General features: G+C 40.8%; 3 protein-coding genes across 6 annotated transcripts in view; 2 read left to right on the forward strand and 1 right to left on the reverse strand.

The window, feature by feature from the left end:
• Positions 1–18,944: 18,944 nt before the first annotated feature.
• On the forward strand, positions 18,945–22,830 carry LOC110369366 (transcription factor 21). The gene is made up of 2 exons (XM_021323407.2): positions 18,945–19,942; positions 22,198–22,830. The coding sequence occupies exons 1-2, from the start codon at positions 19,357–19,359 to the stop codon at positions 22,233–22,235; spliced, it is 624 nt and encodes a 207-aa protein (XP_021179082.2). The 5' UTR covers positions 18,945–19,356; the 3' UTR covers positions 22,236–22,830.
• Positions 22,831–41,067: 18,237 nt separating this feature from the next.
• On the forward strand, positions 41,068–44,933 carry twist2 (twist-related protein 2). The gene is made up of 2 exons (XM_012876162.3): positions 41,068–41,827; positions 44,455–44,933. Exon 1 carries the CDS (start codon positions 41,290–41,292, stop codon positions 41,794–41,796), a length of 507 nt encoding a protein of 168 aa, XP_012731616.1. The 5' UTR covers positions 41,068–41,289; the 3' UTR covers positions 41,797–41,827; positions 44,455–44,933.
• Positions 44,934–58,589: 13,656 nt separating this feature from the next.
• The window catches only part of hdac4 (histone deacetylase 4), a 181,775-nt gene continuing 168,275 nt past the window's right edge, over positions 58,590–72,089 (reverse strand). For all 4 annotated transcript variants that reach the window (XM_012876174.3, XM_036139604.1, XM_036139605.1 and 1 more), the window contains 3 exons: positions 64,711–64,795; positions 62,847–62,988; positions 58,590–61,355 (listed from right to left, as the gene is read on the reverse strand). In XM_012876174.3, the coding sequence (XP_012731628.2) occupies positions 61,316–61,355; positions 62,847–62,988; positions 64,711–64,795 (267 nt within the window). In that variant the 3' untranslated portion in view covers positions 58,590–61,315. The remainder of the gene's footprint in view (positions 61,356–62,846; positions 62,989–64,710; positions 64,796–72,089) is intronic.

Below are 72,089 nucleotides of genomic sequence, written 5' to 3' on the forward strand. Positions count from 1 at the left end.
AAAACTTCTTTTCCTCTGAGAAAAGCCTCCAGAGCAGCGTTTTGCTCTTCTTTTAGTGAAGAAATACTTCCGATAAAACTTGCTCGATAGCCACGCTAACGCTAGTTTCATCGGCTGAAGCCGCCATGTTCTTTAGACTGAACTGTCGCGCTTCTCGTTGCGTCACACCTCAACCCGCCTCAAAGCCAACGCTGATTGGACGTTCGTTTGGTGAACTGCTCCAAATTTTCTTTAACGGAAAGTAGCCAGACTGATCTGCGAGTGAAACCTTGAAAGCTCGCGAGATCAGGATGGTCTCACGAGGCTAATAGACAATAGACGGAGAGGGATGAATTGTTATAATATTGATTTGTTGGGAGGTGGTGACTCTCCATGTGTCTTTAATAGAGAGCATGCTCATAGTAACAGATCAGGGTAGCAAGTGAGTCAGTTTTTCTTTACCAACCCACTGATCCTGCTTTGCACAACAGGCTCCAGGTACACACAGGCCAATTTAGCGCCACCAAACAAACCGCTATTCATTTCCAGCCTGAGCCGAATGAATCATCGATACTCCTTCCTCCAGCTCCTGGGAATCTAATTTCCTTTTTCTGCTCCAGTCAAAAAGGTTTGTGTTTATGTTTAGCAATCTGTTTCCTATAACTTTTTTTTTTCCTTTTTTTCTGCTGTGATATTCATTCTCTCCTTGTCCTCAAACACACTTTTCCTTCAGTCTTTGTAGTCTAAATGAAGTGGTCCAAGATTGAGCAAGGATGAGGGGATTTTTGTCCTTGGCAGCAGTTGCATGATTTATAAAACGGAAACACCTACGAGATGAGCAAGTCATGCTGACCCAAATATTTGTTGGGGAAGTGGTTTCCATTTGTTTCTCGCTGGTGTACATGAAGATTTTGTCTTTAAAAAAATGTTAAAAAGTTAAAATTTCATACAGTTTTTTTTATACCTTAGCAACATGTTACTTACGTTTTAGTTTGACATTCACAACCAACACGTACATAAGAACTGCATTGCTTTATTATAATGCTATTTTTCCTGAACATTAGCTAAAAAGACGTCTGATAAAGTCGCCAGATGAAGAAAGGAGACAAAACTAGACTGACACAGTCATTTGCACCTACTATTTGTTGGTCTGTAGAAAAATAATAAATGATAAGATAACTATTGGTGTTTCTTTTCAGATAATGCAGTGTGCTGAGTTAGAAAATACATTCAAATTGTTAAATAATTAACATTTTAACCTCATTATCTGAAGTAACCACTGCCATACTGAGCATCTACTGTAACAACACACTTGCCTGATACCCAGAAAACACAGTATAATAGATTTATGTAACTTTAACCATTCGATCTGCTGAAACTCCCACCAACACTTTAAGGCTCTGAAGTTGTTAAGTTTGAAACCAGCAATAAATAACAACCTAGGGTTAGGGTTACCATGTCTGCTCTTCACTAAATCATTAAGACATTTAACACATTTTTAAAAATATTGAGATCAGAGGTTTGGTATAGTATAAGTTATTTAAGTATTTCCTTCTAAATTATGTATATGATGCTTTAGCAGTATGCTTAGCTTGAACTTTTATCACACTTTTAATTCTCTGGAAGGCTCTAATATGTTGTTTTTCCTTAAGAGCTTACTTGTATTTACTATAAACCTTCATTTCTATCGTTTCCCTGCTGATACAATCTTTCCCTCAACAGAAACTTTTTATTCCGAGAGGTTAACTTCACGAATCATAAGTTGGACTCTTGAATATTTTCTACCATTTCTTTTGATGGGAGACGACATTCCTCAGATCAATTCTGAGAGATCTGACAGATTTTCTTTTTTAATATACAGAACTTCCAATCTGTTCTGTGAAGCTCTGCAGCTCTTAGCGTTACCTAAGTGTTATTTTTGGCCTCTTTGCTCCTTGTCTGATCAATTCACGCCCTGCCTAGTCTGTAAGTTTGGGTGGTCTTGCCCTTTCTTGACAGATTTTTGCTTGTGGTGCCAGATTCTTTCCATTCTTAATAACAGATTTAATGCTCTGAGGAATATATTGTTGTTTTTTTTTTGGTGTGTTTTTATTTTAAACTGAAACAAATCTTTTGTCCTTGTTTGGAGAGTTGCATGGCTCTCTTTGTTCTGTTCACTCGTCAGCACAGATTCTACTGTTTTGGCCCATTAGCATTCAAAAAAGGCAAGCTAATCATAACGAAAGGGGGTTTATGTGTCTTGAGCTACCAGAAGGCAACGTGGCCGATATTCAAAATATTCACAGATAATTGTGACAATTAGGGTAATACTACTACCACTACTGATACCACTACTACTACTACTGATACTACTACTACTACTACTACTACTACTACTACTACTGATACTACTACTACTACTACTACTACTACTACTACTAATACTACTACTACTACTACTACTACTACTACTACTACTAATGATACTACTACTGCTGCTACTAATACTACTACCACTACTACTATGCTAACTTTCAAATATCCCTCAACTATTTTCAACTAGTTCAGTTTTTCATAACATTTTTCTAATCCTTCAGCTGTTTTTCATGTTAAAACTGGTTCTTATATTTCATTTCAGCTAGTTTTTTCTCTTCTTCAAAGATCTTATGCATCCTTTCCTCAATCATTCTGCAGGAAAGCATTCTCACTGCTGTTTCACAGGAACAGCCTTTTCTAGTTATTATTATTATTATTGTTATTATTATTATTATTATTATTATTATTATTATTATTATTATTATTATTATTATTCAGATAATTGGGATCCATCTCAATCGTAATACAGTCATCTCAACCAGGTAACTACAGAAACCCATGCAGGTCCTGAAGGATCAGCTGTGAGGTTAAAACAAGGCCAACATCATCTCTATGTGTGTCCTGGCAAATCAAACACCCCACAGATAAAACAGCCTGACCAAAGCAGGAGATAGAAGCCACCTCCATCGAGACAAGAGAGCTCCTCGCAATCCACTGAAGGGTTTCACTGTACGTCCTTCACCTTGAGACTGAGCTGCAGGTGGAGGGAGAGGCAGAGGTCTAGTGAGTGTCATCTGGATTCACTTCAATTCATCAATACTTTATCAATCCCAGAGGGAAATTACAGGTAACTCATATTATACAGGTTTCTCCAAAGAGTTGCCGTAGATGCTGATAGCTGTGGGCAGGAAGGATCCTCTGTAGACATCTGTGTTATCGCGGTTCTGGAGAATCCACTGACTGAAGATGCTCTGTTGTTGTGTGACAGTCTGATGATGAAGATGCTCAGGGTTGATCATATTCATTTCCAGGATGAAACAGCAAAGACTTCCAACAATAAACTGATAAATGAGCATCATGAGGACAAGAAGGAACCTTCATGAGAAGATTTCCTCCTGCATGACACACACATAACTACCAAATTTAGGAGGTTCCTGACTTTTAAAGGTTCTACCAAAAGGTGGAGAACAGGTGGAGAGTAGGACAGTACAGAGGGACAATCCTAGCAGTACAGGAATAATAGACGCAGGGTTCCAAGCTGCAGGCAGCACAACGATGCCCATTAAACCGCCTGGTGCAGGGCTGCAAACCTCAGAGTTAAAGAGTGAGACGCCACTGACAGGTGGAGAATGATAGGACTAAGACCCGGCTGGACCAACCGGACATTTAGACAAGAGGGAAGTAGTAACAGAAATATCAATCTCAAACAAAAAAAAAAAAAAAAAAATTGGAGGAAGAAGAACCATAAGAAGCTTGATAATTATTAGGGGCTGAAAGATGAAATAGAACAGATGTGGAAAATCCAGGCCTTAATGATGCCAATGTTGATGGAAACAGTCAGGGCTGTGGTCCCCAAACTAGAAATGTGGATTCAACAGACTCCAGGGATACCTCTGAGATCTCAGTCAAGACGAGCAAAAGCCTTCAGACATTTGTTTTTTGCAGATCTACAATTAATTAAAAAATACCAAGCAGCACCAAATTATTACTTTTTGAGGCTCTGTACATATTACAATCAAGAGAAGTAATAATTGAAGAACAACCCTCTTCCTCTATATTCTATATAAGGAAAAAAAAGTCAGTTTCAATGTTATATTTTAAGATCTGACACATAACCAAAGGTTCCCGCTCCCCAGCCCTGTTTTGGAATAAACGCGGGGTCTGTGATGTGGCGCCATATGAGAGGCACCAGTGCATGATGGGAGGGAAACGCTCTCCTCACGTCTGCAAATGGATCGAAATATTTGCTGGGCTGTTGCTTTTCCTTTCAGATGTTGTTTTCTTTGACATTGTGATTCAAAGTTGGTCAGGCCTCATTTATAATGTGTACTGGTGGTATAATTTCAGCAGGCAGTGGGGCACATATCACCCCCCCCCCACCCACCCCCCAGCCCCCTTTCCTTAACTCAAACTGTCAACTAGCAAACCATGCTCTCATGAAAACCAGACATTTAATTGTTCTCAGATGCCGGAGCTTTTGGTGTGAGTTTTCTCTCTTCTAGGCTTGGATTAATTCAGCGCCTGTTGATTAGAAATGCTTGCGTGCCTCGCCGGCTTCGCTCGGTCTGAATCAACACGAGAGCGGTCTGATCAAAACGTCAGAGAATCGGAACAGAAATAACAAAGAAAAGCGAAGTGTTTGCACCGCTGAGGGATAAACAGAAAAACTTGGATCGGGTTCAATTGAATAGCACTCGATAAGCGTTAAATCTCACCACAGTCATCTGAAAAGCCTTTCAAATATTTGCTTTGTGTTCTGAAAGTGATTTTAATGATTAAGGGATGAATTAAAAAAAGGTTTTTGCACGTCTGAGAGCTGGCTGGATGGTGTGACGATAAACAATCTGAAGGCGCTGCAGGAATCCGTATCCTGCTTTAATGAACTTAACACAACTGTGGCTTCTGTCCTTCGTCAAACTCACAATATTCGTCAGTATCCTCCTCTTCACACGTCTTGTTACACTGTTAAACCCACATCAGGTTATTTTTTTGCCTTTAAAAACACAAATTGAAAGGAGTTGATCTGGGAAACAGCCTTCAGGGTTTGTCAAAGCACAGGCGACACGTCATTCAGGCTTTACTGATAAGAAATCAATCTCTCAGTCAGATTCCATCCCTTTGGTTCAGTCATCAGCGGTATGGGTGGGTGTTTTAGTCGTGACTGTGTCCACTCTGACGGCTGTGAATTTGAGATCTGTGTTCTGGTACATGTAAATGCGTCGTTAGGGTTCTGAAATTTGACTTTAACATTATCAACTTTCTCTGCATATTATGCTTTTTGAGCCCATTTCATGAATCCCATCTACTCTTTAATCACATTTAGGCATCAATGGATTTCTCATTTCCACTTCTTTGTTTCTTTACTTTTTGTTGTAAAGTGAAAGTATTCTTCATATGGCTTCTCAACAAATTTATGCTCACAAAAGGCAGAGAATGAAAAAAATTCTGCTGTGTGAACGTTTGATGACATTATTTGTACGGGTCTTAAAACCTTTTGTGCAGTAGGTCCTGCCCATCTGAGCTACTAGATAAAGTCCTGAGACCCTTGGTACAAGAATTTTAAACTTCAAACAAAAAAATGAATCTGCAAACCAAACATGTTGGTCTCATATGGGCTGAAATATTTGGCTGTATCGATTTTATTTTAGTCTTCTTGATGTTGTCAGTTTAGTGCTTATTTTCATTCTACTTCTGTTGAGTTGTTGGGTTTTGATACAACGCCCACACTAACCCACACTGAAACATGGTAGTGACAGCATCATGCCTGGTGGGTGCTTTTCCTCATGGATGCTGGTCAGAGTTAATGGGAAGATGGATTCCAAAACATCTATTTTGCAAAGAACCCTGGGAATAAAAAAGATCAATTAAATTCAAGACACATTTCCAGTGAAAAGTGATTCTGAAAACTGTTAAATTGGGAACTTAATACAGTGACATGCCACACCTGAGAGATTTTTCCTTAAAAAAACTAAAATCATGTATCTTTTCCTTCCACTTCATATTTATGAACAACTTTGTGATGGACCACCACTTTTTTACCCCCCTGTTTATATTTTCTAGTTCCTCCTATTGTAGTTCATACCTTTATGGATCAGTCAGTGGGTTTGGTTCTTAGCTAATTCAATGTACATGTTGTTATATTCCCTGTTGATTTCCCTCCATGTGTTTCCCTTCAGGTTCTGTTCACCCCTCTCCTCGGCTCAGCTGTTCCTCATTTCTCACCTGGTTACTCCCACCTGTGTTGTCATGTGTTACTCTTCTCCTCCTCCTCCTGTATGTAAGCTGCCTGGTTGTCATTTTTCATGCCTGCTGTCTTCCGTTGCCTTGTGCTCCATGCTACTCCGATGATTTCCTGCTTCTTGTTTCTCCGTTTCTCTCTCCACGCTCGATGTTCCGTTCCTGAGTTTCTTACCATATCTTCTTGTGTATTTTAAGTTTTCTTTCATTTGTTAAACTTTTTGCCACCACCACACTTCACCCTTTGGTGCTCCTTTTAATGCCAATCGTGACAGTTTTACCATGAAAGTGTGAGCTGGTGTGCCTGAAGTGCTTTGGTCATGAGTTTTATGTAGATGGGATGAAATTCAGCTCTATAAATGCCAACAACCTGTGTACTGGTATCAAAGGCCATCTGTTCCTGACCTCATAGGTATCAGGGATAAACCTTTAGATTGTTTTTGTTGTCTATGATAGGTATATTTCACAGATACTTATGTTTGGTTTGTCTTATTGTTTGCTGACATTTATTTTTGTCCAGCTTTAAAACAGATTGATTGACCTTTTTTAATTAACTACAGAATGAATCTCAGCATCTTCTGCTGCATCATAACTGTAATTATTCTCAGTCTCAGTGTCATTAACCAATTCACTCACCCAAACTTGATGTCTTTTTTTTGCATTCTTTGGTCTTACTTTGATAGAGATTTTATTTTCAGACATGAACCATATTTGTTGTAGTAGATATTTATTTTCCCCGACAGTTTATTCATTGCATTACACATGAACCCATGGGATTTTAAAGGCCTTGACTTGTTAATCTGAATGTTTTCTTTTCTCTTTTTGATGCCTTTCTAGGAACAGTTCGGTTGTTTTCTTTTCTATTTTTGTTTTCAATTCTGTGATTGTTAATAGAAAATCATTTATAAATAAATCTATTTTTGGTGGAGTCAAAAAATAAATTGAGGTCTTAGTTGAAGTGGCCTGACCCTCCGCTCCACATTAGTACCGTGCGGATTGCTCATTGACTGTCCCATGTGGAATGATGGCTTTTACTCCAGATCAAAGTAAAATAGGCTTCTGCTCCACTGCATTCTTTCTTTGTAATATTTAACTTAATTATCTCATTCTGATGACGATACAACTGGAACATTTAATCCGAGGGTGCATCAGCAAATGAGAAGATACATTTTTGCAGCTGGTTAGCGTATTCTTTTATATAACGTTACATAAGGAATAAAACTGAGGGGTTGCAATTGAGTTGACAGCAAACTGATATCAGACATCTGCCTGTCAGCAAACCTCACAAATGTCATGTAACTAAGCACAAAATCTAAACCGATAAAATCCCCCTGATGTTACAAAAGGGACATGTTACAAAGGGACAGGCATTAGTTGAAATCTGGTTTCTGAAAATTTGATTGTGCCTCATCTTTTGAATGAATTATTATTCAACATAGTTTCTGCAGGATTTTTCTAGAGTGTCACTGGTCACAGTTTGGCACCATGTTTGCAGGTATGAAAAAGTGTGTAAAGTAAACATACATAATTTAATCATCATTTCATGAAAAAATAAATGTAGTAGTTGGGATTTTTTTAAACCTAACTTGAGTTTGTGATGTTTGCCTTTGTTTAAATAAATATTACTGGAGAATCAGGTAATCAGGTATTACTGGAGAATCATTTCTGCACATACAAATGGTTTTTATAACATACTCACCTGTACACTGTGATCGCACACTGTCTCTTTCTCCTGCATTGTTTACATTTCAATTGTTTTACTGTTAAGTCGCTGCTGCACTCTATCCTGTAATTTACTTTATCCTGTAATCTACTGCAATTTACTGTAATTTTCAAGCTGTATGCAAACACACTCTGTGCATACAAAATGACAAATAAAGTTGCCTAAGTCTAAATGGTAAACTCAAAAAGTCCAACGACCCCAAAGCCCTTCACATCACAATCACTCATTCACTCATGCACACCCTGACGGTGGTGAGCTATGCTAGTAGCCACAGCTGCCCTGGGGCAGACTGTCTGAGGCGAGGCTGCCATACATCGTTCCCACCGGGCTCTCTGACCACCACCCAATGCATGTGAAGTGTCTTGCCCAAGGACATAACCACTGAGACGGTCAGAGCGGGGGATCGAACTGGCAACCCACCAATTGTAGGACAAACTCTCTAACTCCTGCATCACTGTCACCGTAGAATGTGTGTTGCAGGAAGAAGGAAATGGCAAAAATACTTTCATTATCCTTAGCAGGGCATTAAGAGGAAAGTCCACAGGACGGATGCCACTGTGTAAAAAGTCTTTAAACATCTTTGGGTTTTTTTTTCTTAGGTTTCCTGGCCATCTAATAAAGCGATCAATGATCAATATTTCTTTAGTCTTTCTGATAGTCAAACCTTTTCTCTGATTTGTCAGTGATTTTCATCCCATTACCTGTAGGCCCTTTTTTGATTGCAGGCTATTGAAAAGACATAGTTTTCCATTCTTTGTGGGTAAAACTTTAGGCTTTAGTACCAACAAGCTGAGTCCAAATGAGCTTTGGCTGAAAACGTATCGTACAGTGTCCCCATATTTTAATGTGACGATCACAAGTCCTTGCTGGATTTTGTGTCTAGTTGTTGGACATCTATTGTCTTCCGATTTTTTTTTTGTATTTCTTTCCCTATTTTTAAGTGCACACAGGACAATTTGCAGGTAATAATTGGACAGAAGGCATAAACTGGACAAAGAATGAGTGGAAGAGCAACCAAATTTAAACATACAATGTTAAAGATACCATTAAAAAACCTCAGAAAGCCTGGAGTCCTCTGGATTGAGAACTCTTTAAAAATACAGGACTGTGTGGCTGTTAGAGAAAATTGAGAGAATTGGGATGGTTAAAAACATTTGTACCGTAGATGAGTTCAGCCATTGCACCTTTGCCTGAAGCGCTTCACTATGGACCCTTAAACTAACTTTTTTTTATTTCAATTAGTCATACTGGGAATACATTTAGCATCTCTGCTGACTTACACAGCAAGGTCGAAGCAAGGAAAGCTAAGGACAGCTGGTGTTTATGCTAGGAGCGCATTCACAGGCATATCTCTGCAGTGACCTAAGACAGCCTTGTGCCTGTTAAGACCATCTCCTGACCATCAGGCCTGTGTGCGAGCGTCTCCACGGACTTGACAGTGCTGAGCTCTAAAGGATGTGGAGTGGCAGGAGGAGCCTATTAACATCTGCTCGGAGCAGGAGTGTCCCCCATAAATTATACGTACAGTTTGTAAACAAAATCATCAGGTTCGCAGCAAATATGCAAAGGTTAAGCTGTAAAAAGGGAAATTATCTTTTAGAGGGGAGCTGCTGATTACAGTAACTGGTCAATCATATGTAGCACATGTTGGTTTGAGACAGTACGGCTGCTCTAATGTATGTTAAATTTACTGGTCTTTGGGGTCCTATCCTGGCTGTGAAACAAGCAGTAAAGTATCCCCTCCGCCCAAAACATCATATGAGATTTGCGGGAACAACACTGATGCTCGTTGTAGTGATCTGACTTAATTTACAAAGGGGTGTATGGAAGTTGGGATTTGGTGAAAAGCCCCATTACTGAGAATGAGTCGCTGCCCTGAATGAGTCATTCGTGCGCAGTTTCTTCCCGATATGACTCGCTCTTACTGCGCAGGTTGTCTGAGAGCAAGATGGAAAAATGAAACTTATCATAGCAATCGTTTCTAAAGTAACTTAACTTCCACAACCGTAGCAAATCACCTATCAGCTAATTTTTGGCAAACAATTTGCACTCATTCTTTGTTTTGAAGACATAAAATGGCTTTTTACAACTGGTCTTTAAAAGATATGCTCCATTATGCCAGATTTTTGCACTTAAGCTGCATGACACATTTCAGTCAGTTCAGTTTAAGTGGTTATGCTAATTAAATTTATGTGATATCCACTTACCAGTCTAAAGGTGAAACTACATAAATTAATTCAAACAGTGCAAACTCTGCACAAACGTCATCAAGTCTGTAATAAAACAGAAGCTGGTTTTATTCAAATTAATTTATTCAAATTCAGTTTCATTTCAAAGTTACCTTGGTAAAGTTTATGTTTGTAGAGTTTTATTACAGACTTGCTCAATAAAAGTAGTTATTAGAAAATATAAACAGAATTCATTTGTTGATTAGTAAATAATCCAAATATATTTTTCAGATACAGTAAATCTAACAAAGTATGAACTGTATGCATCAGGTTTACCATTTCACAGCAATATTTATCCAACTATCTCATATAGTATGATATAATATATGATGTTAATAGACTGAAAGTGGTTAGACTTTAATATATCCAATTAAGCATTCAAAATCTTTCTGTTTTAAAAGTCTTTTTCCTCCTTGGTAATAGTTAAGTTGTATTTCCTTTCAATCAGTTGTGTATGTCTCTTTGCATTTTTTCCCATTTGATTCCTTTAGTATATTTTGTAAAAATGTAAAAATCCTAATAATGACATGAAGCCACTTTGACAGCTTTGCAAGGAAACATGGATGAGATGAGCTACGCTAAAAAGGGATTAACTGCATGATAAACAAATGACTACATTTTGTAAGCTTTCAATTTGTAAACCATTTTTTTATTTGTTTGGAAAAGTAACACCTGTATTCTATTTCTATATAAAAGGAGGATCGTTATGGGCACAACACCAGCAACACTCCTCTTTTAAGTATGCCTCACTTTGTGTGGTGACTAATGTTAAATAAATGTGAATATGTTTCGCTAACATTATATAATTGGACCATCAATAGTCCAAACAATTATTTCTGGACTGACATGATAAGCCTTAGCCAACTTATTTTCTTTAATCAAGATCTGCCATATATCAGTATTTATTGAGTTTTATAACGCTACTTTTCCAACTTCCTGCAAGAGCTAGCTTTGCTGCAGTAACAAATAAATAGTACAAATAAAAGAATATTTATTTAATTCAGGAGTTGTGGTTATTAACTTTTTTGCCTTTACAACAGGGCTACAACCAATATGACACATCTTCAAAAAAAATGTCTATGCTTAATTTTTAGAAGTAACAGTTTTAATTAGACCGTTTGTTATGTCACTGTCAGGGGGTGTTAACTGGTCTACTAAAGGTTTTGCTATGACTGTTCAAATCTTCTGTTCGAAATTTTGATCTCAATGTTTTTAAATACAAGAACAAACATGTGGAATTATAATGACAAATGTTAACCGTGTAGCATCGCCATTCATTATCATTCACTGTTTATTTTGTTGTGAACAAATACAGTAAGCAAAATATTTTATAAACAATCTTTTTCAGACAAAAACTTTTAAAAAGTGCTTCATAAAGACAGAGCACAAAAAATGTAATGGAATTAAAATCAAAAGAAAAAATAAGCTATATGGATAGTTAAAACTAAAAAAATAAATGAAAGCTCAGTGAAAAAAAAGGTCTACATCTGCTTTTTACATTAGTGCAGACTGTCAAGACAACGTAAAAACAAAGTTTCACCTCGGCTGTCATTACACAGCCAAGGTATAACAGTCTTCAGACTGAGCTCCTTGGAATTCAAATTTGGTCCTTGGGACTTTGAGTAGATTTTGGTTCGAGTTGAAGTGTGTGGCTTAAACAATTCATTAATTTAGAAAAGGTCCTTGACTTTGAAAGTTAAGTTTTAGAGTGGATTCTAAAAGTTACAGGTAACCGGTCCAACTTTACTGAAACAAGAGAGATGTCTGCTATTCTCTTTGTTCCTATTAATATCCTTGCTTCAGAGTTTTGGCACAACTGAATGCAATTAAGAGCTTTTTTTGTTGTTAAAATAATCTAGATTAGAGGAAATGAAAGCATAAATACCTGTAACCTTCTTACTTTAGAGATATGCAATAAAAACAGTTGTTTTGATTGACCATGCTCTCTGAGGTAATGATTCAGTCTTCACAGTTCTTCATTTCAGTTTAAAGGATATATTTCTTGCTCAGTTTGGGATTTCTGTCTGGAACCAAAGCAACTCAGACAATTTAAAGAGCTCAGCATCCATGTTGGAGCAGTACAGCTAAATGGCATCTGTATATAACTAAGAGACAGGATGAAAAAGATTAATGACCCGTCCTGGAGGGTGAGCATACTATTTACTGTATAGTGAAAAGACGTGGACCCAAAACAGAGCCTTGAGGTATCCCATATATTAGATCAGCAGAATCTAAAACGCTGCGGTTTATATTACACTGAGGTTTCTATCAGGATTTTGGGCGTTTTGTGGTGTTTTTTCCTTCTTGAGCTGCAGGTGGCCACTGGAGGGCGCAGCTGAGCAGAGTCTGTCTGCACACCTGAGGAGCCGATTGCCAGTCATCTGATGAAGTGTTAACCCTAAAAGCCTTTTGTTAATCTTTCCCTGTATCTCTAGTTCCATGTGTACCTGTGTCCTTGTACTCCTGAAGCTCTTGTCCTATGACACAGACCAAATAAGACTCCCGGGTCAGAACCTCCACAGCTTCCTGGACCAAGACCATTTCACAATTCACCTTTTGCATCAATAAACCTGTTAAACTTTTAGCCCAATCCCCTTTGAGTGTGTTAAAGTCTTTTGCCAGAACCATGGCAGTGTCCGTATAAAAGGTAGAGTCTGGATCACTCTGAAACCCTGAGATCCTCACCAAACTATCAAATCGGCCAACTAAGCTGGTGTGAGCGACAGTTTTAAAGGCTGCTAAGAAGTCTAAGACTTAAATTCCCCAATGTCTGTGGCCATCAATATGTAACTGAAGACTTTCAAAGAGATTTAGTATTTATCACAAAAGTCTTGTTGTTCCAGGAACAAAACCAATTGGTTGTTTGCAAAGTTTCCTAAGATTCCTTTGTTAAATGAAAGGTAATTTAGAAATGTGTCTGTGTTTGCTTGGCTGAAAGAAGTCCAAATCGGGTTTCTTAAGAGCTCATTAGTCTGTTTCAAAAGAAATAATGAATCTTTTTAGGTTTTCTTTTGGAATTTCTTTTGGCCAGTCTCTTTGTCTCTGAACGTTTAAACGTGTTTTTCAGGATTTAAATCAGTTTCACTGTCCCTGAGTTGAAGAAATGTGCTAAATTCATTTGGATCTTCAGTCACAAAAAGTGAACAGACTGGTTGCTGCCAGATAGTTTGGGGGTAATTTTGTCAAACTCTTATTGGTGTTGCAACTAAATACTGCAGATGGCACATTTCCCTGTTTTCACCCATTTCCAGTCTGCAGTCTCTTATATAGATGCGTCTCAATTTATGCGCTGTGGAGTAAAAAAGTAACGTGTGATCTGATCGTCCTCACAAGTCATGTTATCCAAGTACCACCTGGTTTTCGTGCACTGTAAACACACCCAGTCTTGTTATCACTCAGAGCCCTAAGATTCAACTTCAGGCTCCTAAAAGTCCAAAGAGAGGGGTGGTGCTCCTGGAGGGGTGTTTGCTCAAGCCTCGCTTTATAGCCGTGATGCGTTTTCCAGACACAATCTGAGGCTGAAACACAGAGAAGTGTCACAACAACAGAAAACTCCTTCTCTACTTCAGGATTTAGTTTAAATGTTGCACATTTGACTAAATAACCCGTATTTTTGTTTCTATCTGCAGATGCACCGCACTTGGCTTGAATGCAGTTTTCCACACATGAAGCATTTAATGTTGGCTTAACTCACAAATGTCACCCCAAAATCCAAAAACCCCTTTCCCCGCAAAAGAGATTTGTCTGCAATTGGCGAAGGTATTTCCTGCATTATGCTCGTTGGTCTCACTGGTATGCCCTTTGATGCCGAGGCACATACTGTTCATTGCATTAAAGCTGATTGCAGCTTACCTTTAAAGGTAAAAAAAAAAAAAAGCCCGGAGCAATCTGGACGGTGATCCGTGGTCAAGGCTGACTTCTGCTCTGAGCTATCACTTCAATGTGCCGTGACATTCTAATGGCTCGGTCCCAGCACGGATCAAAGAGCTGTTTGTGTTCAGGCCTGGAGATTACACTTGGCCGCTGTGCCATTCCCCTCGTAGCAGCCAGAACGGATCCCAGAGGTTTTCGGATCCCAGATGTTTATCGGCCCTGTACCCAAACAAACAAGATGTGCGTCACTGAACACAGCACTACAAACGTAATCTTTCCTTGTGTTAGGCATGCTTTGAATTGTGTCCGTCGCTGAGTTCAGTGCGTGAGCAATTGTGCACCTAGTCCTAAATTTGTTTCCAGAGATTGACCAAGGACAACAATCAAAGGAACAGCTTAGTTTACAGAAATGATTCTCAAACTGTGGTACAAGCATCACTGGTGATAGTCGGTGTTCCCTTCGTGGCACCTCAGAGGATATTTTTATAATATAATAATCAATACGGAGCAAATTAGTTATATTACAGAGTTAACAAGCCAAACACCAACAAGGATTAGTAGTTTAAGCACATTGTTATTTGCTTTAAATGGATCAATCTCAACAGGGAAGTATAGTGGTGAATATTTCAAGAATCCCCAGTAGAAACCGAAGTAGGTGAGAGTGAACCAAAAAGTGCCGGTACCACTGCTCAGTGCCTTTTCCCTCTGAAACTTCACATTTAAAACCAACTTCACTGTGTTTCAGTTAGAAAACCGGTAAGATTTGTGAATTATTGTGGTCAATGCCCAGGCTAATCGCTTTTAGCAGTACAAGCTAAAAACATTGTAGTGCTCTTCTTCATTAAAGGCATTTAACGCTAATGGAAGGACCAGGTTCACAAATACAAGTTTGTGTATTTATTCATTTACTTCAGTTGTGAACTAATATAATCTACATAATGTGACATTTAGAACTTCATCATCATGTAAGAAAGGGGTGAACATTTTAAAGTCTCCTTTTCCCCACATTTAGTCGTAGAAACACATGATTTCATGAGAAATCTGAAGTATTACAAACAAAATAAACATTTAAAATTAAATTACAAATCTAGAAAATTATCATACTCTTTTCACACGTCTCATTTAAAAAACCTGGTATTTAACGAGGTAGAACTAAACAGTTTAGGAACCATTCGCCCGCTGTAACACATGGAAGTAAACGTAAAGGCAGAGAGGATAAGGAGGAAAAAACAGACAAAAGAAACAGAATACAACAGATGAGATGTGCAGCAGCAGCGCTGCTGTAGAGCATCTTGGCTCTGATTCCACAGTCCTTGTCGGAGTTTAGCAGCACAAATCATCTTCAGGAAGTGACACGGCCTCTCTCCAACCTGTCACTGATGAACCAATCATAATATTACAACGCACATGAAAGAACAGGTGTGTGGATCACGTCGGCGATGTGGGTCTGAGCTGCAGTTTCATTACCTTCCTTGTTTTTCACACTGTAATTCCCAGGTGGGGAACAGCTTCAAACCACAGGCCTAATTGGGAGCATGTGTTTCTGCACAGCGTCCAAGGCGCGCTGGACTCCTCCAGGCTGGCCTTAACTCCTGGAAAGGATCTCACAACACTTCCAGAGTAGGATGTATTTCAATAAATCAATGCAAGACATCTTAAATTACAATGAGGACAGAACAAGTTTCTTTGCTGATTTGAATATGTTGATGGTTCTGGGGACATTTATTCATCCCTCGATTGTTTGAACCTTTAAGAGTCCCTTCGCTCTTTTATAACTGTTCAGCCCACTTCAGTGTCTGCACAGACAATAAAGCGGATCTGGATGTGACAGGCGTCTCTTGAGCCGGCAGCAAACCAAACTGTGGCCGTCAGCTGGGAGAGTGCTGCTGCTGGCAGGCGGTAAAGGGTCCTTACAAGGCCTCTCTAGGAGCCAACTCTCTTAGCTATTACAAAGCCAAACCCACCATGCCATCTGATTAGGTTCAACAAATAAAATCTATAGGATAATAGCCCTAATAAATGTTGTTTTTCCACTTCTTTTATGATTATTCACATTTTTAGGCGTAACAAGTCTGATGTATACGTAACGACGTGTTACTGAAGCTGCTCGTTTATTGTAGGCATTACAGTTTTTCAGGCTAGCCTCAGAACTCATAAAACAGTCAGAAAGTTTCAGGTTATACCTCCATAGGCTATTTTACAACATCATCAGAAAAATACTGACGCTCACTCTCACTTGGGAAGTCATAATTGCACCTTTGTGTACTGTAATGCATTAAATAGTGGTTCATTTTAATATTTCTAGATAGATGCAAATTGTCTTTTTTTAAATTAAGATAAATAATAACTCCTTTATTGTCCTGCAATGGGGAAATTCAGATGGGCCAGTTCCAAACACACAGACACTTACACACAATTAATAGCTATGAAAAAAGAGCATTCAATTCAGTTAAATTTTTTTTATATAGCGCCAATTCATGAAACATGTCATCTTAAGGGAGTTGGTTCCACAGGAGAGGAGCCTGATAGCTAAAGGATCTGCCTCCCATTCTACTTTTAGAGACTCTAGGAACCACCAGCAGACCTGCAGCCTGAGAGCGAAGTGCTCTGTTAGGAACATACGGGGTAATCAGAGCTCTGATATATGATGGAGTTTGATTATTAAGGGCTTTATACGTTAGAAGGAGAATTTTAAATTCTATTCTTGATTTAACAGGAAGCCAATGAAGGGAAGCTAAAAGATATGATCCCTCTTGTTGATTTTCATAATTTCAGAAGAAGAAGAAGGAAAAAAGGACAAGCTAGTTTAATCTAACGTTAGCACTTTAGAAGAGTAGAAGACAAGGGTAAAATACCAGAGCAAATATTGAACAAAGGAAAATATTTGACAGAAATTCAAGACTTATAATTAACTAAAGTTTAGGTTATTGACAATCAATAAAATAACCTATATAACTGTGACTTCTATATGTCTATAATTGTGCATTGTTTATAAGACAACAATAACCGTAACAGGGGAAAAAAATTCTGTTCCCCTAAATGCAGTCCCGTACATTTTTATATGTAGGAGAAGGTTGAGAAGCAAGGGGAAACTGAGTAGTAAATCCATAACTGTTCCAGTTCTTTCTCCAATAATTGGAACAGCTTTGACTCGAGAAAAAAAAAAAAAAACTCCAACAAAGAGCTTAATGAATTTGCTTGTCTATTCTTTATTCTTCTCTATTGCATCTAAACATGCAGGATCATTTTTGAAGGTATTTAATATCACAGGAAACAATACTACCACCAAACTCTAACCCTAACCCAGCCCTGACCTGATGGAACAGTTTGAATAAAGATCAAAAGTGGTGTGTGTGTGTGTGTGTGGGGGGGGTGGAGGAGATGTAGCAAGCTATGCTAAATATACAGTAGCTGGCTGTGCTGCCAGATCTCACAAGAGAAACAAGCAACCAGCTCTAAAAAAAAGCCCAACTTACCACACTGTAAAACAGAGGCTTCTTGTAAACAGTTTTCGCCATAGTGCTCTGCTTCATTTAAATATGCAAGACGCTTTATTAGATTTTATGCTGGGAGTATGTCATGTTCAATGGACACTGAAACGGGAAGGTAAAAAAGGGAAAAAAAAAGGAGAGAAACCGATCAGACAAAATGTTAAAAGCGAGAAAAGAGAAAGAGGAAAGGAAAGGGAGAGAGCGATATAATATCCTCTGAGTCTGCTTCTACACCTGCAAAGAGAGATATAAAAAAAACAGCAAAACCAGTTGATAAAGTATTACGGCTACAGCACACTGCTTTATAACGCATCAGAAATGCATTGAGTGAAAATGCATCATGACAGTTAAAGGGTTAAAATAAGGTATAAAGTAATTATTGCTGATCAGTATAAGAATGAGGACAGGGCTTTACTATTAACAGGGATATATGGGATTTATGTGTGGCCAGTTAGTCATTCATTAGTTTTTCTGTAATCTGTAAGTTTTTCTACTTATTTTAAAATATTCATTTATTATTATTATTATTATTATTTATTTGTTTGCTTTGCATTTCGTTTGATCAGAGAGTTATTAAAAGAAAGATATTAAAAGTAACTGACTTACCACAAATTTAAAACGGAGAGAGAGTGAGATTTCGTGTTTACTGCTCCACTCTCCCTTTCCGACAAGGAACTGCCGCAGAACGGGCAGATGGAACATCTTGAGGTTTTGCTTATTTGTTTTGCAACGTCTGCTTTCTTATCTTGCTGTCTTGCTCATTTGTTTCCTCCAAAGTGTTCGACATAAAGCACTTCGATCAATCAACGAAAAACTGAAACCCATGATTCACCTGTTTGATTGTGTTTCATTTTTGACCAGATCGTTTGCAGCCTCTCTCTGCATCAAAGCGCCTCTCGCCGTCGGTGTTTACTGCGACAAGCAGAATCCCTTTAAATTAGCATCCTGAAGGACTCTCTGAAATCAAAACCATGTGCTTGCAAACATTTATCTTTGCTGAATTAGACTCTATCCCTGCGCTGTCCTCCTCTCAACCCCAAGAAAGGCCTCGTTTATTTGATGAAGCTGCAGCATAATTACAGCGTGCATCTCCTCGGTCGTTAGCCATTCAGTTAGTCGTGTCATTTGCAAATTAGGCGAGTATTAATGTGGCCTCCTTACCCAAATTACGTTGGTCGCGCTGGCTTAATTTTGTGGGAATTTCCAGCATTTTGAAGGTCTTTCTGAAAGCTAGCATGCAGAATCCACTGCAAGGAAACGCTAAAAGCATTAAATATGCTAATTCTACTTTCAAATGTTCTTGTTTGTTAAGCTAAGAAGAAGAAAGGCCTTCCATGTGTTTCTGTCAGTGGTTGTTGTCAGCTGAGCTTCAATGGATGAAACAATCCCATTGAGGAGCCACTGGGCGCTCGTGGCCCGCTGTGCTTCTGCACTCAGATCTTCCACTGCTGGAAATCCTGAATGTTTTTGTGTCGATATTAGCGGCACTACTTGAGGGGAAGTTTCTAATTAGACACGTGTTCTCTGGGCTTTTAGTCGCTCACAGATCTGTTCATCTCTTTTGTTTTTTTGTTGTCGGAGCGATGAACAATCGAAGGAGAGGGGCGAGGAGTCCTTAAGAGCTCCCTTTCAGCCTTTAGAATCTGGCCGCGGCGAGCCGCAGAGAACCGTGAAGGCACTATTTAATGGAGATGTTCCCGTGAGGCTGACGCCCAGAAGAGATCCACTCAGGTAGACTTCAGGCTCCCTGTTGTCTCGTTGCCCTTTACTTTAACTCATCGGATCGTGTTAAAGCATAAAGAGGTAGAACATGGAGGATATGGGACTGCTTTTAGACTTTGATCAGGAGGGCTCCACTGACTTTGCATTCTGGGGACAGATGGACCAGAACTTCCACTTCCAGACCCAGCTGGATTCCTTCCTGATGGACTGCCAGGCGGCCGGCGGCCAGCTCTCCCCCTGGTCTACTTTCGGCTGTCAGTCTGTCTTGTCGGACGCACAGCTGACCTTCACCGACTTGGACGTCCACTCCCCGGGACTCGGTGCCTGTGCCGAGGGAGAAGGATGCCCCGCTGAAGAACCTCTGGAGGCGGCCAAGCGCAGGACGCAGCGGCTGGTGCTCCACCAGCCGTACAAGGTGCAGCGGCACGCCGCCAACATCAGGGAGAGGAAGAGGATGCTGAGCATCAACTCTGCCTTCGAAGAGCTGCGCTGCCACGTCCCAACGTTCCCCTATGAGAAGCGGCTGTCCAAGATAGACACTCTGAGGCTGGCCATAGCCTACATCGCTCTGCTGAGGGAGATCCTCATGTCGGGCTCCGACCCTAAATCATATGTCGATGAGTGCATGAAGAATGGCTACAAGAATCAAAGCGACGCAATCTGGAACACAAGTGGTGAGTTAACTTAAATAAGATGATTACTTAACCTTCAGACACTAAAGCTTGAGTGCAAAATGGTAAATATAACAATTTAAATTATCTTTTTATATAGTCTAATGTTCCTAATCAGGTTTCATGTTGGCTTCAGGTAAATTTTACCTGGTTCCTCTGAAGTGAGCTCTTACTTTTATTTATTTATCATACAGTTCTTACTTTCTTATGTCTTATTTACATTTGCAAAGCTTGAAAAAGACTTTGAATGATTATTAAGCAGTTGTTTTGGATCAAGAAGAACTAATTCACAAAGGGTTTTTGATATAAACACTGGTTGGGGACTTCAATCTGAACAATTACTCCATGGCTGCAATATAAGTAAGTGCATATAAATTTGATGCTAGTATTGCGTTAAACCTTTGCTCTGAAAAGGCAGCGAAAAATTTGCTTTACAGCCAAACGAGGGAATCAGAAAATCATAATAAGTCTTTTGCAACAGTGCAGCTGTAAACTATTCCCAGCACTTCACTTCCACATTTTGTGATCTTACAGCCTTATTCCAAAAATAACAACATAACATTTTTCATCAAAACTCCACACACAATATTAGATATTTGAGAAATTAGCTTTCTTTTAACCTTTTCTATTGAACTTAAAAAAGCAAAAACAGAATCACATGTATCAGCGCTCCATGACCCTCAGGATTGAGTGCAGGTCTGTCATGTTTCCACAGCTCATTATTTAGATATTTCTACTTCTTTACTGAAGTTGACCTGGGCTAAATTCAGTTGATTGGTCATGATTATGGAAGAAACATATTAAGAAACATATTAAGAAACATATTAAGAAACATGTATTGATCACACATGACACTGCATATCAGAGCAGAAACCAAGCAATAAAGTCAAATGAATTGTTTGTAGACTTCTGAGCACATAAGAGGACACAAAAACAGCATTAAACATGATCTTCATTATCTGGAAATACAAGAAGTTTGGAGTCAGCAGAGTCTGGTTGAATAAATGGAGCAATCTCTAAAGAGATGTCTTGGTCATAGAGACGACCAAGAAGCCAATGGTCCTAGTGTTCCCTTGTGGAGAAAGGAGAAAAATCCTGATGGTCAGCCATTGGAAACGCGCTCCGTCAGGTTTTTTGTGACTGAGTGACCATTAAGACATGACAACAATCTTAAATTCTGCAGAAATGTGTCTTAGTCGAACTAAACAATATCGTCTCTGCTGATGAGATCAGGCCAGACGGCCGGAGCCGTGCATTTCCTTTCTGGAGGAAAACTGCTTATTACTTAGCTAACACAACCCCTCCTATAAAGAATGGCCATGGCAGCGTCATGCTGTGGGGAGGCTTTTCTGCCGCGGGAGCTCAGAAACACTGAGAGGTTGAGATGACAGCAGCTAGATCTGGAGAGGTTATTCAAGAAAATCTGCCCCAGAATGCTGTTCAACATATCAATACCCGGAGCAAAAAGGTGAGATAACAGCAGAGCAGGAGCAGTCGGCGAATGTCCCTGGAGCCCATAGCTTAGTCCTGTTGAACCGCTCTGAAAACCCTAAACATGGCTGTCGACAGACGCTGCTCACCCAACCTGACAAAGATCTGCAGACAAGGATGGTGGAAAACAGGAGCACCAACCTTCTGGACATATACCCAAGAAGCTTAGTAGGTGTAGTTGTTCTTTAAGGTACTAAAACAAAGTGCTGGGAAAAGACTGCCATTAATCATGTAGGGTAATTTATTATCAAATTTGTGATTTTGAATAAATTTGCAGACCTTTCAAACAAACCGTTTTCACTTTGCTCACATGAGGTGTGGAGGTCTAATGCAGGACGATGACTAAATAAGTTAATTGAATCCGTTTTGGAGTAAGTCTGTAACAACAAAACGTGTAAGAAGTGAAGCTCCGTTCGTGTTTTCTGAACGGCCTTCTATCGGATGACAGGGTTTTAAAGGCAAATGCAACGTTGAGCAGCTTTCTTGTGCGTTCTGCTCGGACTGTTGTCCACAGGTGTGGTTCCCAGAGGCATTTGGCCTCAAATGAGCCTCGTCTTGATTGTGTTCTCACCAGATTCTTTGTCTTAACGAACTCGTTCTTTGGGAAACGGACTCTGAAAAGCTCTCAGCGGAGCTTTTCACCTGTAAGCGCGCCTCTTTTCGCGAAGCCCAGACCGGAGCCTTGTTAAACAGTCATTAACATGTATTAAAAACTCATGCCTTTGCCCCGCTTTTGTCCCTTTGTGCCCCCGCGGCTCCTTTCCCAGATCTGACAGCCCGCCTCTCCTGGATAAAGTGGGATTAGCCGGGAAGCACGGGGGGCCATCTCAAGTCCGTAAGGCCGCAGCTCCGCGTCAGAGACGGACAGGCCTGCAGGCGCGGCGCTGCCTGCTCACAGACATCTGCAGACTTCTCACCAGGTCACACACCTTTATCAGCCTTCCTCGCCACTTTGTTCAGAGTAGCTTTTAATATTCTAATTTACCGTTAACTGGTAATTGAGAGCCATTGTTTTAGAAACGGGGCAGACGAGGAGGGCTGGCACGGCACAGCTCTCCCAAGACGGATGGCATTTGTCACAGAGAGGCGCGCTGGCATCAAACTCAAAGGACTCATACTTCTGCAGACCAAGCTGAAGTGTTTTCATTAAGCTGCAAGTCGATGTGTAAAAAAAACTCACAGCCTTCATCTTGTAAACAAAGGATCGGAGTGATGTGCCGTAGCCCGTCAGGAGCTGTTTCCAAAAGCACAGACAGTGGCTGGAAGGGGAATTATGTAAAAAGTCTAATTAGCTGTTAATTGTGTCTTATTTATGCTTTTCAATAAGAATGTTAAAGACGCTGGATGATGAAATTATCTCCCATCAGAAGATGTAGACGATATACACAAAAATAAAGATATTTTTCACCCTGAAATGTGACTTTATTTTGTCTTGGATGTGTTTTCTGCTCGGGTTGAGCAGCTGTGTAAAGCTGAGGTTTTAAGCTCTTTCAGGCAATATTACCAGCACTATTTATTTTAAATAGACTTTGGCATATTTTGTATTTGTGCTGGTTGAAAAAAAATCAAGCCACACAACTTATCTATTATAAATTTAGTTGATTTGTCAGATTTAAAAGAGGATTGTTGCTTTAAACTGAACTGCAGTGAATGACAGCAACGGTTATCTCTGAGTCCTACTGGTACATATACATATATAACGTTATCGGATTAAGGTTATAAATGTTTATTTTTCATAAATTTGAAGTTCCCAGACATGATCTGAGCTGGTAAAATCTGCTACATTTAACCTTAACCCAAAAAGCAGAACAGGAGCTTAGAGAGAGGATCAGTTAGTCTGGAGATTTAAACAATGAACCAAAATCTCAGACATTCCTTTTTTAATGTTTTATGATATTTGAATGTGGGGCTTTTTTTCTGGGCATTTTGAGAATTCTGGAGAACAGAAAAAAAAGCTCCTGTTGGAGACTTTCCCGATCATCGCAGAGGGATCTTGACCCATCAGAATACCTTTCACATGAGATATGATTTGGTCACCTAAGTGAAGATTCTGGAGGCCGGAATGAGTAAAATCCTTCCAGTCTGTGGCTTGCATCAGGCCCCTGTTTTATTTATTTATTTTCTTTTTCTGCACCGAGGTGGTTTATTGATTTAACATCCGACCGGCCCGCTCTGACAAACGCCGAGAGGCTGCCCCGCTATCGGCCGGCAGGTGTGTTTATCGTGTCAGAGGAGCTCTGCAGTCTTTGGCGTTGCTCTTGTAAATACAATCAGTGCTCAGCATCCTGTGAGGGTGCGGGTTAAATCTAAATCTAAAACAGTTCTGTGCAGAGGTCAGAACGGAGATGAATGCTAGGCTGAGATCATTTGGGAACTTTGTTACAAACGCCTGGAGATAAGACGGTGACGCTGTACCTCTCCTCAGTGATTGGCCCCCTTTTTAAAGATGGCTGAAAAGAATGAACATGATGTTTTTTAATCGCAGCATCATGATCTCACGCTTTCAATTTGACTCTAGCAACGGGCAAATTTAGGAGAGTTGCTATTTTCCTGTTGCCAGTTAAAAATGTTTCATTTCCATTGAACCTATGAGAATAAAATTACAAATAAAAAGTAGAACTCTTACAAAAGAAGAGCAGCCTTCCCCCTGTGTGACAATTTTGCATGTTAAGCATATTGTAACGGTATACTTTTGTATCGGTTCCACAAATAAGGAAACACTAAATCTTTTTAGCACGTCAGCAACTAATCCTCTAAGGACCCCCAAGAGGTGTCTCGTGACCCCCTGGGGGTCCAGACCCCCACTTTGGGAGCCCCTGCTCTAGAGCCTGGTCATCGAGGCCCACTGCTCTGCATATTTTAGACGTTTTTCTGCTTTAACACGTCTGATTTAGATGGTTTCAGGTCAGCGAAAGCCTGTTAATCAGCCATCAATTGAAATCAGTCGTGTTTCTGCTGCATATATTTTTGGACATCCTTGGTACAACAGTTATGGTAAGAGTAATTTTCTTAAAGGGGAAGTCCGGTCAACAAGGAAAAATCAGGGTATCATTAGCTATAACTAAAACTAATACGTTTGTGGTTATTTAATTAACTTATCTTTAATCAATAAGAAAATAAAAACATAAATTGTCGTCTGAATCACTGTGTATGGGGGCTGACATTACTGCCCATATTTGGGCAGTAAGGGGCGTTTGACATCACATCCTGGGGCGTGGAAAAGCGGAAGCGGCGACAGCATTTCTCTCCGCTTTCCAAGCAAATTCAATAGGAGCCGTTCTACATAGCTGCAATCATCAATAATTTTTTCGGATTTCCAGAGGACTTCACCGCTGACATTCCCAAGAGCTATTGTTACAGCAACAATGCCCACGTGCATGGCCATCGGATGTTCCAACACAACTGGTAAAAGTAGAAAAAACATTGCTTATTTCAACTTCCTGATTCATGAGCCACCGGGCTTGTTGCTGGATTGCCAACTTGAAGGGAGCGGATTTGCCATCTAACTTCTGGCCAGAGAGAAAACACGTCATATGCAGCGACCATTTTGAAGAAGAATGTTTTGAACATGACATGAGAGCGAGGATATTCGGTAAGTTATTTTTTATTTTAGAATTTTTTATTTAGAATTTGCGGGGATGGTCACCGAGCAGAGGGGCGGAGGGATACCGCATGTGATGTGGTATCCCTCCGCCCCAGCATGTGCTGGAACGCTCTTATATTTTAATATTTATACAATAATGACCACCTGCCCTATTTACTAGAGGGAAAATGTATAACTTAAGTCACTTCAGCGCGATCTCTCCTCCGCTGTGTGTGTGTGTGCGCTCCGCTGCAGCGCCGGAAAAGCCGTGCTGCGGCGGAGCGCGCGCACACACACACACACGCGTGTATACATATATACTGTAGGACCCGACTGAGTTTGCACTGGAAATAGGTACGCTGGATTCCTTCAAAAGTCCGGTTTCTGTCAAGAAACTCTTCTAAAAAAATCCATATCGCTATCAGATGATGATAGCTCCACGGAACTCTCATCACTGTCACTAAGTACTTCATCACTCTCTGCTTCGTACACAACACCAGTCGTCGCCATGTTGGAAAATAGTGCGCCGTGATAAACAGAGCGTTGAAACTTGCTCAACTGCGGGTCCGCCGAGTGACGTCAAAAAATGGGAGGTGACAGTACTATTCTTGACCAAGATGGATTCCTCCACATAAACATGATTAAATGAAAATTATTCATAATTAATAAAACGTATATTTTATTGCACAGTATGTAGTAGTTTTATATTTAAAGTACTTTCAGCAGTTTGAATTCTGATTTTGACCGGACTTCTCCTTTAATAACAATAATTTATTAATGTGAGTTTTTCTAACATTTGCAGTGATGGGATTATTCTGTTAAAATTAAAAATGGTTTAAAGTTCTTTTGCACATCTTTATCAGACTCTTAATAAATTTGGAGCGCGCTTGACTGGTTGATTTTTTACAAGTCTCTATAAACCTAGGTTTACTCAAAAAGATTGAGTATATAAACAATAATACCAAGTCTACTATATTGCATGATTTCATTACTAAAAATATTTTTAACATATTTTTTTAAGTTGGACTAAGTCAAAACCACTCCGACTGTAAATGTCTCTGGATGGCTGCGTTCATTTAGCAGGGAGTCTATAAAATGTGGCTTCTCGGTCTCTTTTCTGTGGGCCCCAAAAAAATAACACAAATTCTGCAATGTTTATGTACAATAACGGCAATAAGAAAGGCTGCTTTAATGTGCCATTTTATGAATAAAGTCCTGAGAGTTCTCACAGCAGAATGACATCATTAATACAAAATGTGTATTGAGGCTGGGCAGCCTGGGTGTGCAACTTTTTAAAAGACAATACCAGATGCGTAATCCACTAAAAATACACAGTTTCCCAGCTTTTAATGAGCAGTATTAACCGAATCTGCCTGCCAGCGCTTCACTGCAAGATTTTGCTAAAAAAGAAAAAAGATCATTGATCTGCTTCAGTGGCCTTTATCTTATTTGTGCTGGAATAGAAAGTGGAGTTTTGGGAGAACTTCCATGAGAATCCAAGAGTTGTTTAAATAAATTCTTCATAGAAAACAAGGTGCAGCTCAAATGAAAGCATGAAACTCTAAAAAGAAATAATAATAAAGGAAAATTTAGACTTTCTTACTTGATATCTTATGTCTTTTACTTATTTTTATGGTGTTATAATTCATGCGCCGTAAAAAGCTCAAGACAATATTTTACTTTAAAGATTACATAATCGGGATCTTTAGCTAAACTGGAATTGTCATCTAGTGGAGGCTTTAGGTACTACAGCCCAAAATGTAGCATTCAATGAGTTCATGGGAGATCATGCCTGTAGTACCAGTCCTGGGCTCCCCAAATCCAGTCCTGGAGAGCTATTATCCAGCAAAGCTGCATCTATTCTCCAAAGCACCAACATTAAAAGGCGTAGTTCCCTCTTCAGCAGCACCTCATCCAGCTCTGAGTCTGCACAGCCTGATTTGACTCAGTTGTGTTGGAGCATCTAACATCTGCAGGGTAGCAGCTCTGAGGACTGGACTTGTGCCCAGTGTGATATATATCATTATGAGTTTTAAATGTGTAAACGTGAGCAATAGTCTAATGCAAAGCTTTAATCTTGAATTTCAAAGACAATTTAACACTTCAACCTCATAGCTGTGAGATTCAGTCACAAATTTATGGTATTTAACGATTCAAACTCAGCTATGAAATGCAAAGTAATTGAGGCTTGAGAAGCAGTTGTAGGTTTTAAAGTAAAAATGTCAATCAGTTCACCTGTCTGAGCAGAGTCTGGGATCACTGTCGTGTAAATGTTCTGATTCTCACTTTAACAGATAAACCAGTGAGATGAGAAAATCTTAATTCTTAGTGTATCTGCATAATATTTCTGCACACAAAACATTGTCTAATAAATGAACAAACAGATATTCTCCTGAGAAAGTCAAAAACATCCAGTTTTCCTTTTTTTACTTTAAATATTCAGGTCTGAGGCTTATTACCATTTTGGATTGACAGGTAGTACTGTAGTACTTTGATGGTAAATCTAATCCTCAAAATGCACCAAGCTAACGATGATGCACCCATTCTATAACGAGACTGGATCATTTAAGCTGCTCCATTGACTAAAACGGTTACCTACAGAGTAAAGTTTGTTCAAAAAGCTGCAGCTCTAAGAACAACATGATTTCCTGAACTGCCAGTTTCACACTCAGACCAGCCAGTCTGGCCGCTGGGCTACAAAAAATAAACTTTTTTCTCTCTTTACCTGTTGAACAGAATGGTTGAGCTGCGCTGCATGTTAGGATCTGCCCCCCGCTGACCCCGGCTCCTTCAATCCTTCCAGCCAGCTCTCATCCTCATGGAGATCCAGATCTGGGGGGGCGGGGGGGGGGGGGGGCCCTTTCACTGCTGGGAAACCCCAAACCTCTCCTCTGCTTTTCTCATCACCGCTCCGCTTCAGAGGGTCCTGCTTTGAGCCTTTGAGCTGATCCTTCAGATCAGAGCTCCAGTGTCCCAGTGGGCTCAGAGTTAAAACAGCCCCTGAATATTTGAAACCTTCGTTTGGATGTGCACAAGAGCATTCAGAGATCACCCCCTCCTCATTTGGGAATAGAACTACAGACCCCTGCAGAAGTTGCAGTAAACACGTTGTGGTAGTGTTGACTTTTTGAAGCCAGCTGGCAGTGGGATCTTCAGGATTTACACTCTGTGGGGATCAGTGGCGTCCAGCGGAGAGAGGGGGGGATGCTGCTGGTGACACAGGTGACAGCGGGGCACCGACAGCAGACTGTAAACCCGTGGACTGGCCCGACCCAATCAGAGGAACAAACACCACGACTGTTTGCCCAGACCGCCTGAGCCTCAATCCAAGCCCAGCATAGCTGAGAGCAGTGAGGCCACCTGGCTGAGAGACCGCTGTGAACCTGAGCTAACCCTGCTGCTAACCTTGGCACCAGGGTCACAAGTACAGCCCTAATTACGCCGCGCTGTTTGTGGAGGAGGCCGCTCCGTCGGCACCTGAGTGCACGGCTTTGCTCATTTGCTCAGCAAATTTACCCTGACCCCCCCCAGTTTCTCCTAGTAGAGTCCAGATTCTAGAAGTAGCACGTGCGTAATGAATATAATTGTGTTACGGCCGGTGTAAATTGCTCGGGTTACACTGTTTTTTGTAACTGTCAGGTCAGTGAAGTGAATTTAAAGGAAGCGTGGCTGAATTTAGCTTTAGCTGCTTTGTAGCCATCATGAACCTTCAAATAAACACCTGGTCCTAAAACAGTAACGCATTTATTCGGACAAAGGCGTCTGTGCGAGTCCAGTATAAGCCCCCATCACTTTGCACGGCGACCGCTGGATCTTTTCAGTATTTTGTTACATGATCACCACACATGTTGTATTTCATTGGGGCTTTATGCATTATAATTAGTTTTTATAAACAAAAATCTAAAAGGTGTCGCACAAATTTCTATTCAGTCCCTTTTACTCTGATACCCCAAAGTAAAACAGCACAACCAGCTGCTATCCACGGCTACCTACGGTTAATAGAGCCCACCTGTGTTTGCGTTGATCTCTGTATGGATCCAGCTGTTCTGTTGAGGTTTCAGAGGTTTGTTAGACAGCATTAGTGAACTAACATGGATCAGGTTGTGGGGTCTGCAGCAGGGTTAGGTTATAATAACTACGGCTAAAGCCTTGGACGTCTCACAGAGCGCTGCTCCATCGCTCATCCAACACTTAAAAAGTCTGGCACGACAGCAAAGCCACAAAGAGTGGCTGTTCATCTAAACCGGCTGGGTGGCCGTGCAGAGCAATTATAAATATAAACACCCCACGGTAGCTCTGGAGGAGCTGCACACATGCACGGCTCAGGTGGGACAATTATTTTTAGTATTGGTAAAAGAAAGCCATGGGAAGTTTTGTTTGCCGTTTCCCACAAGGCAGCTGAGGAACACAGCGACTACGTGGAAGAAGGTTCTCCCGTCAGGTGAGGCAAAAGATAAATTTTATGCCCTACATACAATAAAACTATTAATGTAATGGGAAACTAAGACTTAAAAACACCTTGAACACACCATTGCCATGGTAAAAAACATGCCGTGGAGCTGCTTCTTTTCAGCAGAAACAAGGGGAAATGAGTGAAGCAAAATACAAGGAAATGTAACGTAATGTATGTTTTCACTCTTGCAGAAAACCATTTTCCCAGAGATCTCTGTGTGTTTGATTGTTGAGCCTGTTAACTTTGAACTGTGGAACGACTTCTAGACTGTTGAAACAGTTTCATGTGTACGCAGACACAAACTTTAGCCAAATCTAACCTATCTATTTTTAGGTCTGGTGATTGACTCGGCCATTGCAGAATATTCCATTTCTTTGCTTTAAAAAAACTCTTGGGTTGCTTTTGCAGTATCTTTTGGATAATTTTCCATCTGTACTGTAAAGTGCCGTCCTGTCTACTTTGCTGCATTTCGTTGAATCTGAGCAGGAACTTTATCCCTGTACACTTCAGAATTCATCCGGCTGCTTCTGTCTTTTGTCACATCATCAATAAACACAAGTGATCCAGAGCCACTGGAAGCCATGCAGGCCCACGCCATCACACTGCCTCCACCATGTTTTACAGAAGATGTGCTTTAGATCCTGAACTGTTCCAGTTTATAGTTCCATTATGGTAATTACCACAACCATGCACCATAGCTGCAACAATAACTGTAATAACTTATGTGCAATAAGCTAATTAAACAAGGTGCTATAAACCATGCAATAAGCCTGTGCAATAATCCTGTATAAAGTGTATAATAACATATGTGAAATAACCTATTTATACATAGGAGTGTATAGAATTGTATATAGCTGTATAACTGTATCTAACTGATTCTACTTACCTACTTTGGCACCTTCTTCTGACTTTTTGACTATTGAGCCGATGGGACAAGTGAATTTCTCCATTGTTAGATCAATAAAGCTTATCTTATCTTATCTTTTTCTCCAAACATTCTTCTTCCCATCATTCTGGTAAAGGTTGATCTTAGTCTCATCTGTCCAAAGAATGCTATTCCAGAACTGGGCCGGCTTCTTCAGCTGATTTTTGGTAAAGTCAATTCTGGCCTTTCTATTTTTGAGGCTGATTAATGGTTTGCACCGTGTGGTGAATATTTTGTATTACCTCTCATGAAATCTTCTCTTTATGGTAGACTTAGATACTGATACACCTACTTCATGGAGAGTGTTCTTCACTTTAAAGGATGTTGTGATGGTTTTTTCTTCACCATGGAAAGGATTCTGCGATCATCCACCACTGTTGTCTACGGTGGATCTCCAGGCCTCTTTGAGTTCCCAAACTCACCATTAGACTCTTTTTTTTCTCTCAGAACGTACCAAACTGTTAATTTGACCCCTCCTAACATTTCTGCTTTCTCTCTGATGGATTTCTTCTTCTTTTCAGCCTCAGCCTGGTCTGTTTCACCTCCATGGAGAGCTCCTTTGGCCACATGTTGTGTGTTTACAGCAACAGCTTCCAAATGCAAACGCTACACCTGGAATCAACTCCAGACCCTTTAACTGCTTAATTGATGACAGGTTAACGAGGGAAGAGCTCATGCAGCCTTGTTATAATGTTGTTGTTTTTTTTGCAGCCTCCTTAGTGGGGGGGGGGGGGGATAGAGGTTGCTGCCCAACTCCAGCTGATATTAGGCAAGAAGAGGATCCTCAGGTCAGCAATCCATCACACACAGAAGGTTCCTCAGCTAGGATCTCAATCCCAGACCTCGCTGACAGCCGTACCACCGAGCAGCTCTCTCCGAACACAGCAAGGAGAAAATCCAGCTGGTCTTCTGACATCCAGCTGAAACACATCTTGGGTCAGAGCTGCACATGAACACATGAACTGACCATCAGCCGTTCAGCTTCTACGCCTCTGCAATCAGAAAGAACTGCTTGGATTCAGATTTTCTAGCGGTGAGGACACCATGACGAAGATTAAGAAAGAGTAAATGTGGTTCCTCTTTGATATTGGCCCGGGTAAACAGAATCTAACTTTTCAAACTACCCTGGGTTGTTTGCAGGAGCGTTTTTCACTGATACCGCGACATTCAGATAATAATGTTGTGCTTCTGAGAGAGAAAAACTGTTCATATTTATGAACTCCACCATCTTCCTTTTGACGGACAGTTATATTCTGGATCGGGGGCACCTTCTCTAACGGATACAGCCTGTGCCTGAAACGGCCCTCTAACCGTAAATCACGGCATCTTTTCTTCACGCACATCTCCAGACTGTAAAACCTCAGAGAGCCGCACTTCAAAGCTTGATTTGCTCTCTTGACAGCCATAACTTCACAAGGCTCAGGTATTGAGCCTACAGTTTTTCGGGGATGGGGAGGAGGGATCGAGGGGGGGGCGTTCTGCCCTGTTTTCCTTCCACCTTCAAATATCAAAGCCCGCTCTGACAGTGGGGGTCTCTGGCATCTCAGGCCCCCTTTCCACAGAGCAGACAAAGCCCTGCGCAGCGAGCCTGCATCGCATTAAACAAAGCCTAAATGTTTCAAGCTGTTCCACACTCCCTGGTGAAACCTCTATGAAAGGGCCCCTAATGCGATTTCTGAAACACCTTGTCATCGGCCCCAGGGCAGCAGAACGGAGAGGTGTGGGTAAATGAACGAGCAGGTTCTCTGCGTCACAGGAGGTCGGCTCTATGAACGCAGGTATCCCGATGCCTTTACCGCCCGATATTTACCCAAAACTGAACCCAGGTGTTTACTGGAAGTCAGCTTAATTCAAATAAAAGTTATCAATGCAAGCACCTCGACTGAACAACATCCTTCGGCTTTTGGCGGTAAAGCAAACAGTTTGGGTTGAATTTGAAGTTACATACATGTAACGTCTTCTTCCAAATGAAGGTTGTGGCACCAGTGGCCCTGGGGTCAAAGTTCAGTGACAAGTGTAGGGACCCTCAGAGCTCTTCACAGCGCTGCGTCAAACTTCGAGCTTTGGATCCAGGTACTTACAGACTCACTTACATACAGAAGATTATTATCTTCAGCTGTTACTTTATACATTCATCCATCCATCTTCTAACACGTCTATTCCTGCTGGGGTCGCGATGGGTGCTGGTGCCTATCTCCAGCTGTCAATGGGTAAGAGGCGGGGTACAACCTGGACAGGTCACCAGTCTGTCACAGGGCAACACAGAGACAAACAGGACAAACAACCATTCACACACACTGTCACACCTAAAGAGAATTCAGAGAGACCAATTAACCTAACAGTCATGTTTTTAGACTGTGGGAGGAAGCCGGAGTACCCAGAGAGAACTCACGCATGCACAGGGAGAACATGCAAACTCCATGCAGAAAGACCCAGGGCAAGGGTTCACTTTCTATATGTTGTATTAAATAATACTGTATATTCCTAAGTGATGGTATCAAGGTGTTGCTTGTTTGTAGCTGTAATACTTTATCGGCTGGTTCTGCTGCTCTTTTTATATCTCTCTCTGCAGGAGTAGAAGCAGATTAAGGATGTTGTATCGCTCTCTCCCTCTTCTCTCCTCTTTCTCTTTCACCTTTTCTCATTTATGTTCTTCTACCTTTTTGTTTCAGTGTCCATTTAACATGAAATATTCCCTGCATAGATTATAATAAAGCTTCTTGCATGTATAAATCAAGCGGAGCACTATGGGCAAAAGCAGTAAGGCTCTGCTTGTGAAAGTAAAATTTGTTGGTCTCTTTTAGGCATTAAGACAACAATTCTTATTGCAACATTGCCTGACCGGACACACACAAAACAAACAAACAAAAAAACTTTGAGCTTTGCCAGTTTGCGATTTTCTTGTGCAGAATGAAATTGGTGGGTTTTTTGCTGCTTTTGTCACTTTTGCCTTGTCCAGGCTGCAGTGGCCATAAAAGATTGCTGGATGTTTGTGGTTCTACTCACTGCGAAAAATCAAGATGAGTTGAGAAACCTGGTTAATAAAAGGGAACTTATGTGTTGTATCTAATACTTTTATTTTAAGAAGATTGTATTTGTCTATGAAAACGTCACCTTAAAAGATAGAAACAGAGTCTCCTGGGAGGCCAGATTTGCTCCGTAGGAGAATTGTGGTTGAGGGCTGAATAAAATAATTGCAAAGGCTGCAAATGGAGCCTGGGCTGCACTTTACACTTTTTCAAAGTCCTATTGTAACACTATTTGTATGTTAAAGCAGGGGTCACCAACATGAGGCCCGTGGGCACCAGGTAGCCCCCAAGGACCTCATGTGGGGCCCTCAAGCCTGTTCTTAAAATAGCAAAGCCCTAAAATGTTGTTTTATTTCGTTGCTCTTCCTTTTTAATCATGCTTGTATTTACTTATGTTTAAAATGATAAATGCATTAAAAATATGTATATATTACATAAAGTTAAGGTAAGCTCTGACTCTTCTAGTTCAACGGTCAGTCCAGGTAGCCCGCCGTATGACACAGCACCAATGAAGTAGCTCTCAACTTCTAATAAGTTGTTGATCCCTGTCCTGAAGAATACCCAATAAATTGTACAGAACATAGTAGTGGTGGCATCTGTCCCATTGACACAATTTGTTCCCTCTTTCTGAGTGGAATCTCCAAACTGGACACTAAGAGCTCCAGCAACGAGACTCTCAGAGTAATAAGATGAGAAGCTGCCGTCCAGTGAACGCTCATGAGGGACGATGCATCTGCTGAATCCTGGTTTGTGTCTTTGCACGACTTTGAGCTGCTTCTCATCTGCCGGATATTTGTTTGGTGCACTAAACAGTATTATTCTGTAACTCAACGCCAAATGTGGGGTCTTGTCGTGTCTGACATGTAGTTCTTCAGAGCTGCGGCATGACTCACCGTTTCACAATTTACTGGAACTGAGTTTTGCAATAAACCAGACGTGCATGAGGAGTTTTCTTCCTTTTCCGTTTTAAATATTGGCGTCAATTAGCTCTTTTCAAAACGCAAGATTTTTAGTTGACAGATGAAATAGCATATCATCTTTTCATTAACAGTTCAGTGCAATGTTTTAATAGGGCAAACTTCCTGAATATATAAGCCACTGATTAAAGTTACTTAAATAAAAACAATAGAGTTAAAATATAAGCTTTCACAAACTCTCGGCTGTTTGTTTATTAACAGCTCAGCTGCCATTTTTAGAGGTGGATACTGTCCTTTATGCAGATAGTGAGGCTAATGAAAGCCACAAAGCTTGATGGAGCTTCAAAAGTCACCAAAGCTTTAAAAGTCTGGATAACAGATGATTACTTCCTGAAATAGAAACAAACCAGGCCTAAGTCTACATGGCATCTTTGGTTCATCTGGAGTCCCTTTCTCACACGCAGACATGAAGATACAGAGACGTTCTCCGTTTTTCAAAAGTATTTACACATCTTGGAACTATAGCAACAAACTTCAGCGTGTTTATTGTGGATTTTATGGGATAGAACAACTCGACGTGGAGCATGACAGTTATCTGAAAAGAAAACATTTCCATGTTTTCAAATCTCTCAGCAAATTAAACATCTACACTTCGTTCCTCTGTAGAACCACATTTTTATGAGGATACAGACACAAGTTCTTACTTTCAGAATAAACCGACTCTCTCCATGTGGGTTTCGTTCCACAGAGCTCCACACGAAATCCATCTGGCCAGATTCAGGATCACTGAAGTAGGAACTGGTGGTAGAGCATCTTTGATAAGAAGGAAGATGAGAAATTCCTTTATTCTCCAACCAATGGGGAAATTCAGGTGTGACAGTGGTACAGACACAGAGTTACACACAATTTATAGCAATAGAAAAGAAGAAAAGGAACAAACTGGTCTAATCTAAAGTTAGTTCTGAAGAAACGCCAAGAATAGAAAGTAAAAAGTAGATACCAGAGTATATATTGCGCAATTCTTGATAATATGGCATACTCAGGTAAAAATCAGATTGAATATTCAGGTTTAACACTGGAAAGAACTCCAGACTTTTAACAGAAATTAAGATAATATAATATACGATATGCATGAAAGTACAGCAGCATCTCTAAGGTTTCCCTTAGTTTCTGGGCGAAAACAGTTCATGATCGGATCAGAATGGCTATTTTAAGGTTTTTGACTTAGATTCTCTGTTGTATTTATAATTGGACTTTGACTGGATGGTTCCAACACATGTAAATCCATATTTTTAAAGCATTTCCTTGTAGCTTTGTCTGTTTGTTTAGGTTTTTTTCTGCTGGAAGCAAAACACCAGTCTAAAGTCTTTTGTAGCCTCTTAAACATATTCTTTCCAGGAATGGCCTCCATTTATCTTGGTTCCTGTCTGTGATAAAGAAAAGCATCCCACAGCATAATGCTGCCACCACAGTGTTTGTATCTTCAGGGTGGTGTCCAGTGTTTTCTGCACTTTGCACGTGGGCCAAAATCTTCTGTTTTTATCTCATCTGACGCCTACATGGCTAATAAAACTGAAAATGGTCGTTTTTATGGTTTTCTTGCAACAGATAATTTTCTTGTGCCATAAAGGCCAGATTTTTGAAATTCCCAACTAAAGCTGATGGACTCTCAGACCAGAGCTGCGAGTTTCTGCTGACGTTTCCACCTGAACAGCTTGTTTTTATACTGGGATTAAATCACACCAAGGTTGACCCTCTTTGCTAATTAGCTGCCATATAAAAGCAGGTGGATTTTATTTAGAGCTATTAGATTAAACTGAGCTAAAAGCAAATGAATTCCAGGATTTTTTTTCCATTCAAATCATTCTGTGTTTTTATATCTCACCACTATGAACTACTTCATGTTGGTCTAGCACATCAAATACCATTAAATACATTGAAGTCTGACATAATTGTGACTGAAGGAATCATGTTTACATGGCAGGACACATGTAAGGTGCGCACACTGCAGGACTAAAACCAGACACCTTGATGTAGGCGATGAGAAAGTGATGGTGAACTTTATGCACTGGTTTGTGGCAGACGCAGAAATAGAAGCAGACGTGTGCTTCACTTCTTCACCTTTAAACTATGTGAGTCGAGCCACACTCTGGCGGAGGTGGTGGAGGTCAAAGGTGGGCAGCCTCACGGACAGTAAAGCTTCCCTAACAAATCACACGCTCGTGTCAGATCAAAGCTTTTTTATAAATCATCACAGGTCCGCACGTTTGGCCGGCTCTTCCTTATTCTGGTCCCTTTCTCAAGTTCAAAACCTGTTTCTTGTCTCTCATCACCTCTCGGTCTCGTCTTCAGGAGGCTGACGGAGGCGCGTGGAACCAGGATGTGGTTCTCTGACAGCACAGAGGACGTACAATCACCGAGGCTTGGCCCTCAGCCCATGTGCAGCCCATTCTGGAGGTGTCAGACAAGACAGAAGCACGTCTTCCCGCTCGGCTGAGTTACAGCTGAGGCTCATCTTTGATCTGCAAGGCGGGTCATCCCTCTCTTTCTTCCCTCTCACCCCATCCTCCGGTGAATACTCCACTTTTTATTTCCCGCTACTCCACTTCCAAGGGGTTGAAGAATGAGAATCACTCCCGATCCCTGAAGAACGTCGGGTGAGACGAACATGAATCATTTACCAGAATCCACAGGGGAGTGGAGAAGCTCCACTGTCACAAACAAACCGTTGAATTAGGAATGTTTGTGGTCAGAGATTAAAATACAACCATCACATAATTATACATGAATTAGAACAGATTATAATCAGTTATAATGATTCTTTATAATTTGTTTGAACTGGTCTTTGTTATGGCCACTTCAAAACCTTAACCTTACTGTCTTTGAAAACTAGTTTCTGCAAAAGGTTTAACTTCCTGGCTGCTGTCTTGAGATGCTGCTTCAGTATTTCCACATAAGGTGCTTTCGTTATGATACTAGCTATATTTTGCTAGTATTTTGCTAGTAAACTCTTTAATTTTAGCCTCTTCAGATCACTGAATATGACTCTAAAATTCAAGGCCTTTGTCCATAAGTGCATTTGAAAACTGTAATTGGGCTTTTCATGTTGCTTTTGGAGTAATGGCCTCTTCCTCTCCGAGTGGCCTTTCAGTACATGTTGGTCCAGGACTTTAGCCAACATCTTCTTAAGAATATTTGCTTTTGTTCTGGGGTCGATACACACATTTTAACCAGAAACACACTGATCTCTGAGACACAGGACCCGTCTCCTTCCTGAATTGTATGATAGCTGGACTTCCCCACACTATTTATACTTTCAGATGATTGGTTGAACAGATTAACGTGGCAACTTCAGGCATCTGGAAATTTTGTCCAAGGGTAAACCAGTCTCCTCTTGATCCACAATTCTCTTCCTGATATCCTATCTGATATATATTTTTTGATTTTCTGATGATGAAGCACAAGGAAGCAGTTTGTTTAATTTAGTAAGTTGCTTTAAACCCATCCGCAGGTGAGCCTCCAGTCAACCCGTGATCTGTCTGTCCCAAACTCTTTAAACACGTCGCAACCTCACTGTATGTAAACCTCCGACTCAAAGTAACGCATTAAAAGTGATCCAAAGCCAAAAATAAATGACTATCTCCTGTTACTCTGGCTTTTAGCAAATAGATTTGATAGCGATCATCCTAACTGACCTGAAACAGGAAAGCTTTGGTCTGATCTGATTTTAGACAGTGAGGGAAAAGAGTGTATTTTTATAAAGTATTTGTAAATGCCTGGTTTTTACGATATGTTTAGGAGAAGGGAATAAAATCAGCTTGAGTGTGGACCGGTTCTTCAATCTCCTGATTTGTTGCTTGCCTTTTTTTTTGTTGAATAGCTGCTAACTTATCATTGCCTGAAGCATATATGTATACAGTGGATGGAAAGAGATTACTGGCAGAGCCTCCCTGTTGTCATTGGTGTGTGTGTGTGTGTGTGTGTGTGTGTGTGTGTGTGTGCTTACCTCATAGATGCTGCACAGGATCACTCTGCTCTGTACCAAGCCAGGACCTTCTCCCCTGCGCTCGGAGGCCTCCCGCAGCTGAGCCGTGGAGCTGAAGATCAGAGGTCACAATCAGGGAAAGCGTGTCTGTGTGCCTGAGATCCCGAGAGTTCACATTCCTTCTTTCATGCTGCAAGTGTGCGCGGACGTGAGCGTTACTTTTCTCCTGGCACATGTGAAGCATTACAGTCTCCAGCGTGAGGCCGGGTCCTGCGGACCGGCGCGGTCTGGATCACGGCTCTGGCGCTGCGTGAAAAACGCTGTGACAGTAAGTGGAGCCTGAAACACAAAGCAGACCAGGCTTCCCTGCACAAGCAAGCGTGCATTTCTGCGGGTTCAAACTGTGTTGCACAACAACAAGCAGGAGGTGATGGGTTCCACCTCATTTGCAGCTGCCAAGCAGTCTCCGCTGGGTGTAGAAATCACAACGCACTGGCACTGAAATTCGATCTTTTTCGCATATTTTCTCCTGGAGTGTAAATTAGCCAAATTGCTTCCTAATACGGGGCAGTTAGTCAACACAAATCGGACTGAAAGTAGATTCATTTGCAGCTAATAATCTTCTTTTGATGAGAAATTGTAAAGTTCAAGTAATGCATCAACCTTTGTTAGAAAACCTGTTTACCATAAGTTATTAAAACTTGGTCAAATTAAGTGTTGATAACGATGCTACAGACCATTTTAACGTTTTATTGTAACAGCAAAAGCTCAGACTAAGTTCTGCAGAAAAATACAAACTTTAATATGAACATATTTACTTAGTAAACTAGAAGTAATTCTAGTTTTTCTTTTTGGAAAATAACTTATTTGTAGTCCTGCTCTTATTACTTTGTTCAACTCCCCATTTGCCAATAGGGCAGCACTCAGACTTTTGTTGTAAAATTTCCTGAGCTTGGAGAATAAGCAGAAAGGAATTGGTGACAATTTCTTTTTGCACAATGCAAGATGGGAATAGAGCCCTGGGTCATGTCTTGTGCTTTCTTCTCTTCAGCACAACCCACACATTTCCAAGGTTTTAGGACCAGGAATGGTTTATTTCACTCAGAGTTTTGGACCATCTTCCTGCAGAGAGAGTCATTTTCAGGATTCTGACAGAGGCCGGCAGATTTCCTGGTATTGCATATAGCTCATGCCATGCACTACGATAAGATCCCCATACAGCATCACAGATCCTCCCCTGTGGTTAACAGTGGGCATGAGGCGCTTTACCACAGACCCATCACTTGTTTTGAACCAGAAAAGCTCCATCTAGTCCCGTTTGACCAAAGCACAGTTCAATCTAAAGATCCAGTAGAGTGTGGTAAACGTCTCCTGTCTATGGTTGTAATTGTAGAACAGAAAAGACTTTTTCCTGGCATGCCCTCAAACAGGCAGTTGTCATATACATATTACTTCTTGGTGTTCTCTAACAGTGAGCTGTCCAGATTTTTGAAAAATCAATTACCGTCTTTCTCCGTTTGTGGAGTGGCAACATACATTTTGCCTTCTTACGGTTCCAGTTGTTTAAAACTGGATTATTATTGCTCTGACTGTAGTTTATGGGAAAGCAGCTATTTTAGCCATTTCATAAATGACCAAGATCAACAGTTCCTGAAAGAAATTGGCCTCTGTGTCATAAATATTTATATAATATAGCCCAGGGAAGCAGCGACTTCAACATTCAACATTTAAAAAAAATGCTTTTGACACATTTGTTTTACAGGGACTGTTAGAGAAACCAGTTATTATGCCACTTAAAATCAATTATTTCTTAACGTGGAATATTTTCCCTACTCATTAAATGTATTAAAATAACAATGTATGCTTCTAAACATTTCAGAGTAAGGCATTTCTCCTGCAGGAGGGGATGTATTGATTTTAAGGCCTTTTAAGCACCTTTCACCGTGGATGCCACTGAGCAGCTTATGGTGTGTTTGCGCACACGCAGTCCTCGTTAATATAGAGACACGGAACCAAAGCAGGTGCAGTCAGCTGATGTGATTAAAACCTTGAAAACATGTGGGGGAAATATGCAGATCTCATAATGTAAGCCACCTGCGCGCTGCTTCTTTACAAGGCCAAGCGGCGCAGGATGGATGAGGCTAGGAAGCGTGTGCGCAGATCCTGGAGAGAGCGGACTGTTTGGTGACAAAAGCCTCCAACCTGTTTCACTTCTTCGTTTTAGGATGTGGAAAAGCGCGCAGACTCGAATTGACTTGGACTTTAAGCCGACTGCTTTTCCCTCCAGAACCCCGAGCCTAAATCGCGTTCCTGGGTGCGCACTGCGCGCACCCTCCCAACAAAACGCATTTTTATTTAGAGGCCAGTTATGCGCATGGCTGCATTTTGTAAAAGCGGTCGCAATATAAGATAAAGAATAAAATAACTTTTTAGCATCTTAATTACTTTGCAAAAATATATATAGGCTATTATTTTTTAAAAGCCGAATATTTAAATGTATAGTTTTTGATGAATCGTTGGATTTGAAATAAATAAATAAAAATAAATAATAAGATTAGTTTAACAGCTGAGGAAGAAACAAATCAAACCAAAGCAGGAGGATCTTTAAGCCTGACAGTTAATAAACTCCAACACCAAACCGCCGCAGCCTCCTGCTCATCGGAGAGAGGCGCACCCTGGACGCACCCTCCGCCCACCAAACCCCTCCCCTTCCACCCTCAAAACTATTTAGCATCTGAAGTTGGGACAAAGTTTCCCCAAAACATTTTTTTAACAGGAGAAAAAAAAAAGAAAAGCTTTTCTGCGAGAGGAGTCGCGGGCCAGCCGCCAGACTGAACTCGGTTTGCTATTAGAAGGGCATCTCTGAAGTTCTCCTGCTTTGAAGGGATTTACATTTATTCTGTAACCACGGCTTCCAAGGTGGACTCCGTGTTTTCCTCTCTGTCTCTACATTTCTTCAAGAAAGAAATGGAAGAGGGCTCCAGCTCCCCGGTCTCCCCTGTGGATAGTCTGGTGACGAGCGAGGAGGAGCCGGAGCGGCAGCAGAAGCGCTTCTCCAGGAAGAGGAGGCACAGCAAGAAGTCCGGGGAGGACAGCAGCGGCAGCGGGAGCAGCCCCGGCCCCGGTCCGGTGAAGCGGGGCAAGAAGCCCAGCCCGAGCAGCAGCCAGTCGTACGAGGAGCTGCAGAACCAGCGGGTCCTGGCCAACGTCCGGGAGCGCCAGCGGACTCAGTCTCTGAACGAGGCCTTCGCGTCTCTGCGCAAAATCATCCCCACGCTGCCGTCGGACAAACTGAGCAAGATCCAGACGCTGAAGCTGGCCTCCAGGTACATAGACTTCCTGTGCCAGGTGCTGCAGAGCGACGAGATGGACAGCAAGATGTCCAGCTGCAGCTACGTAGCGCACGAAAGACTCAGTTACGCGTTCTCGGTGTGGAGGATGGAGGGCGCCTGGTCCATGTCAGCATCCCACTAGCAGGCAGGGACCGACACTTAATGCCAAAGCGGTGGGTATTCTGAGAGCTGAGACGTCTGGGCTTATTGTGCAAAATGTAACCATGAATGTCACCCAGGGAGCCTTTGACACCTCATAGAAGTTATAGGTCTCAAAGTGTCATACTTGTTTAAATTCACTCAAATATTTAAAAAAATATATATATTTACTTTTAATAGTTTCAAACGCGAATTGGTTTTAGGTAATAAAAATTAACAAAATCAGTTTGATAGTTCTGACCGGTCAGAAGTTGATGGTATACAGTTATTGCGCCCCGTTGCTCGTCTCAGTCACATTTTGTACACAGGGAAGCGTTGGGACTCACAGTCACTCTGAAACTTTGCCCAAATAATCTGACAAATTCACTAAAATTTGCGGGAAACTGAATAGCAGAAAGAAAGTATTTATTTAGAGCACTTTGAATCATCTACTGAAAAGCGCAGTAGGCCTATAAATAAACGTGCCTCGCCTTCATCATTTAGCTCCATTGTTTTAGATTTTGCTTTTTGCTATAAAAATTAGCAGAGGCTTGAGAAATCAATGCTAGTCTTGATCAAATATATGAGGTGAGTCCAAACACAGAGTTTCAAGTGAGCTGTGGACCAAACAATAACAGCCTGAGGTGACTATGAATAAAGGAAGGGCTGATTTGAACAAATTATAAATAAAAATAATTATGATTATGAATAAAAGTAATGAATGAATGTGACTGGAACGAACAAACAGGAATTAAAATAATCAAAAATTATTGATTTTAATGTGTAGGTTTAAAATGAAATATGGGGATTTGATCACACATCAATTACAAAAAGTTATATATATATATATATATATATATATATATATATATATATATATATATATGTAGTTATTATTCATTGTGTCAGTGTATGTTAAACAGATCAAAGAGAGCTTAGTGAGCAGTTTATAATGGAACAACACATATATAAAACCTATAATAACTATTAAATACAATAAAGCTGCAGTTAACACAAACACACAACTTTGAGTGGAAAACAAGTTGAACATGTTTGAATAAAAAATAGCAGAACTGCTCTTTATATATATATACTTTTTTCATTTACTTTAGGATAAAAGCGTCAGATTGTTATAAACTCTCGATAAGATTTAAAAAAATAACTACAAGTTGACAGTGGTTGTGTGTACTGATAAAACTTGACCTCTTCTTCCCACAACTGCAGACCCGATTGGGAAATTCAGAGAAATAAATAAATAATAAATCTGAATGATGTAACTGATGATCACTGATTAATTATAACACGTGATAAATCTGAAACACGAAACACATAACCGATGAATATAAAACAGACACCAGTGATGCCGTGGTTGGTGAGGGACCCCTGGAAGCAGCGTCCCCCATAATTAAATTCTGCTCATGGCCCCTGAGAACCTTTAACCGGCACTGGCCTCCTGTTATGGGTCACCTGAGCTCAGAACCATTACTCACCTGCACAGTTTGCATCCGGTTAGATGATCGGCTTAGAAATCTAGTTGCTGAGCTTTTCTCCCTTGTTATTTCTACCAGCAAACAGCGTTAAACCTGAGACTCGTTCTCCTCTCCTGGACATCTAATGAGGGCGGGGGCTGTGGGGTTTGAATTGCAGGAGTGCGCCAGAAAGAGAGCAGCAGCTGTGGTGCCATCACGGCTAATTTAGATCCGCGATAGAGGCCTTTCCTGCGTGCAGACCGCAGGAATGGGCAGCTCGGCTGGACATGAAAAGTTCGAGCCGGTGCAAGATAATAAAAACAGAGGGACGCATTAACGAGCAGTCAGCCTGCGGTTAAAGAGGCATTTTTTACTGCAGATATGCAGCCTGGTTTATGTTTATACAGCTACAACATTTATTTATATATATATATATATATATATATATATATATATATATATATATATATATATATATATATATATATATATACATAAAACATCTGGGTAGGTATTTACATTTCTTTTTCTATTCCACCCTACCTTGTTTTCTAGACCAAAGGCAGTGTAGTCTACAGGTCAGGTGTTAAGGGTCACAGTGTGTCATGTGAGCCTCGTATTTAGTATAAAATCACATAGGATGTTACAATTTAAGTTGATAACACCAAATTGTGCGGTTCTGGTGAGAAACAAAAGCTGCAGTGCAGGAATCTGTGACTGAAGTCAATTTAATGTTGGGGTATTTTTTTGTTATTGTGTTTGGCCTGATAATGTTTAAACCCAAAAATGCAATTCTTATCAATTCATTATATCTTTTTTGTTTTATTTTTTAATTCTTATTCCTTTTCAGAGGTAAAATAAAAAGCATTGGTGTAGTAAAAAAAAAAATGTTTTTAAGCAGAACAAAGGCCCCTGACTGTATTTGCATATCTCAGGGGGACCATTCAGCCCAGGAGGAACTAGTTCCTATTCTTTCAGGATTGTGCCTCAGGTGCCTCCTACTAAATATGCAGCTGGACCAGGCAAATAAAAAAAAAAGGTCCATGTGGTTTTACTCAGCTCACGGGTTCATAATTGATTCATTAACGACTTCCCAGTCGCTCTCAGAGCAAAGTCAAATTCAGATCGTTTGCATTTCTCAGAATGTGTCCTCGTCCTCTTTACTAACTTCTCTGTTCTTCTCGACATTTCAGACTGTTTGCTTCTAAACGACGTAAAAGAGATTATTGAAGAACTGATCAACCTCAGAGGCCAGGGATGGAGCAGAGGCGAGATGCGAGCCACAAGCGCAGGAGGAGTGTGGGAGTGTGTGTGGACGCAGATTCATCACGCCGCGGAGGACTGGACTGTGCAGAGTGCCAACGCAGAGCAGCCAGCTGCGCACCTTTACGGCCTGTGCTCTCACCAAAGCCACCCTCTTTTAAACATGGAGATTTATTTTCTTTTTCAAAGACTTTAAGTCAGAATATGAGTTTATATATATATGAATAAATGAAAGCATATTGTACATAATTGTGTAACTATATCCTGTAAAAGGGACCAATGCAATTCGGAGTCTTTTCGCTGCATGGGGTTTTATTCCAACGACTTTCCTCTAAGTTCCGTCCAGTTTCCACTGTTGTTTTTGCTTATTTATTAAACGGGTATTTTTTTTAAACAAACCAAAAAAAAAAGCTTAGTCTGTGTTTGTTTTTTTTTAAATTCTACGTATATTTAGGTAATCATAAGAGTTTGGTCTAATAAGTTTAAAAAGGAAAGTAGAAAGTAGAACTGGCTCTCGTTAAAGGGATTTTTTTCCCCTCCCTCTCTGTGTTGGGTGTGAGAAGTTGCCCTTTTCCCTCCCCTCTGCGCTTGTTATGGAAAGAAAACCCCATTTAAAAAAAAAAAAAAAAAAAAAACAGAGCCCATAAAGATCCAGCTTCATTAAGGGCACAGGGAATAAAGCTCAGCCACATAAAGTGTTTGTGCGCCTTTAAAACCAGGTAATCAGTGTTTAAACTGCAATTCCTTCCACCGCAGATAAGGACAATAACTCTGCCTAAGGCTTAAAAAAAAGAAGGGGGAAAAATAAATAAAAGACCTCTAAACTGCGACTGAATAAATTCTTTTAGATTTCAGACGTTCAGCCGTTTACATCCAGCTTTCCCAGACGTGGTTGTTGGTGCAATCTGAGCGTAAAACAGGAGCCCATTGTGAACGGCTGGCTGCTGCATTCAGGGACTGTAGGAGCAAACCGGTGCTCTGTGGGACTGATTCAAAACAAAAACTAATCTGACACACACCGCTCCTCTAACACGAGCCGATCTGGGCCGGAGATAGATTAATAATGTTGCTTTAAAGTCATTTATTGGTCATCTGGGACTGAAGCGTGTTTCAGCTCTCGGGGTGGAAACACCTGTCAACACAGAAGTGATGTTTAAAGCTCAGTTTGAATAATAGAAATAACCCAACAGCTACACATTAAACCAATTCATTGGCTTCTTTAAAACAGAAAAGCACAGTCACAGATTAGCTTGCTGTGGTTTTCCTGTCTGACAGCAATACCCCATGACTATTGCTGTAAAATATAAAGATGTTTTCTGCTGGGAAAACATGATTTTTGGTGATTTAAATGCATTTTTCCTCCAGATTCTGCTCTACAGCATGAATAAGCGAGCTGGGATGTAAAATATTTCCGTTGTAGAGCCTGATCACATTAATGCTCCCTTGGCTGATCGGTCTGACACGTGAAAAATTGTTCATATCAGCTGCCGGTTGAAAAGGCAACATTTAGGGTCAACATCTCTCCTCCAACGTCAAACTCTGTCTTTCGACTTTCCGATGTTTTCATCCTCCGGGCCAATCAAGTCCGTTTATTCAGCGGCGCCAAATAACAGCAGACGTCGCCTCGAGGGAGTTCACAAACGGGTCCAGTTCACGTAGAATCCAGCAGACGATCAGCTGAAAGCAGTCCAACACGCCTCGCTCAGCTCAAACTGCAGTGACAACGAATCCCAGTTATGAGACAATACAATCAGAATCAGCTGCTCTTTCTAAGCATGTATGAAAAGAAGAGAATATCACTTCACTCACACTGCAAGGGGGATTACAATGTTGCAGCAAATGTGGATGAGTATTAAAAAAAAAAGATTATGAATGCAAAAACCTTCTTTGTTGGTTATAAATGTCCCAGTGCAGTTTGCAAAGACTGCATATAAATGTGTAGGGATGCAAGATAGGTAATATCGTCCAGTGAGAAATGCAAACATAGCATAGAGAAGGGTTATATTGTGCTAATTGTGCTAATTGTGCTAGTGTCCACTTTTGTAATGGTCTGTTGGGATCAGTGTCTTACAGCTGCAGGAGGAGAGGAGAGACTCCCTCGCTGCTCCAACACACCTGACATTCTTTACCTGTGATCAGATTTGTTACAGTTGCCTGTTAATGGCCGGCCCGTTTGGTTTTAGCGTGTCAAAGCGGGACCTCATCTCAAACTGGAGTTCAGCATCCATGCTTTATTACGCTAACATTTCCTCCCTCTGCCTGAAACGCAAGGTTTCACACATTTATTAGAAGATTTTTTGTGTTTATTTACCATCTAGATCGTCCTCGGACTATATTTTAGCCATTTTTACTCCAAAATGACATTATTAACTAATTTATCTATGGTTTATCTGGGTTTGAAGCAAGTATTCCAACATTTTGGACTTCAGGAATGATGAGACGGGGTCTAGCGCTGTAGATATGGCTTAACCTGCGCCACCTGATGCGATGGAAGTATTAAAAAAAAATGGGATTTCCTCAGAAATAGGAAGCCATCATTCTCACCGTGTTCTATTTCTGTGTTTCCCCACCAGAGTTTATGCCGTAAGACGAAGAGAAATCATCAATGAACTCATTCACAACAACTTGTTAAAGAGCCACAGATGCAGCAGTGTGCAGTCGCTTTCAGCCTGGTGGTCTCGGACGCTGCCAGGCGGCCCTTCCTACCAAGGCCGGCTTTATCCGTAGGAGCCCGTTTGATACCTGCTCATTATCCCGGGCCCTCACAGCTGAGCGGCTCACAATCACCCTGGGGCCAGCGCTCCAGTGGTGCGGGAGATCCAGATGTTTCCCGTAAAAATCAGACGGAAAAAGCTACAAAACTTTAATTTGCACTACAAAAGGGGGAAATAAAGTAAAGGTTTACGCTCTGTGTGTCACCGATGGTACTCTGCGTTCATTTGGGTGGGTGGAAAAAAAAAACAACAACTATCCAAAGGTTAACCTTCCACCACGTTGGAGGCGGAAACGCTGTTAGTGTGCCGCGCTGGCAGGGCTGAAAGTCAGCTGTGTTGGCTGCCGTCCCTAAGACACGAAGCCTGAGACACGGGGGGCTTCAGGCGGACCTCCTAGTTTCTTCTGGGGGGAACAAGCTTTTAAGAAGCCGTGACTAGAAATGTCACATTCCTGAATAAAGCTAGAGTATAATCACAGACCGTATGACCTTCACTGGAACTTTAAATGTACTTTTCTGAAAGTTAAGGTTTCTTTTCTCAGTATCCACAGAGCGCTCGTTCAGAAACGATGTGATTTTCTTCCACATCTTGGAGCCTGCTTCCCCAGAACCTATGGGATGCTCTTCTGAAATACACAGATATCTTTCTAGAGCTTTTGGGATGATTTTGAGTGATGGGGCCAAAAACGGCACCCCTATTTAAATGCCGATGTTCTGAAACCTGCAGGCATCTTTCTGAGAACATATGCGGGTCCCTCTTCTATAACTTGGTGAGTTTATTTCACAACCGCACCGGACCTTCTCTGAAACGTTCAAGTTTCTTCTCACAACCTACAGGGCAAAGTCCCTGACTTTAGAGGGTGCTTCATTTTTTAATTACAGATATCTTTCCAAACCTTCCAGGCTACATTTCTGCAGCATTTTAGGTGATATTCTAGAGCCTCCATATATCTTTCTCATAACTTACGCTCTTCTGGAACCAACAGGGTGCTTTCCACAACTGACAGCGTGATTTCCTGGAATTTACAGGCTTCTTTCTGGAACATGCTAGACACCGGATCACATCATAGTGAAAAGATAAAAAGCCGCAAAGGTCTCAGAGGACACTGGAGACGGACGGAGGTTCTCAGTAGAATTTAATTGTCGGTAGCAGATGGACAAATCTAGCTTTGAATTGAATCTGACGGAGAGATTCGGTCCTCTCACCTTAAATATTCCAGGGACCTCTCCCTTGCAGAAGCAATCTTGTACTGATGTATTCACCAAGGTGTTATAGAGAGAATAAGGTGAACATACGAGGTGATCTACAGGACAATAACCCAAACAAAGCAATAATCTGTTGTAGAATCGAGATGTTTTAATCAAAGTTCAGACCTCAGAACTTAAGAGAGCTGTTCATAGACAAACGCTGCAAACATCATTTAGTTATTCCAGCTAAACGACCAAGTCTTACACTGCTTGTCTCCTGTTGATACGTCATTGTGCTAATAATAACAGTGATACCCTTTTCTGTTGGATTTGGTTTGATAATCATAAAATGCTATGAAAGCATTCCACGATATACCCTCCAGTCATCCACACCCAGCGACAAAGAAATGCACCAAATCGCATCGGGATTCGGGACGACACATTTCCGCCTCTCGTGCAGAGACTAGAAGTATCTTTATGCTCTCCCAGGGGGACATCTGCTATTTTCACATTGCCCCCGTCTTTTGATGCCGACTCTATGAAATGACTGAAAGCAATAATACAAAGTCATCCAGTCATCTTCAGGCCTCATCTGGGGATTCTTTGGGCGGCTGGGCTTGATTATATAGCTGTAAAGAATGTGCACAAAGAGAGTGATATTTCTTTTTCTGTCTGATTGACACATAAAAACATGCATTTGTTATATCTCTATACGAGAGCATATTCTGCATCCACTGGTAGTCTGAAAAGCTCAGCCTTTTATCCGCTTCATTAATGGATAAATCAATCACTTTTGTCTTTTTTCTCCCTCTTTTGAATCAAAGCCCAAAGCTGACTGGATGACATGTCAGCATGCACAAACCCAGCAAACGTGACTGATGCTGCAGTGATGCGACCAAAACAATGAACGCAGCTGGAAGGAAAGGATGAAATGAAGGGCAGCTGGAAAAGGTTTACCAGTAGAACTTTTCCCGAGTCTGCCCTGTTTGACAGGCAAACAACACAGAAATTAGAGTCAAATCTGTCTAACCTGCACTCGATCTTTCAGATGCATGCAGTGTTGACTTCTGCCTGACAGTCCTGCAGGATCCCATTTGGAAGCAAAAATGAAACGATACAATAAAATAAAATGTTAGCAGGAGTATTTGATGCCAGCGAGGCAGAACTTTAGCCCGGGTGGGGAGGTGTATGTTTGTAAAGTAACCGGCCGACTTTCCCCTTCCCCTTTTTTTTTTTTGTTTTCAAGTCATTAACACAAGTGATGACTGTAGGGGTCAGCAGAGGTTCCCAGGTCACAGCCCTTCAGGAATCCGAAGGTCTCACCTCCCTCATGGGAGAAAGGAACAGATAGGCGCTGAATTATTGATCCCACAGATGGGTGAAGCTGTCAGAAACAGATCAAATGTGCACGGCTGACACAGCTGGGGCAGTTTGAAGTCTTCAGCTCAACTCATGAGGAAGGTGCTGCTGCTGAAAGCCCCCTAGCGGCGGACTGGGTAACTGCAGCATTTGGGCCAGAGCTTTTAACTTTGACTGAATATACAGAAGGTGCAAATGTTAAAAATTTCCTTTTACGAGAGGAGAATAGACAGCGGGAACGCATGAACTACTTTCCACCGAAAGAAACAAACAATATATACTTTATATACTCCTTCCAGAAAGCCAGGTTCTCTGGTAAGCTTTAAAAAGGTGTTTTTCTTTGTTTTTTTGTTTGTTTTTTTACTCATTTCCAGTCAGCATCTGACCGTGGGAGCATTAGTCAAACTGTACCTACAATGAAAAAAGTAGTGGACGTCAAAAGAAAAGGTGTGTCAGAGCTAGAGATGCAGACAGTATATAAAAGTAAAAATCTGATCTCTCAAATTTTATATTAATTACATTACAAGCTTTGGTGTATTTGATTTTATCTGACAGCTCAGAGGTGCAAGGAAAATGTTTTGAAAAATACATTTTTAAATCAGGAATCTGAAAAGCGTTTGATTTTATTGTACCTCTGCCTGCATGTGTTGGGTAATCATGTCCTGATGGAGGTGAACCTTAAATCTTTATGAGCCTTTAACAGCGTTTCAGCCAGAACTGTCCAGTATGTAGCTCCTGTCACCTTTAAGAAACTCCACCCAGCTCCCTTATTGCTTATAACTAACAGTACAACTAATAGTTGCGCTGCCAAGATATTCCCCCACCTAAGGTGTGCTTCTCTCCACCTCTCCAGAGTCCCTCTGAGCCTCTTTTCTGAGTTTAGGTGAAACCCGTGTCTGTAGCTTATACTGTTCTACATTATCTTTTCTATTTTCTGATCATTGCTTCATACTCTGTGAAATTTTATCTTATTACCTAAGTCTACTTTAAAAATCTCCACAGGGTTATGTCTGACCTGCCTGCTGAGTTTATTGGTCTTCATGATGCTGTTCGCTCGCTGTCGTTCTCTAACAGACCACTGAGGCTTTCTCAGACACTTTATATTTATACTGAGATTAAATTACACACACGGATGGACTGTTTAATAATCAGGCTACTTCCTAGAGGAATCAATTCCACTGGATTATATTCATGGTGTATTAGAGTAAAAGGAACTGAACACAAACAAAAGCCACATATTTCTGGTTTTCTTTGTAATTTTTAATTTTGATCCTGTTTCATAACTAGGTACTAATTGGTGTTGGTCTACTACATAAAGTCCCTATTTGTGGTTTTAACATCAATAAATACCAATAAATCTCAAAGTGTATGAATTCCTTTTGCGAGACACTTTATATCCAGATGCAGGTGAATGAGTGAAGGTCTGGTCCTGGAATAAAAAAGGGTGAAAAAGCAGCCAGAGTCCTTCAGAAAGCCTGAACTACCATCAATCAAGACCAGTTTAAAAGATTAGAAGAAAGTGTTGAAGTAGAAGCAAAATATATTAGGGAATGAAGGATGCTTGATGATTTTCCTCCCCAGTATAAATGTTAGTTATAAGGTGGGTTAAATCAAAAGGCTCTGCCTGTTCTGCTGATCATCTTCTAACCTTTCTTTCCCTGATGCTACCATTTTGATGCCTCGGCTGATCTTCAACTTTCCCTTATGTTGTGTTTGCAGCAGTTCCACGAGACTCTGTGTTGCTGCCTGTTTAAAGTGCAAAACACGAACCGCAGATTAAAACGTCCACAGCGGCGAGATGAGCGAATTCAGCAGAGCTTAGTTCCAAAATGAGGAACAGCCAGTGGATCCAGTGGAAAACCGGTAAGATACTCCCGACTACTGACGCACATTTCCAATGAGCCATACTCAGGACAAAAAAACAGAAAAAATAAACAGGTAAATTCTTAGTTGAGTCCAACTTTGTGTTAAAACTATCAAAATCAAAGCGCCGTTATCGTTTCTCGTCCGGCAAACCTTGACAATCGGTCACGGACGTGTGTTCTCAACCCTTTAAAAGAATCTGTTTACGTCTCCAAGTGTTGAATCCAAACGCGATCCTAATAACTCTTCCATAATTGCTTGGGCTTGTCATTCACGCAGCTGGCCAAAGCCCCACGAGCCCTTTGGGGACTCACTCCAACCTGCAATTACCACGTGTGGTGATGAGCACATCTGGGAGATTGAGGCCTTCCGCCTGCGCCCGAGCGGCCGGGTAATAACAGAGCTAACCGATAGCGACCGACGCTGCAGGAGGATGAGCAGAGCCGCCGCAGACCAGAATGTCAATGCGGTCACAGCAGAGATAAAATAGATATTCCTCTTTTTGTTGTGGGGAATGAGGCAGCCATCTTGTGCGTGTGTGTTTGGGGGGGGTGAATCTCCAACCAGGAAGGCTCCACCTCATCTCCGACCCGACTGAGGGCAGCGGGGTTGGGTGCCACATAGAGCTACAGTGGACTAAAGGTGAGGAGGGCAGCCTGCGTGTCGCTTTCCTGTCGTTAGAGCATCTCCCGCCACAGAGGAACCATAAAAGGAGCACATACCTAGCTTTACTGTCCCCAGAGCTCTGCAGGATGGTAAATATTGTCGCTCAGGTCTCCGTTTAACCTTTTTCACCCCCCCCCCTCCCCCCCCAAAGACCCGGAGACGTGCCCTTCCTCGTTTGCCTTTCGACGCCGCGCGGCGTCTCAAAACCTTCAAGATTTACGGAGACTGTGACAACGCGACCAGAGGCCGGCGGCGGCGGCCGTATTTACACGGCTACGCACCGAATTCAGCGTTTGACCAAAAGCAGAGGAATGTGTTTGTTTGGGGGGGGGGGGGGGGGGGCTGCTTTTGTTTGCTTTTGGACTGTTGTCTCAGCGTCAGCTCCACCACCAGCAGGGAATCGCTGCTGTTTATTTGGACACCAGCTCTGACCCCTGACCTCTCCAAATGCGGGGCTAATCCTGCTCACAGCTACTGTGTTGCCAATAATCCCTCCCTCTGGAGAAATGTGCTGCTTTAAACATAAGCAATGGCAGTTTTATACAATGAGTTAAACTGTGGTGTTTAGGTTAAAAAATGAAATTTCTTCTTATCAAGCTCAAAACAAGTGAAAAAAATTTGATTTAATACTTGGTTCTGTATTAAACTCTCACATACTGCTGTCTATTCTCATTTTCTTGTATGTCTGGAAAAATCTGATAAACTGAGAAGACCCTACTCCCCGATAGCTAGCCCTGCCTCCTTTGGCTCTAACGATGTAATTGAGATGCTTCTTGTGGCCGCCGACCAGCCTCTGAACTCTGAGGGAAGTTAACCTCGCTCCCAGCTGAGATGTTTGAGGAGTTTTATGCCGGTGAAGCTTGTTTAGAGTTGCCACACAGCATCTCCATTACATCAAGACTAGGATGTTTAACCAGGCCCAGGACTTTTCATTCCCTTAATTGAAAGGCGGGGTCCATTGCTTTGTCTCACTTCAACAGTCAGGAGCACCACCACTCAGCCTCAAGCAACCCCAAAAAGAGCTTTTATGTGGCATGTGGCGGATCACCTTCCCGCAATGTTTTTAATTTCTGTCAGATGATCCGGAAACTGCCGGTGACTGTTCAAGACTAACAAGCTCCTTGTAAATTAAACTACCAACCGACCCATCTCTGGTCTGCATGCGTCCAGAATTATGTCTGAATCAGAGTTAAAACATCCAAACACAAAAGCATAAGAAGCATTCAGACCATCCAGGATTAAGAAAAATCCAGTTAATGCAACCAAAAAATTTACAGAAAATAGTATTTTAACGCGGGGATTTTAACAGGGTTGCATTAGCCTGAAAGGAATTCTGTCAACCATGAGGTACTAAAGCCTTTGATTAACTCTTTATGAAGCTTTATTCGCACTTGCTTTAAAGTTTTATACAAAACCCTTAAAACATTTGCCTAAGAGACACCAAGATGCAGTTTTATCATGGAGCTCTTTAACAGCGAGCTGCTTACCGTCCGTGGTGGCAGGATGAACCTGGATCCTCGTCTGTATCCATACTCTTCTTTTGCTGACCATCATAGTAATTATTGCTCCAACAGTAAAACTTGGGAAGTTTTATTTATTTCACAATGTGCAAATTCTTTGAAGATCAACACAAATCTGCGTGAAGGTCTGCGTTGCTTGAACGGATGTTCTCTTGTCCATCCATTATTGAACAGTGGCTAGTAGACACACAGCTCTGTGTCACATATTTATATCCCATGGAAACAGTAACTAATTTAATAATTTAAGACTAAGAGTTACTGATTTAAAGTTCCTAGACACTCATATCAACTTAAAGGCTTAATAAAAAACATTTCAATTATATTATAATTGAAGGTTATTCAAACCAACCCGGCTCTCTGTGAATCAGTGACCATCAACAGTGTTAGCAAGCTTTACAATAAAGAAATACTAAAACAGAGCTCATCTCACAACAAGAGGTAGGCTAAATGATTGCAAAGTGTTGCACATCATTGATCTCTATTAGTTCGGACAAGGTTACGGCTATTCTTAAGGCTTTGGGAGTCCAGGAAAACACAGCGACAGCCTTCAGCTTGTTGGAATGTGTACATCCCTTTATATTAGACTTAAAACTGGCAGCCTTTCAGAAACAGAGCATTATACAGATAAATATGGTGGTGTGTTTCAGGACCCTGAAGGAAAAGGTCCAGCCATCAGTTTGTGATCTTAATCTCAAGAACAAAAAAAGATTAGAAACAAACCAACAAAGCCCACCTCTGCATGGCTCTAGAAAAAAAACATGAAGGTTCTGGAACGGCCTAGTCCAGCGGTCAGCAACTTTTACAACCCGCAGAGACATTTTTGCCCTCCGTCCAGATAAACAAATTTTGTTTAGATCCACAAAAGTAACACATCTCTTTGAAACAAGAGCTTGTTCTTATAGTATATTATAGGAAATTTGTTTACATTTTTTTAATTAAAGATCAACAGTTTTTATTATTTAACCAAAAGTATTTTAATGTTTAGGTTTAATGCATTTTCTTCAATTGGATATTTGATTTTTATAGCAAATGTCATCAAAATGATGAAAAAGCAAGTGGATTTCAACCTAATGACAAAAGATACTTCATTTATCTATAGTAAAATATTTTATACACCATTAGTTTCTTTCTGCAAATGTTATGCATATATTGCAGAACTAAATGCATCCTAAAGCTAGACATTTTAAATTACCTTTACATTTAGAAACATTGACCAATCTTTCCCCTCGCATTTTTGCTCTAAGTTTTTAAGAGCCAAAGCTGAAGGCATAAAGAGCACCAGGTTGCAGACCCCTGGCCTAGTCCAAGTCAGGACTTATATCTGATTACAATGATGTGAAATGACCTCAAACAGGCCCGCTCTTCCCTCCTCATAGACCCCCCCCCTCCCCCAAACTGACTGAATTAAAACAACTGTGCAAACAATAGTGAGCCACAACTCCTACAAGAGAAATAAAACAGTGCTTAGCAGTTCCCACAAATGCTGCATGTCAGTGTTTGCTGCCAAGGGTTGCACAAGTACGCTTAGGGGGCAATAGAGTTTCCTCAGAGGGCCAAGTTGGTTTGGAGAGCTCCTTTCCTCTTAGACTTTGTGGTGCTAGGGGTCTTGGTTGAAAGTAATCAGACAGGAAATGGACAGAGTGTGTGTGTGTGTGTGTGTGTGTGTGCGTGTGTGTGTGTGTGGGGGGGTGGGGGGGTCTAGAGAAACGATCACTCCTTGCCTAAGATACTTTTTTCATGAAAAATGAAATTTCAAAACTGTGTTTATCCAAGTTATCCATTATACATAAAACATCTTAAAATAGGACCCTGAAGGAAAGTGGGTGTGAGCAAATAGTCTTTCACAACGTTGTCGATGTTTACTACAAGATGAACATGAGGATGTGCACATTCTCACTTTTTATCACCCTGAAAAAAAAAAAACACAATGCAGTCTGAGCTTTTTTTCAAAAACAATACTTTTATATCATACATGTCAAAGACAATGTAAAGGTTTTCCCAGAAAAGAAAAGTACTATTTCTGTAACAACGGCAGAACGAGTCAAAAAACATAACCAATAAAAAAAAAATGCATTTTATACATTATGTAAACCTGGAACAGCTTGTTTTTGAAGCACAGTGGTCAATATACAGAAAACTGGCTTTTTTTTTCATTTATCTCTCTGTGGAATGGAGGACTGTAACAAGAAGCGGGCATCAGGACGGCGCCCGTTAAAAAAGTCCAAACGTGACAAAGAATCTAATCATCACCAAAAAGTGCACTAAAAAGGATATAAATGTTGCATCTCCCCCCCAAGATTTATAAGAAAGCCCGTTCTGTCGCTGCGGCTTACAAAGCGCCCCACCGAAACAGCTTCTACATAAATACAATCAAATCTAAAGGTATGTGTTAGAAACCGGTGCCGCGGTTCCAGGTGTGATGACTCCATACGCTACAGGTAAGAAGCAGCCAAACGCCACCTGGACGTGAACGGATCAGACGGGCCGGATACGGTGAAAGTACGGACGTCCTTCAAGTGCTGGTATGTGAGCCGGGACGGACGGACAGGTCGGCAGGGCGCATGCAGACAAACATCATGCAGAGAGAAAAGAAGAATGGAGTGAAGCCGGGTCAGACCACCCAAACGAAGCCTCGGCCCTCTGAGCTGTGAGAGTCAAAATAATAGCAGGTCTGCCTCTGAATAAATGAAAAAAAGAAAAAAGACTGTAGTTTTTTTTCTCCTCTTTTCGGAAACTGGACATTGTTTTTAAGACTAACTGTGAAGACAGACGGTGCTAGTTTTGGCTGCGTTGGAGAAACCAAAACATAAAAAAACGGCAGGAAAGCCACGGGAGTTCTGGGAAGGATCTCCTCGAGCGAGTTAACGTGTGCGGAGATGTTCCTCGGATTCATGCACGGGGGTCCCGCTCACCTCGCCCCCGACCTCGGTTACCTCAGTATACATTCGATACGCACTCGATGCACACGCCCAGAGTTACAGAAGAGCTCAATGGCGTCGTGTGTTTTGGTTAATAAAAGGGAATGTTAAGAGAAATACAAAACGTCGTCTACAAATGCCCAGATGTCCTCTCGGCTCTGCTCCTAGTTTATAAAAAAAAAACCCAACTATTTACATCTAAACTGTGGTTTCATTGCCTTCTCCATAAAAACTGACCAGACATGAGGATAAATGAAAAGGATTATTTTTCTTATTTTTAGGGCGTGTTAACTCCAAACTCCCAGAATCGGGCATCATTTAAGCCGTTGGAGATTGAATACATTCAGTCCAAATGCAAAAAAATAAAAAAAAACTTTTGTTAAGCAGACATCCATCTGCAGATATTAGCCCGTGACAACACACAGGGTTAAAAACTTCAATCTGACAGTTGTTCTTTTTGGTTTTTTGCTAGTTAGAGGGAAAAATATGGTCTTTCAGTCCAAAGAACTAAAATAGGAATTGAATGCCTGAAAAAGTAGAAAAAGTTGTTTAAATTCAATAAACTCACAATATCCTGATGGGCAAAAAATGATGAATCACAAAGAATCTTTGTTTCATATGAAACGCAGCAGCACTAATTAACCCTTTAGTTGGTATTTTAAGGTACTAAACAGGAGGATTTTATAAAAGTGTCAGGTTGGATTGTTCCGTGGGGTAATGTGGAGAGATTATGAGCAGCTAGTATCTTGTGGGCAACTCTCTAAGGAACCTAAGTTTGGATAAATAGTTTAAAAATTAAAAATCAGACCGTGCAGATGAGCTAACAGCTAGTCAGTGCCGAGCCAAGAAGAAAGAGGATTTCTGCCATCTTAAAACAGCTCCAGTGGTTCATGCTGCCAACCCACGGCGGCTCTAAAAGTGACCAGAAGGGGTTTGTGTCCCCCAAAAAAACTAAACTATCATCTTCAAATTTGTTCCACCGTGATTGTGAGATATGTCCTGAACAATTCAACTGAATAAGAAATAATCTACCAGGGGGGAAACAACCTGGTTGCATAAGTGTGCACATCCTTAAACCAACACTTTGTTGACATTAAATCAAAAAGAGCTTTGGCAATCAGTGTGAGTTCACGCCTACCAACAACCTTAATAAACGTGTTATAGGCAGATTAGTGCTCTTGGAGCCAAATGATCCAATTTGTATGAATGTGTCATTTCCAGTGTGGAGCACAAATCAATGTTACAACATTTTTAAAATGTATTTAATAGAAATAAAACTGGTCAGCATTGAAGGAACTGAAGGATCTGCCATTAATAATTATGTGACATTTTCTGTATTTTCCATTTTCCATTAGGTTGCAACACTGAGACGCTTTCTCTCAAAGAAAACATCCAAAAAGCTCTGAATCTAGCGGCAGACCATGTTATGAACAAAACCGGAACTTTTAAACAACTCTGGTTGGTTTCTTCACGTGGAACTGGGCCATTTATCAAGTATGAACTGTTCTAATTAGCAGTCAGTGTAGACCTAAAAGCTTCAGGAATCTGTTTCAAAGCTGAAGATTAATTGGTTTTCAGCATCAGACTAAAAAAAATTGCGAAAGCAGTGGCACACTGGCGCGGCCAACACCTGGAGGCCTTGTTCCTTGACGGGCCGTCCCTGGTAAGACTAATAGCCAGTGGACATTAATTGCAAGCTGTCACTCCACTTTCAAATAAGGGCACTAGTGCATATTATATCAAAATGTAGAAGAGGAATTAACTCAAACGGTCTAATTTAAAGCTGTGCACATTTCTGCAACCAGATATTTCTCCCACCTAACATGCATTATGTTCTATCACATTATATAATCCCCCCCATCCAACACAACTGCTTTTCAGATGAATTTTAGAAAATGTACATCATATTGAAGTTGTAAAAGGTTTTGAAATGACTTATTTTCTTCTCACAAGACCTGGTATTTTAAACGTTTTAGATTGACTGTATTTGATAAACAAACATTCTCTTCGGCTCTGCATTACATGGTTATTTACATAAAAGTCTGATCATTTCAGTACGTTATGTGGGTAAGACTGACTGCTCACACCTCTCTAAGGACCGATGCTTAAATAAAAACCGAAAAAAAGGAGAATATGGGAGAAACAAACCTCTAATTTCTAAGTGATAAGTACAAAACGTTAAACTGAAATGCCCTCACACGGATCCGTGCTGTCCTACAATTACAGCGAACCGTACAGCATCAAAAACATAGAATGGTACAGGTATGTGCATGAATATGTGAGGCAAACTGTAACAGTGTTTGTGGTACCCATCTGATAAATAAAAGTGATAAACCACCACTTGTGAAAGACGAGTAAAACGGTGCTATAAACATTAAACAGTGACCAAAGACAGCCAGTAAAGGCGTTAAAAAGAGCCGACAACACATACGACTGATTAGAAACCACCAGTGTTGTTTTCTAAAGATCAAAGTGTTCAGTATGTATAGATATATAATATACTTTCTTTTATATATAAATCTACTATGAACATACAGTAAATATCCATCATTTTACAAAGTAGAAACATTTGCGTCCAAACATTTCTGCCCACCCCACCCGAAATAAAAATAGTAACAATCAATGAACCCACCAATGTTTCCATATAACGTCGTCTACTACAAAAGAGTTTGAACCCAAACTTGTTGTGAAGCAAGTCAGCTTTACAAAGTAACAGAGAAAAAGTTTGACTCATGTGCACGAAAAAGTCTTATAAGGTCACCGAAGAGCAACAAAATCAATGAAATTGTTGACGTTTGTGGCAAGAATCCTACACAGATCAGTGTTTTATGCCCAGAAAACAACCACAGATTAGTTAATTAGGGAAAAAAAAGGTCAGAAGGTAGTTTTCCCAGAAGTTGGACCAACAAAAAAAGTTAGCTGGATGATTAAAATTTGATACTGAAAAGTTACACCAAGCATGGCTTTTGAAATTAAAAGGTGTGTAAAGTCTAATCATTTAAACCTTTTCCCATATTCATAATGCTCAAGCTAAACATAATCCTTAGATTTGTATTATTTACCAGTGTATTTTACCGCCATCTAGTGGCGAACCTGCAGATTGCAACCAACAGAACTAATGAAAACAGCATTTCGACCTTAAAGTGGTGTTGGGTTTCATAATGGTGCAAAATCTGTAGCCTCTTACTGTTAAGAACATTCTGGGGCCCCTAAAACCGTGAATTAATGTTTAGTTTGCTGTACCAAAACGGCAGTGCTGGAAGAAGACCTTAAAACAATGGACTAAGTAAATAAAAACGCTGATCTAATTATTATTTAAGTAGGGTTATAAAGGAACAACGGTAATTAGTGTGTGCTCTGCTTCATATTGATGAAGAACAGCTTGTATTTCACTGTATATGAACAGGCGGAGATGTTCGCCCACCGGCCTCACAGCACCTGACATTTGGGGAGCAGATGTGCTTCCAAGGGCCTGAAGATGTTTTAAAGCAGCTGTGAGAGCTACAGCAGCTCCGGGGAATCCCAGGTGGGACGGTAAAAACAAATTGGCCCAGTTGAGAGTAATTACACTCCTCAATAATCTTTTTTAAAAAGTGACGCAACTCTGCTGTAGGAATTATCGCTGCAGACCCTTTCGCTGAAACAGCAAGCGTTAGATATTCTGCCCTAATGGGTCCGGCTTTGCCTAATAAAGAGGATCCGAGCTTTAGTAATCCACAAATAAATAAAATGGCCTCTCCTTTTAGTCAGTCTTGAACTCGTCTCCCACTTTTGGCTGAGAACTACCTTCCTAAATGTAACAAAAGGAGGGGCAGACAGTAGACCGGCAGCAGAATAATACAAGTAAACATGCCAACGCCCTCGAGTCTATGTGCCGGAAACATGCAGGCAGCTCATGTCTTGCCAGGAAAAGAAACTTCTACGTGGATGGTGAGAAGATTCCTTGATCCAAAGTCCATTGAGATCCATTTTTAAGGCAAAGCTCTTTAAGTGGAGCAACAGAAAAATCACCAATTAAAAAAAAAAAAAAAAGGCACAAACTGACTTTTACTGTCTGAATCCTTGGATCATCTGTAACTTCACCTCGGAAAAAACGCGGGATATTCACCGCCTTTCGCCCTCTCAGTTGGACGCCATGAAAAGGCGGGAATCCATCCTTTAGTGCAGAGTCACGTCAACAAACAGCTCAGGTGGCTTTGAACAGAATAAAATAAAACGTACGAGAAGTAGAGGCCTGCAGCACGTCTGGGTACGGTTCAGAGCGGCAGTCACAATGTACAGGTTTAGTGTTTTCGTAAGAGCACTGCAGGCTGCCACTGTGGGATAACTGGCTCTGGTGTCCGACACATTTAATGTTAACCGTCTGGTGTGCGACTAACGGGCGGAAACCCATCTTCGGCCGACCGCTTCCTCCGAGAGCGCCACGGTCGTCAGCTGCCACCGTCGTCTCAGAAGATAGAGGGGGGTCCGATCGGGTCCGACGGCGGCGAGACAAAGGAATGTACCGGGAATCCAGACTGACTGACGGGATGAGGACGCTGGTCTTAGCGTCTGTTTGTTTCTTTTACATGGGAGCTTCCTCCTCCATCGGCTCATCCTCGGCCCTGAAACGGAGAACATGTTGAAACGTGGAATCTTTCAGACCGGGTTCCTACACCTCCTCTCAGGAGACTTTCACCCTCTCTGAGGTCCAAACATTCAGCTTGGTTGGATTTCAGCTTTGCAGTGCTTGGGGTTTATTATCAGTATTCTCTAAGCATCTAAAGCTGCATAAAGCCAAAATACCAGGAGCAGAAAAGTACAGCTGTTTACCTCATTATCAGAAGAGAAGGAAAATGAGCTTTTTCATCTAAACTTTCAATATATCATATAAAGTTGATATCTAAAGCAGTTTTACACTATTTTGTTAAGATTTTGAGCTTATAAGACTGAAGCTTGTTTTGTCATGATAGTTTATCTCTATTTTGAGATGAGATCTTATTGCTGCTCCCATATCAGCTTCCGTAATTTTATATTACATCATCTCTACTTTATTTTCACTTTTAATGACAACATATGAACACGCCAACATTACAGCACAGTTTAGTACTGATATTTCAGTATTTTGCACTTGATATTATTTGGAAATATTAAAAATCTCAAGTGTTTGTAGAGATAAATATTTAATATCTGACAAAAAAAACTGAGCTTGTTTCGTCAGGAACATTTTTAGGATCCCTTCTCAAGATAATTTCTGAAGCTTGTTTTGAAATGTCAACATTTATTATCTTAATCGAGAGATCTAAAGTTTTTTTATCATAAGGGGTTTACTGTCTCAAGTCAACAGTCTCTGAACATTTCATTATCTTGAGATAACGAGATATCAGGCTCAGTTCTATCATCTCATGTCAAGATGATAATATATCTCTCATAATACTGATAAATCAAAGTGATAATGTTCACTGCCTGCAGATAAAGGAATCTCCAGGCAGAATAAAAAAAAATTAATGTCTTATCTCTAGAGTCCATGTTGTCGGATCATTTTGACTATTGCATTTGAAGCTCGTCTTGTAGAGATATTTAATGATCTTGATGAGATTTCTCCAGCTAGGGATGAGTTTTACTAATTTATCATCGCGCAGCTTGGAGATAAGACCTCAAGCTCAGTTGGCTGCATTCATTTTAATATTTCATTATGTTCAGAAAACAATACTTATATTTTTACCTTATCCTGAAAAATAAGACTGAGCTCGTTTTGTTGCAATAGCAGCTTTATTATCCAATCATGTAGAGATAAAGAGATCTCAGCCTCATTTTCTCAATCTTTATTACGCTGTTATATCAAGATAAGAATATCAAACTTTATATAATAATTGTAATATTTTCATATTATCCAAAAACAACAGCGCTTCTAAGTCAACGATCTCATGGCATTACATAACAGAAATATATTACGGAAGGTGAGTTACATGTGTTTGCAGTGAGCGGGATTATAAACTGTGTTTTGCTATAATGTATTAATATAATTTGCTATGTATTAATATAATTTCCCCCGTTTCTTTGCAAACACGAGACTTTTTGACCTGAGATGGCCGCACAGAGGCCAGACCACAGACCTCTTTCCGATGTGCTTGTTAGCGACTGACAGCGAAGCCATGGCTGAGACGGTTTCAGCTTCCTCCGCGTCGCGCTGCAGCGCTTCGCTCAACGAGCAACCGAGTGTGGAGGCAGAGCGCTGCAGAGAGCGCCAATATTTACCTGCAGAGACAAAATAAAAATAAAAATAAAAAAAGGAAGTACAATCTGTGCAGCTAACACAGGGGACTGCACCCTGTGGCTCCAGAGCTACGTTTGATGACTTTGGCTCAAAATAACAAACCAAATGATGTCTTTAATTATAGATATAATAAAAATTTCTTTTGGTTTTAGCAGTTTGTTTTTTCACAGAATATTTGCCTTGCATTTCCATAACAGAATGACACTAAATTTTCTTGCCATTACATTTGAAACTATGAGGCTTTTTTTTTTACATAATTTTTCATAAGTAAAAACAAAGATGTAAATGTATCCATGATCTTCTTGCAAAATTTTCTTTAAAACCTTAAAACAAAATTGTTGCTCTTTAAAAATACAACAGATTCCCTATACAGTCATATTCAATAAATTAGATTATTATTAGAATATATATATAGATATTTAACTTCACCCAATAAGTGAAACACATGTAAATTAACTGCAAACCTTTATTTCTGGTAGGAAGATTTTTCTGCTTTCAGCTAATGCCAATACATTTAAGATGAGGATATTACATATAATAATTAAACAGCATTTTAATAGAGAAATGTGGCCTCAATAAAAAGCATGTTTAATACCTGCATAATGCTAGTTTTCAAAAGCTTATTTTAAAAACAGACAAACAAGCCTCATCTGAGCACACAATCTGATTTATTGACAATCAATATTTATCAAAAATTTTAAGTTGTCTTTTTTCCTAATGTAATGTAAATGGTAGTAAATGGACAGAACTTATATAACCCATTTCCTGTCATACTGACCTCTCAAAGCCAGAGCCACATTCACCTAATCGCTCTCACCAACGTGCACACCTTCATTCACCAATACACAGATCAGGAGGCAACTTGGTGCCTTGCCCAGGGGCACATTGACAGGCGACAGGGGGAAGCTGGAATCAAACCTACAACCTCCAAACTGCAAGACGCCTACTACTCTACCCATTGAGCCACAATCGCCCCCATTTGTGACTCTAAACATTTCATTCAGCTGGACTGAGGGTAAAAAGTCGCTTTGGATTGTAAAGTTTGCAGATCTGTTCTATGAAGTTAAATTTGAAGCTAAAATTGGCATTTAAAAGGATAAACATTGAGGAAACAAGAAGATTTGTTATGTATTGGTGATCATTTATAAAACAGTTAAGATAAAAATCTACAAATTCACTGAATATGTAAATGGAGGTTAGGTTTAAAAACAACTTTACCATTTCAGTGACGAGCGTTTTAGTGTCCAACACAGGTGGAGTTATTTAAAAAAAATGTATTAGGAGAGACTTTTACCGCTATAACTGGCAGTCATGACACAGGTGGAGCACGAAATGAAGGACCCAGAGGGTTAAACAAGTTTAAATTTTAAATGTTTTTAAAATCAATCAATCAATCAATCAATCAATCAATCAATCAATCAATCAATCTTTATTGTCAACTACAATTTGCATCGTAATCGAAACGGATCAATATTCATAGAGAAAGGAATGCAGAGATGTTTTTTGTTTTTTTACTTTAACTGAAAAATGCCATTATATAGAACAATGCTTTGCTTAATTATATGTGATTTTTTTAACTACAAAATAAAATTAAAAACTGACTGAGGCGATGATTGTGTGGGTTTTCCCAGGGACTGTGGTGTATAACTTAAATGTGAATAAGCTACTGCCTGCAGGTGTGAGCGTAGGAGTGGACTACTCACTCTGAACCTCGATGACTTTCTCCATAGAGCGCACCGCGTTGGCATTTGGTTTCTGCTGAAGCACCTCGTAGGGAATGGGGTCCAACTAAAACGGACAGAAAGTGAGATTATATATATTTCTGGCATAATCTTTTCATTTCTCTACAGGATTGACCAGACAACCCTGACGTAATTTAAGGCACTTCACTGCAGGTTAACTTCTGCATGTTGGAACAAATGTCAGCCAATATCTACAGTGAACCTCGTTCAACATTTGTGCATCTTATTGCATCTTATTCTCAACATTTGTGCATCTTATTGCATCTTATTCTCAACATTTGTGCATTTTATTGCATCTTATCGTCAACATTTGTGCATCTTATTGCATCTTCAACATTTGTGCATCTTATTGTATCTTATGTTCAACATTTGTGCATCTTATTGTCAACATTTGTGCATCTTATTGTATCTTATGTTCAACATTTGTGCATCTTATTGTCAACATTTGTGCATCTTATCATATCTTATGTTCAACATTTGTGCATCCTATCGTCAACATTTGTGCATCTTATTACATCTTATGTTCAACATTTGTGCATCTTATTGTATCTTATGTTCAACATTTGTGCATCTTATTGTATCTTATGTTCAACATTTGTGCATCTTATTACATCTTATGTTCAACATTTGTGCATCTTATTGTATCTTATGTTCAACATTTGTGCATCCTATCGTCAACATTTGTGCATCTTATTGCATCTTATGTACAACATTTGTGCATCTTATTGTATCCTATGTTCAACATTTGTGCATCTTATTGCATCTTATCGTCAACATTTGTGCATCTTATTGCATCTTATGTTCAACATTTGTGCATCTTATTGCATCTTATGTTCAACATTTGTGCATCTTATCGTCAACATTTGTGCATCTTATTGCATCTTATGTTCAACATTTGTGCATCTTATTGTATCTTATGTTCAACATTTGTGCATCTTATCGTCAACATTTGTGCATCTTATCGTCAACATTTGTGCATCTTATCGTCAACATTTGTGCATCTTATTGCATCTTATGTTCAACATTTGTGCATCTTATTGTATCTTATGTTCAACATTTGTGCATCTTATCGTTAACATTTGTGCATCTTATCGTCAACATTTGAGCATCTTATTTGGGGAAGTACCAGCCGCAGCTTTGACGAAAACGCGTGCGAATGTGTTCCACAGGTGCTCAGAAAGTTTTCTTCAAAACCCTATTTGACCCGACGCGGCTCACAGGATCGTTCTTGAAACGCTGACCACAACCCACTGTTAAGTCATTCCAAGAGGTTGGGAACGATCCCAAGCTGCTGACACAATAAAAAAAAAAGAGAAGAAGAAAAAAAAGAATTCCTCCCTGCAGATGCAGACCTCTTCCCACTCCTTGACAGCTTTGCTACTCTTTGACACAGCCTACACTGCGCGCTTTGTCCCACTCGCAGGAAGCCCATGGGTGCACGCAGATGCATAAACATGGAAACAGCCAGTTCACACATACACCTCCAGCGAGTTCGGCCTCATCTGTGAAACTCTCCAAGCCACAATTCAGAGCAAACACGGCTATTCCCCAAAGTGTCTTCCTAACCCGGAATGATTTAATTTCCCCTTTGGCCGACGGCTCGTTCGACACTTTTTCATCCCGTTTCGTTACACGGGCTCATTCAGCGCCACATTCCACCACGGACGGCACACATCCCTGCTCGGCTTTGTCATAACCCCCGAGGAATAACGCACCAACATGGAAAAGGAGACAAGCAGAGTTAGAAGGGCCGGGGGAAAAAAAAAAAAAGAGGCTTGGCTTGACATTTGGAGAGCAGGATGCCAGAGAGAAAAAGGGAAAAAAGTCATCGACAGTTGGTCTGGCCTGGCCAGGACTGCAAGTTTTATTTTAATTAAAACAAATAGTGTATGGGAGGAGTCCGCTGGGCCGAGGGAACGAGGCACCTCAGGGAGAGATGGATACTTTAATCCGGCTGTGGCACGAGAGGCTACATCATGCAATCAGGAAGGGCTCGAGGTGTATGCACGCATTCAGCTTGTCCACCGGTCCCGCAAGCTGCTTGTTACATGACCGACTCCTATTTGAATAGCAGGATCACATTAATGCTGCATCTTGCGCAAACCTTTTATTGCCCAAAGCATCAGGACACTCAAATCATTGAATTCAGGTGTTCCAGGCGTATAGATCACAGGCGCAAAATGTAAATAAATAAAAAATCAAGCGCCTGGCCACAAAAACTGCTTATGCAGACATCTATGAAAGAACGGGCGGCTCTCAAGTGCATAAAATATGACTTTTTTTTCTTCAAATAAAGATAAATTCAATAAGCTTCAAAATCTGTTAACAGAACGGCAAGAAATGTTTGAAATCGATGCAAATCAAAGCGGCGGTGTCTGAAAGTGGCATGACGTTTATGCAAGTGTGGCTGAGTGAGAGACAGCAAAAACGTATTCATCATTAGCATCCTAAGTTTCCGCCTCAGGAGACTCCGGCTCATGAATCTTTCAGTCAACGCGCCGTTCTCGAAGCTTTCAGCCCATACGGACCCAGCTTTCCTCAGCTCCCGCCAAAGCGAGGTCAGGGGTTCTCCGGGGTTTGCTGAAGTTCGGCTCGGAGCAGAGCCGGACGGGGGCAACTTGTCAGTTTGATGGACAGCCGGGCCTCACACTTATAAACTTTAATGACCCTTGTCATGGTACCCCGGGGGGCCCAGACTCTGCAGGTACGGCGAAGACGCACGTGCATGTGCAAAGACATGTGAAGGAATATAACAAACAAGCCAAAATTTGCTCGTGACATCATCCAGCACATCAACATGTGCTGCAGTCTTTAAGAAAGTCGGACAGCGATGCTGGGTTTGAAGGATCTCTGAGGAGATCCGCGTCCAAGCCAACAAAACCGAGACACCGTGCAAAGCCATGAGCTGAGAGAGGGAGAGGAATGTGCCCCGGTAAAAACATTCCTAAGGGAGGCTCAAAGCAAAAGCTCGGAAAGACGAGGAATTTCACTTGTTCAGCAAAATAAAAAGCGCACAAGGCGTCCATTGTTTACCGTTTTGACCGTGGGCACATGCTAACAGCTGTGCAAAAGCGTCTGATTATGTTATGCTAACTGAACAAGGTAATCACGTGCATTGTGCAAAGCGGGTGACCTTTTCAGATAAGGGTTGCAGGCTTTTCCTTGGACGTTTTCGGGGTGGGTGGGGGGGGAACAGTCAGGCCCTAGGGGGGACAAGCGAAGTCGAGCAATTTTACTGTAACTGAAGAGCAAACACGCTTAATGACCTCACGGCCGGCTGGCAGCAATTAGCATATTAGCTAGTTGTTTATCAAATAATTGCTAACAACTATGGTTTGGAGTTGGCCAACATCTGTACACAAGCAACCTTCAACGGGTTCAGAGTTCACGAGCAGGGATGCAAATGAATCATTCATGAGCCATTTAATGAGAACTGGTGACCTAAATGTTACAGAGAGGGAGGTAGGAGAAGTGCATGTAGTGATATTTCTCCGCTTTTAAAAACCTAGCTTACTGCAGCTGATAATGTAATTAAAACAACTATATAATCAGTGGAAGTAGCGGCAGCACAGCAGGGAATGAAAGGAACATGTCTGAGAATGATCTGGGCTAATTTCTCCTTTTTAGTTTGCCACAAAATTAAAGCGGTGTAATAACCTACAGTATTTTTTTAACAAATGTGCTCTGCGGTATTGGAGATGCACCTAAAATCGTCTAATGATTTGATTTGTAATTCAAAAATATGTTTTGTTTTTTTCAGGAGATGGTGGCGGTTCATTCAGGCTGCAGGAGAGCGACAGCCATTAGCAGATAACAGGAAGGCTAAACATTACAGCACAGTTGCTACTGTCTATTCTTTTAAGCCGTCACCTCTGTCTGGATTTGGAAATGCTGATTGGCTTTATATCTATTTTCTATGTAACAGAGTAATGTCCAATTCCACAAACTGCAAAAACAAGATGCGAATGACAGCATAAAATGTCTTTATTTTGGAATTGCTTTTTTATTAAAAAAAAATTCCCTTTACAGCAAAATGCCGAGCGTGTTTGTAGTATAAATTATGTACAGATGCTAAAGGCAAATATATATATATATATATATATATATATATATATATATATATATATATATTTATATTAACCACTGTACAACTGGCCGGTCAAATCTTCACAAAGACCTTCATAGAAACAAAATTCGGCCACAAAAATTTTGATCGATTAATCTCTAACGGCAACCATTTTAATTGAAAATGCAAAAATCCCACAAACAGGCAACATGGCACCACATCTGACGGTTGAAAAACTTGTAAAATAAAAAAAGTAGGACATTCAGCCCACATGTTTGGATCAGAGATCTTTTTTTTATTACCGTAATGTTGCGGGTCGAGGAGCCTCCCAGACAATACAGAGCCTCAGACGGTTTCATGCAGCATAAACAAAAGCACAGCTGACCAGTTAATCCAGCTGTGGTTTATTGCCCGAACCAACTCAGCGTTACCACACAGACTCACATATAGCCAATAACTTCTGTTTATTCTGAGGGGGGAAGAAACTGCTTGTCCATTTGCCCAGGCAGGCAGCACTCTTTTTGCTCCAAATTCAACTTAAAGTTGCTTTTTGAAGAGCTGGATTCTAGCCAGAGAATGAAAACTAAAATAAAAGCGTGGCCTTTTATTCTCGTCTTCTCTCTCGGTGCGCCGGCACTTCCCAGCAACATTCCTAAGTCGTTACAAGAACCTTAGCGGAGAGCATAAAAACGCTTTCTTCCTGCTGTTTCAATCTGATTTAGACATTTAAGTCGTTTCTCCCCCCCTTTTCCTTTTGTTACTGTCGCCTTAGCAATCAAAGATCCAAACAACCAAAAAAATATCTGCTTTTGTTCAATCAGCTGATGTCATGGTCCCCAGCTGGACGAGTCAGGAAAACCTCAGACCCGCTTTAATGTGGAGCTATTTACTTATCGAAGCTATCCTGCAGTCTAAACTACATTCTCTAGGTAACCTACCTGGAAAAGATGCGATCGCAGCATGTTTTCCAGATTTTTTCAGAAAGCTGATTAAACGGCAAACTAGCAGAATACCTCAATAAATGGATACCAATGTAAATGTGACTAATTCTAACGTGCATTGGACGAAGACTGATGTCCAAGCTTTTGAGACTCGCACAGGTACAACAGCCTACAGAGCTGCTGAATTACAACAGCTTCCTCCTTCTCAACTTCAAATGATTACTCTGTTTCCTTTAACTATCTGATCCCTGGACCCGGGCTGACCCTGCTGGAAGAGGTGTGAGGGTAAGCGCTTTCAGATGTGCGCAAGAGCACTGCCCCGCAGGGGAAGGGTGGGGGGGGGGGGGGGGGGGGGGGAGTGGATGCCCAGTTCTCAAATTCTCAGCTCAACACGGCACCCACCCAGGGCCTCCCTTCAGACTCCCGCTGGTCCAGGTGCCCGGCAGGCTGCGGGAACGTTAGAGCAGCGGAGGCCCCTGGCACTCTCCGTCATGCGGCTGCAGGGTGGTGCGGCGAGTAAGAAACACACTCAGGGGAACACAACTATGTGACAGCGAGGAGAAGCCGCCCCTCTGAGGTGTCCTTGAGTTCCTGAAAGCTTTCCAGATGGCGTAGCGCTGTTACGAACCGAAGCAACATGCAGAGGTATTACACTAGGCCTCCAAGTACAGTGAAACCTGTTTTTATAGGCACCACTGGTGAAGACGCTCAGGAATATTTTAGAATAGATCAAAATAACGAGAAATACATCCACAACCATTCATTTTGGTAAAACCGACAATGAAAGGAAATCTTAGAACATTTTATTAATATTAATCAAACTCCTCTTTTGGCTTAATTTTCTATAACATACTTTATGGTTGGAGCATGCAGTCATGCAGGAGGAACTCTGACCAATAATATTTGCACAACTTCTCTAGATCAGTGGTGTCGCTTTCCTACAGCATCACTGCTGCCTTGCTCCAGAGCAGCTGGTTAAAATGACTGAATTATCTCCTCGGGATGTCATGTAGATGTGCAGGGGACTGATAATGAACCATCATATCTTTTTATTGTTTTGAGCCAGAGGGAAATCTAAAACATGCAGGATACCCTAACTGGGACATCCTCTCTAAGGCTCCCTTCTCCTGAGCTCAACACTAAAGAATTTAGGTTTGGGGACTGAGGAGGCTATGGAAGGAGGTTGATTGCTGCGTCAGATGAAGCATTTCCGTAATGAGTTGGCCATTTGTTTAGGATTATTTTCCTTCTAAAAGACTTTTCTGTTAGATATTTATCTGAAATGTTCAGGTATTTGAAGAAACTGAGCCTTGCAAAGAGAAACAGGCCCCTAGTATCACAGCACCCTGACCATACCCAACAATAGGCATCCTTGGTACCCATTTAAAGTGTTTGCTGCTGAAAAACTTGATCTTTTCGAATCAAATGTCAAAGTCAAAAAGTATTTTGTTGCCACTCCGGTTCACATTACACATAATGAGGCAAAAAAGTAACAAAGATAATGATGTAGTAGGGGGGTTATTGAACAATGATTTAGGCTTCATTTACATAAATGAGCATTTAGATGTTCTGAGATGATAGCGTGCAGTAGGCAGAAACATTAAAGTGATTGTAACGTGTGATGGGTTAGTAACAGTGGGGTGGTTTTAAAGTGTTGCATTGCAGTCTCCCATCAGGGGGGAGAAGTGAGGAAGTTTAGGTGAGAAGCTGCTTTCTTGTAGCCATTTATGAAGATCTGCCTTAGGGGAATGACGTGATCTCTTGTCTTTCCTCATTTGAAGAGCGACTAAGACGTGAGCCTCTGTGTGGGCATCGTAATTATAACCCAGGGAAACAGGAAGTAATGGCGTAGTAAAAAGCGTTGAGTGAATGCTACTGTATGCAGATCCTTTGAGTTCTGGCTTCTAGGTTTGACACAAAGGAGTATTTTCATAGAATCAATCAATCTAAGGCAACAAAGCCAAGTGTTGCTTCATGACCTAAATGTTTCAGCTTCGACGCTTTATAAAGTTTGATCCCTTCTTGTTTTGTTTGTTTTGCTTATACTCCAACATCAGCGTGGGACCGTGTTTTATTTCCAACATAAATACCAAAAAACCACAGTTATAAATTAAAATCTGCAGGAGGGAAACAAGATGTCCTGAGATGCAAAGAAACGACATTCAGCGTGAGTGAATTTGACTTAAAGCTGAACGTTTTAGACAGCTCTTATGTAATTGACTTTTTTTTTTTTTCCATTCGTGTAAACAGTTTGGTTTAGAATGAAGGCTGAAGAACACAACAAACATTTCTGGGCTTTATTTTGATGTGACTTGGACATTTACAAGCATCGA

The sequence above is a fragment of the Fundulus heteroclitus genome, chromosome 7 (genome assembly GCF_011125445.2).
Source record: "Fundulus heteroclitus isolate FHET01 chromosome 7, MU-UCD_Fhet_4.1, whole genome shotgun sequence".
NCBI classification, from domain to species: Eukaryota; Metazoa; Chordata; class Actinopteri; order Cyprinodontiformes; family Fundulidae; genus Fundulus; species Fundulus heteroclitus.

Coding starts and splice junctions, on each gene's coding strand:
- LOC110369366 (XM_021323407.2), top strand. CDS start 19,357: ATGGAGGATATGGGACTGCTTTTAGACTTTGATCAGGAGGGCTCCACT. Junction 19,943..22,197: donor CGCAATCTGGAACACAAGTG/GTGAGTTAACTT, acceptor CTCCTTTCCCAG/ATCTGACAGCCCGCCTCTCC.
- twist2 (XM_012876162.3), top strand. CDS start 41,290: ATGGAAGAGGGCTCCAGCTCCCCGGTCTCCCCTGTGGATAGTCTGGTG.